The 69,382-nt window shown below is 37.1% G+C and overlaps 9 protein-coding genes and 1 pseudogene across 10 annotated transcripts; 7 read left to right on the top strand and 3 right to left on the bottom strand.

Annotated features, from left to right (window-relative positions):
* The first annotated feature begins 4,845 nt into the window (after positions 1-4,845).
* Positions 4,846-7,965, top strand: LOC114734685 (fatty alcohol:caffeoyl-CoA acyltransferase-like). The gene is made up of 2 exons (XM_028922324.1): positions 4,846-5,470; positions 6,719-7,965. The coding sequence occupies exons 1-2, from the start codon at positions 5,015-5,017 to the stop codon at positions 7,607-7,609; spliced, it is 1,347 nt and encodes a 448-aa protein (XP_028778157.1). The 5' UTR covers positions 4,846-5,014; the 3' UTR covers positions 7,610-7,965.
* A 292-nt stretch (positions 7,966-8,257) lies between these two features.
* LOC114734686 (uncharacterized metal-dependent hydrolase YabD-like) lies at positions 8,258-10,989 on the bottom strand. Its single transcript, XM_028922326.1, has 7 exons — positions 10,702-10,989; positions 10,539-10,620; positions 10,160-10,210; positions 9,785-9,885; positions 9,354-9,507; positions 9,049-9,255; positions 8,258-8,827 (listed from the first exon to the last, which is right to left on the bottom strand). Exons 1-7 carry the CDS (start codon positions 10,899-10,901, stop codon positions 8,699-8,701), a joined length of 924 nt encoding a protein of 307 aa, XP_028778159.1. The 5' UTR covers positions 10,902-10,989; the 3' UTR covers positions 8,258-8,698.
* Positions 10,990-12,162: 1,173 nt separating this feature from the next.
* LOC114734687 (uncharacterized metal-dependent hydrolase YabD-like) lies at positions 12,163-14,634 on the bottom strand. Its single transcript, XM_028922327.1, has 7 exons — positions 14,352-14,634; positions 14,159-14,240; positions 13,792-13,842; positions 13,391-13,491; positions 13,048-13,201; positions 12,755-12,958; positions 12,163-12,404 (listed from the first exon to the last, which is right to left on the bottom strand). The coding sequence occupies exons 1-7, from the start codon at positions 14,549-14,551 to the stop codon at positions 12,288-12,290; spliced, it is 909 nt and encodes a 302-aa protein (XP_028778160.1). The 5' UTR covers positions 14,552-14,634; the 3' UTR covers positions 12,163-12,287.
* A 548-nt stretch (positions 14,635-15,182) lies between these two features.
* On the bottom strand, positions 15,183-16,619 carry LOC114734688 (syntaxin-related protein KNOLLE-like). Its single transcript, XM_028922328.1, has 2 exons — positions 16,559-16,619; positions 15,183-16,407 (listed from the first exon to the last, which is right to left on the bottom strand). The coding sequence occupies exon 2, from the start codon at positions 16,380-16,382 to the stop codon at positions 15,432-15,434; it is 951 nt and encodes a 316-aa protein (XP_028778161.1). The 5' UTR covers positions 16,383-16,407; positions 16,559-16,619; the 3' UTR covers positions 15,183-15,431.
* A 2,607-nt stretch (positions 16,620-19,226) lies between these two features.
* On the top strand, positions 19,227-23,324 carry LOC114734677 (apyrase 2). 2 transcript variants are annotated; one of them, XM_028922318.1, is made up of 10 exons: positions 19,227-19,340; positions 19,458-20,124; positions 20,227-20,349; positions 20,472-20,528; positions 20,609-20,701; positions 21,567-21,772; positions 21,914-22,005; positions 22,194-22,411; positions 22,524-22,713; positions 22,833-23,324. In XM_028922318.1, exons 2-10 carry the CDS (start codon positions 19,813-19,815, stop codon positions 22,943-22,945), a joined length of 1,404 nt encoding a protein of 467 aa, XP_028778151.1. In that variant the 5' UTR covers positions 19,227-19,340; positions 19,458-19,812; the 3' UTR covers positions 22,946-23,324. The 2 variants fall into 2 exon arrangements, with proteins under 2 accessions (XP_028778151.1, XP_028778150.1); XM_028922317.1 differs by having other exon boundaries at positions 19,228-19,340; positions 20,227-20,355.
* Positions 23,325-24,858: 1,534 nt separating this feature from the next.
* LOC114734683 (pentatricopeptide repeat-containing protein At5g15010, mitochondrial-like) lies at positions 24,859-29,090 on the top strand. The gene is made up of 5 exons (XM_028922322.1): positions 24,859-24,973; positions 25,151-25,186; positions 25,729-25,830; positions 26,116-27,842; positions 27,981-29,090. The coding sequence occupies exons 1-4, from the start codon at positions 24,859-24,861 to the stop codon at positions 27,678-27,680; spliced, it is 1,818 nt and encodes a 605-aa protein (XP_028778155.1). The 3' UTR covers positions 27,681-27,842; positions 27,981-29,090.
* A 5,952-nt stretch (positions 29,091-35,042) lies between these two features.
* LOC114734679 (nucleoside-triphosphatase-like) lies at positions 35,043-40,535 on the top strand. The gene is made up of 9 exons (XM_028922320.1): positions 35,043-35,295; positions 35,406-35,534; positions 35,640-35,696; positions 35,788-35,880; positions 39,043-39,248; positions 39,330-39,421; positions 39,533-39,747; positions 39,847-40,036; positions 40,182-40,535. The coding sequence occupies exons 1-9, from the start codon at positions 35,071-35,073 to the stop codon at positions 40,322-40,324; spliced, it is 1,350 nt and encodes a 449-aa protein (XP_028778153.1). The 5' UTR covers positions 35,043-35,070; the 3' UTR covers positions 40,325-40,535.
* A 4,820-nt stretch (positions 40,536-45,355) lies between these two features.
* LOC114734678 (nucleoside-triphosphatase-like) lies at positions 45,356-49,805 on the top strand. The gene is made up of 8 exons (XM_028922319.1): positions 45,356-45,661; positions 45,742-45,870; positions 45,964-46,020; positions 47,676-47,771; positions 48,526-48,823; positions 48,937-49,148; positions 49,249-49,438; positions 49,540-49,805. The coding sequence occupies exons 1-8, from the start codon at positions 45,404-45,406 to the stop codon at positions 49,665-49,667; spliced, it is 1,368 nt and encodes a 455-aa protein (XP_028778152.1). The 5' UTR covers positions 45,356-45,403; the 3' UTR covers positions 49,668-49,805.
* Positions 49,806-55,812: 6,007 nt separating this feature from the next.
* Positions 55,813-57,544, top strand: LOC114734680 (NAC domain-containing protein 1-like). The gene is made up of 3 exons (XM_028922321.1): positions 55,813-56,011; positions 56,117-56,421; positions 56,507-57,544. Exons 1-3 carry the CDS (start codon positions 55,849-55,851, stop codon positions 57,101-57,103), a joined length of 1,065 nt encoding a protein of 354 aa, XP_028778154.1. The 5' UTR covers positions 55,813-55,848; the 3' UTR covers positions 57,104-57,544.
* A 1,110-nt stretch (positions 57,545-58,654) lies between these two features.
* On the top strand, positions 58,655-61,474 carry LOC114734681 (ricin B-like lectin EULS3; annotated as a pseudogene).
* Positions 61,475-69,382: the final 7,908 nt, after the last annotated feature.

The following is a 69,382-nucleotide window of genomic DNA, read 5'->3' as shown; positions in this document are numbered from 1 at the left end:
CGTGCTATGTGATTTCATTCCAAAAAACAGAAACCCCCGTTTTGAACTGTTCTTGCCCTGAAAAGGTTGAAAGCCCACGAAATGGCAACTCCAAAAACCTGTACCTTGCCAAGACCAATCGCCCAATCATTTCGTTGACTTTCTTCTGCCATCATTCGGTTACTTGTTCGCTTGGCTCCGACCCAGAAGCGGGCTTAGCCAAGTCCCAGCTCCTGAATCGCCGAGCCAGACAACTCGCTCGCCGCCTACAAGACCCCCTTCTGGTTCTGGTAGTTCTTATCAGAAACCTTTCTTTCCTACACTTCCTCGATGAAATCAGCTGGTATGTGCTCACCTCGATCGTCACTTCGTGAACCAGAGCAAGACGAAACCAAACAGTGTCGAGACTGATTAATCATAGAGCAACTTTATGTAGGATGCAAGAAAAGGTTATGCCTTTTTGAAATGATACGCACACCAAAAAGCAAAAATATTGAATGTCAACCAGTTGTACCTTACAACTAAAACCTTACCTTTTGACCTAGTGGGGTCTTTCGGCGCTTCCTTCCCATCAGAAATTAGGAGCTAGATGGTTAGTTAAGTTCGGGTCTCAGGCCAGCCAAACATTTTGACTTCGAATTCGGAGTAAGAATCAAGCATTGCACTTTATGAATCTGCTCTGTTTTTGAGCTTTGGTAAATTATTAACATAATTTCCAAAACATCACCCGAAAAAACCCTCCTAACGTAGTACATGTCTATAGACAGCGCTCCTATTCCTGGCATATAGTTGTGAGTCATGTTCGCATACAGTTTAACTGCTTTCACTTGACAAACTATTCTATAAAGCGGATCATAAAATTAAAGATTTTTTCCCCACACATTTGCCTAGTCCGAGACTTCTTATCCAGTAATCAGTAAAAGGGATGTCTTTATCCTCACCCTAGATCTGACAATTATGCTGATAATGAATTTGTATGTATACAGCATCATCCACTGAGCTCAAAACCACAGGGTTAAGCCATCCAATTAGGCTTACTCTATATTGTTATTTCTTAAGAAGGAAAGGAAATGACGGTAGTAACTTGCACATGGTACTCTATTTATTCGGTTAATTAATGATGATGTGTGCTGTGTTCCATGGATTAGAATCGAAACAGCGTAGTCCTTTCGACAGTGTATTTAAGCGGTGACATCTGGTTGTGGGAATGACCTGCGACACTGAGCTTGAGACGTTAGAACCGGAATAAAGCTGTGACATTTAACAAATAAAAAACGCAGCCTAATGCAAAGCAAATATCTTAAATCACAGTATTATTTGCAGGAGAAATCCACCACATTAGCTTCCTGCTGCACAATTTATGCATGATATAGATGTGGGCATAAACTATACAAATTATATGGGTATAAGTACACAGGAAGTGATACCATTCACAAGCGAACTTGAAAGCGACCATTCGTCTATTCATGTAGCTACTAGACAGGTGTATGAGTCTTGTTATATATTGCGGGTTGGATTTGAAGGGGGGGACTATGGAGATATAAAGGCTGGAAAATGTAGTTAGGGGAAGAGATTATATGGGGGTACACCGTCATGTGCGCGTCTTATTCTGGCGTGCTTTTCACGGTCTCTCTTGAGGGGTCATATCATAGTTCAAGTGTCCATCATTTCCATTCCCCTATGAACCAAGCAATAATCTCTATTTTCTGATCATCTCAAACCACATTCTTCATTCGCTCCACAGATGCCTTAACGAGGATCCCCACGCTCTGTCTGACCCAGCATGTACGTCCACGGTTAGGCCTTTATTCAGCAATTTCTTTCTTTTCAGTCTCGCGTTTCTCGTATTGTCCTGAAATGAGCACACACACACATTCTTGGCGGCAGCACCTGCAAAATAAATATTTAATTCGAGTCACGTCCCAAGGACGCTGTCCTTAAGAGCTATTCCGCAACCACCGTAGATAAGGATGCGGCACTCCCCAAGATTAAACGGATCCTTCCTGTATAACAGGGTGAGCAGAACAGCAGAAGATAGTAGTAAATTCAGCTGGTAAGAGAACACACAAGAAGGAGAAGAGAGGAGCTCGAAAACTCTAGAGCTGTGTGTTCTGAACCATTCTTAATAATAATAAGAAAATTTGTTCACAATTAATACTCAATTTGTTTTTATCTTCCCATATTCCCAATTAATGTAGGATCCTTTCTTTGACACACCCAAAAAATATTACAACACACACATATATTGATTCAGTTCAGTTTGATTTCTTATTTGATTATTGAATTAAATGCGCAGTTGCTGAGTTTAATGGTGAGTTCGGCCACAGGCATCATAAATGGGCCAGGGTCTGGTAATGCATGAGGAAGAGATCGATTAAACAGGTGGCTTGACGACGACGGGAGCTCTTCAGAAACGAGTTTTTTAAATGGAGGCCGAGTATTAATTAGTCACTGCATATATATGCCCTGGTGGGTGAGGAACTTGACTGAAGGTAAACTAACTGAAGGTTAGGAAAATTGGTAGAATTTGATGGTGAGTTCGTCGATGCCTACATATGAAAGGTTGCAATTATAAGCCAATAATGCATTTGCATGTGTGTGGGGTGAGCTGGAAAGGTGTTAAGATCATAGTAATTAATGTAACTTTCAGAAGAAAATATTGTAACTGCTGCTTAAATACTTTCCTAAACTTTCCCATTTTGAATTCCTTAATTTTCATTTGTTGCAAATGGCCGCACAAATTTTTTTCCCTCGGTACATTAGTTGTGTGCAGCTGAATCAAACTGCTTTTTAATGAGCAGTGGTTCTTAATTAGTTGTTTGTAAACAGATTATAATCAGTATATTATATACTTTTTCGGTTTAAAAATATGCATGGCTTGGAAATTTCGGGCCTTTGTTTCCAGATATTCATCATTTTAAAATGGTTAAAGTATATTTTTTGCCATTTAATTTTATATAAAGATTCAATTTAGTCCTCTTAATTTCATAAAGTATATTTTTAATCATTTAATCATAAAATTGTTTTAAAAAAAGTGATGCTATTGATATCCTGAGTGGTGATCATGATATAAAGCATTCCTAAATAAATCCTAACATATTAAGTTTGATTTTTAAAACAACTATAATTGTTTTAAAAAATAAATTAAGACTAATAATATTAAAATTAAAGAATTAAAAATAAAATTTCAATATAAAATATTAATTAGTTTTAACTATTTATCCTTCGTTAATAAGACAGATCAAGAACCGTTGACAAGATATACTACTCGCACATAAGGACGGAAGGAATTTGATAAATGACTATTCATTAGGTAGTGGAGTGCAGTACAAACATTAAAAATCCAAAAAGTGAGCTAATTAAACAAGGTCAAAGTGGATAAATTTGAATTTTGAAATATATATATATATATATATATATTAATAGCCGCGCAGTGAGTTCATTATTTAGCCTGGTTTCTTTATCATCACTGGCGGCAAAACGAAACCAACGAGTGTGAAGATGCAGAAACTGGCGGAGACAAGCGCTTAATAAAGAGACAAAACTGAAGGAGATAAGACAGTGGAATTGCAGAGTGAGATAAGAATCAAATCCTGTATTAATGACATTAGGTTTTACCGCGTGAGGGTCTGGACTTTTTAAACCGGGTTTAAGCAGCATAACGTGAGAAAATAAAGGGCCATTAAAGAGCGTAGAAAATGAAAGGAAATACAGGAAATCAGCCAGTTTCAATACTAATCATAATAACAAGTATCATAATGCTAATCAAATTTTAGTCATTCAAATTTAATATGAATAACTAAAATTTAATATTTAATTTTTTGTTATTGCTTTATATAACATGCAAACACTCCATTAAATATAATTTTCAAAATAAAAATAATTATTATAAAAAATTATTTTTTGAAATGAATGGAATTAAAATTAAAAAACTCAAGAGATCATTTTTAAAATTAAATATTAAATAGTCAAATTACAATCTTATCTAAAGCTACTTTTTAAAATTAAATATTAAATAGTCAAATTACAATCTCATCTAAAGCTGAAGGTTAAAAATATATGTTTTTATCAAGAAGAAGGAAATCACAATCAAATCTGTAAAGAATGGGCAAGGGGCATAAAGAAAAAGAAAGAAACCACAATTGAAGAATTAAATTCGTATTTCATCATAGAAATAGAAGAGAAAAGAATCAAAGTCATAAAGAAAGACAAGAAAGAAAAAGAAAAAGCAAGAAACCATCATAAAAACTGTCCCACCAAGGCATCAAGTGGAATAAGTAAGTATCATAATGCTTACCAGATCTCAACCATTCAAATTTAATATAGATGATTAGGATTTAATATTTAATATATTTTTTAAAATTTTTTTTATAGGTACATGATCCAAAATAAATATAATTTCTTAACTATAATTTTTATTTAAAAATTACTAATTAAAAAGTTTTAAATCTAAACATTAAAACTGTATTTGGATATTTGGATAGTTTAGATTTTATCAGCATCATGCTCACACCGAAAGGAAGATGGGGTCGCCACACTCGCCAGAAGGGGAAAAATAAGAGACGAAGAGCTAATTATTAGGAGACAGCAAGTATGGGAAAATGCATGGATCACCACTCCATTGCATCCACCTAACAATTTTAGCCTTCATTGCACACCGTTACACAACAGTATATGCACTCCCCCACGCCCTTGCCTTTTATCCTCTCTGAACCTACCAACCAACCGCCTCCATTATTAACCTGAACTCAACAACAATCTCAAGTTCTCAATCCTGTCATTGTCTGACACTTGTTTCTCTCTCACTCTACACTTACATATGCCTGCAAATTAAGTAGTATGTACCAACCCTATTCCACGATCACCTTCATTTTCCTTTCTCGATGTCATTATTCGTTCTCCGAAATCTTCTCTCTTGACTTCGTGTCACAATCTAAGCCATTCTAATCAGTTTCGCAAGTGTGTATATATATATATAGATCAGCAAAGGTAAACAGCACGCACATATTCATATTTTGAATACACAGACAAGAGGATGGGAACTATTTGCCAAGAAGTTCCTCCTTTGCCTCAGGATCTGAAGGTGAGGATCCAAAACTCGTGCATGGTTTTTCCATCCAAACAAACGGAGAGAAGGTCCATGTTCTTGTCAAACATAGACAAGGTCCTCAATTTCGACGTTGAAACTGTTCACTTCTTCGCATCCCAGGAGGATTTCCCTCCGGACATTGTAGCTGAGAGGCTGAAGAGGGCGTTGGCCGATGCTTTGGTGCCTTATGACTTCTTCGCCGGAAGACTGAAGCTCAACTCTGAAACCGGTCGGTTGGAGATAGACTGCAACGGTGCGGGAGCTGGGTTTGTGGTGGCTTCCAGTGACTTGGAGTTGGATCAGATAGGAGACTTGGTCTACCCTAATCCAGCTTTTGCTCAGTTAGTTCATAAGAATAAGGATTTTCTCAAACCGGGTGATCAGCCACTGTGTGTTTTCCAGGTACGACATGAACATACTCTCCATCCTTATCAATTCAGTTGCTTTTAATTCCTTGGTTTAAAGTCTTCATTATCTTTCGTCTCTGCATGTGAAGAGGTGAGTTGTGTTCATCCGTATGCTCTTTGTATAATTGTGCGTGGCTAGGGCATGGGTAGGGTTTGCTTTCAGGTCAGACATAATTACATGAAAGTAGTTTGAAATTAATGTCTTTCTGATCCTTTCCCAAATGCATGTGGACTTTAATTTCTAGCTAGCCTTTCAACGTTGAACTATAACATCTATCCGTGGCACGCCCGCGGGCGGTTCCGAAATCACGATATGATGATTTCCTTTTTCTGAACAATAAATAATGTATCTGCTTTTTCTGAGCGATTCAGTAATAATGCGCCGAAAAACTTTTTGTTCCGCATCTCTTTTCAACTTATACTTTGATGGCAGACGTGGAACTAAGACTTACTGTACTTTCAGATCTCATCACGATCATGAAGTTGCTGGCTCTAGTTTCCGCTTTTAGATTCACAAAAACGCAGAGACGATCGAATATCTGTCTCTCATATTCTGTAATTCTCTTGCACGTAAACCAACATGTATGTGTCAAAGTTAATCTGTTGCTCATACAAACTAGGGCTTTTCATTTGCTATGAATTTTTGTTGTTATGTGATTGGCATCAAATATGTTAGTACTACTTACTGCTCTTGAGGTTTCTAGTTATATGCTTTTCTAGCTGGCTCGTCCCTTAGTTTTATTTTGGCAAAATTATACATGGTGAGTTAAAAATGAACATCGCCTTATGGTCTTTTTGGCATGAGAGAAATGAAGAGAAGGGGAGAGGAAAGAATTTTAATGGGTTCGTTTGAAAAAATTAAAGAAGTGGGGTTATAAAATTTGTTGTTTAATTTGTTGTTGTTTTGCCCGCAGGATTTGGAAAATTGTTTGCTTTGAATCAACGTGTATCAGATATTATTACTAGCAGCTATTACAAGAATTACGGAATCAATCCATTCATGTAATGAAATATAAGTGCCAATTTAATGCGCTAGTTAGACAGCCGAAAAGTTAGCTTTTTCTCAACAGCATTGTGGGATCACTTATTAATGTGAAAGTGATTCAGAAGGAAATCTGGAATGCGACAAGTATTGTTATGTCAAGGCATGCAGCAGATATAATTATAATTAAACAAACATTGAAAGAATTCATCACCATAGTAATTTAATTAATTATTAATTAATTCTGTTTTTTCATGGCAGCTGACGTCCTTCAACTGTGGCGGCTTTGCGATTGGGATCTCAACCAGCCACACCACTGTCGACGGCATTAGCTTCAAGATCTTCTTGGACAACCTTGCCGCTTTCGCCGCCAACAAGCCCTTGGCCGTGACCCCTTCCCACGACAGGCATCTCCTGGCCGCTCGATCCCCGCCACGTGTTCCCTTCAGCCACCCCGAGCTCCTCAATCTCGGTAACCTCCCCGTCACGGGCCCCGAGTCTGGAGTATTCGAAGCCTCCTCTGAGCACCTCGATTTCAAGATCTTCCGTTTAACCGCCCACAACATCAACCACCTCAAAGCCGAGGCCAAGGCCAATGCCACTGGAGCCGCCCGCATCACCGGCTTCAACGTCGTCACCGCTCTCGTGTGGAGGTGCAAGGCGTTATCCGCGGGAGATGATCCGAATCGGTCGTCGACTATGCTGTATGCTGTGGATATTAGGTCGCGACTGAATCCTCCGCTGCCGAAGGCCTACGCCGGAAACGCGGTATTGACTGCGTATGCGACGGCCAAGTGTGAGGAGTTGAAGCGAGGTCCCTTTGGTCGGTTGGTGGAGACGGTGAGTGAAGGCGCGGTGAGAATGACGGATGAGTACGCGAGATCGGTGATAGACTGGGGGGAGCTGTACCATGGTTTTCCGAACGGTGAGGTGCTGGTGTCGTCGTGGTGGAGGCTAGGGTTTGCAGAGGTGGAGTATCCATGGGGAAAGCCTAGGTATAGTTGTCCAGTGGTGTATCACAGGAAGGATATTATCCTCTTTTTCCCCCCAGATGATGAGGCTGAAGGCGGCGGTGGCGTTAATGTTTTGGTGGCACTTCCTCCCAAGGAAATGCAGAAATTCCTCAAACTCTTCCATGAGTTCTTGAATTGATAGAGATCATTGGATGAACATCTTCTCATAATTTATTCTTTTACATATATTTATATGCATATAAGTATTATAAATACGTGATTACTGGCACAATTGATGATGATAATCCCTGGGTGTAATTGTAGAATAAGCTATAAGGATGCTAAGAAGAAATATATACTAGATAATTATTGCAGATTTTCAGCTGCTTTCTACGAAGGTGGAGCTTCTCATGGCGTCGAGTCAAGGCACTGGGCATGAGTTCCCATGCATTGCCTGTGAGCAAAAGGATTTTCTTCACAACTGTTTGTACAGTTACTTGGATAAGTTCTTGTGAAATACGCTTTCAATATATAAAAATTTCCCAGGTATGCCAATCTCTGTTTTCTGGAAGAGGGGAGAGAGGGATTAATGAGTAAGTCAGCAATTGAATGAGAAACTATTGATCGTGATAAGGCTGGGATTAGATCAACATTAGTACAGTTTTGTGTTTTTTAAAAAAATATTTTCTGTCCTATTTTGCTGCAGTAATGATAAATAGTTGAGCAATAATGGTCCCTTATGGAAAAATGAAAAGGAAAAAGGATAATAGTTGAGTTGATATTTTATAGAAGGCATTTTTGTAAGCGTCACGGTAAATATTTATAAAAGTTGGTAATATTGCATATCTTGATAATAAAAATTTCTCCCATTTTATTAACTTATAAAAAACTATATGAAGGGTGTACATTTCATCAATTTGACGACTCAACTTTAACAATTCGATATATTATGAATACATAAATTTAGAGAGTGTTTAGTTTTCCACAATAATATTTTTTACATAAATTGAAATAAAATTTTCCCATATCCTTATTTTACTTTTAAAATCATTACCCAAACACCCAGACGTAAATTTGTCCGGTGTTTGACATGGACACTTTACTTTCATGCTCCCCGGACCCACAAGTAATTAATTTAATTGACATTAATATTGACTAAGCCCTGCCCGAGACACATCCTTCTTAGGAAAAGACAACCAAATTTGGGGGACATACAAGCGAACCATCGCCGCACATTAACATGTCGGCTCAATATATATACATATATATATATATATTGTATCTTTTGTTATGGTTTTGTTGGCGTTTTGATTAGTTTGGAACCTTCATATGAGAATAGGCGGACAGCATTTTGGTAACTTAATTCAGCAAGTTCTTCTTTAGGAATCTCCAGCATGGACGCAACGTAACCCAGTACCTGCATGTGAAATTGGAAAAAAAAAAAAATGAGAACCTTAAATAAAGCAATTATCCCCTGCTTTGCGTGTTGTACTCTGCACACAACAGCTGTAAAGCATCAAAATTGCGTCTTGAATGTGATTAGCAGAAAGTCATTAGATTGAAGCATGCAAGTCAACCCCTGAAAAATCTCATGGGATTGGGATCATCGCTAAAAATTTGAGGACTTTGGCCACATACGTTGCGAATGTTTGCTGGATGATTGAGTGTTTCCTTTGGCAACGTTGAAGCATCAATGGGGAAGCCAGAATTTGAGGAAAGAGTGGTTTGGCCACGAAGGTCCGGCGGGAGAGAAGGATCCCCTTCAACGAGAAACAGAGAATCTACGTTTGATCTCAGTAGTCCATCTGGCGCATCTGTCTCCAATAAAACCCTATCACATGGTACCTAAATGGGATATAGATTTTAAGAAAAGCCTTGGTTCTGACATATATAACATGACACAGATCAAATTTGATCACATGACCCAGGTTTAGAAAAATTACCATCTTCAGCATTTCCTCCGCCTTGTCTGGTTTTAGAAACAAAAGATGCCCAGAGAAGGAAAAATAAGCCCCAAGCTTGTGAAATTCAGGAACCATCTCCGCAGAACCTATGTAGGAATGAAGGATGACACCAGCGGGAAATGGCCCGATGGACCTGCCAATTTTGAAGTTTTTATGACACTGTACATTAGAAGAGTTTCAAACAACTAGGGAATATGCTTTAGAAGTAAGCAATGAGATCAAGAATCGGATTGATGCTATCGGAAGTGCGTCACAGAATGCATCTTCTATTGGTTAAAATGATAGCAAGAGAACTCTGTTTCGCACACCGAATCAATCTCATCTGGAGAGAGAGTTTTGCATTTGAATAATCATTGAAATGTCATTGTCACTAAACTAAGTTTTGTAATATGAGATATTGATATTCATACTTCATCAGCTGAAGAAGTTCATCAAAAGCATCAACACAGTGGACAGATGCTGGCCTGTTCAATTCTTTTGCTAGCTCAAGCTGCAGCCGCAGTACTTCAACCTACATTGATGTCTTGATGCATAAGGGAAAAAGTGTAGCCGATATCCCAAAAGTAAGGAATAGAACATGAAATTACTTTATATACAACCTCATTGGGCTATTGACAACATCTACTCTCCTATTGAAGTGATTATTTGCAGATATTCATCTTTAAGAAAAGGAAAGCTAAATAGAAGCATTTGCAGATTGGTCCGAGATGATGACGACGAAGCTATGAAGATCATTGACAGAAAAACACCTTTATAAACAGTTGAGGGGAAAGAGAAGGAAAAACCTGTTCTGAGAAATTAGAATGCGTTGCAAGTGGTCCTTTGTCCACACCAATCTGAAATAAATTAGAAGTATTACGTATAACCAAAAGAGGAAAATCTATTGCAACAAGTGTTAAGCACACAATACCAGAGTTACACATTAAGTCCCTGAAAATCGTCATGTGAAAACTTCCATCTAATGAGTCAATACTAAACAAGCTTTTGCAGTCATCACAGATATACATATATGTATATTGCCAATCAGCAATCCCCATTACTAGCTTACAGAACATAATCCATAATCCAAACAAGAGCTTTTTTTTTTTCCTTATGCAAATAAACCCAATTTCTTGTAACAAGTGGATTTTGGCAAACCTCAAGGGGACAGAAAGAAAGAGATACCTCTCCGACTGCAGCAGAGGGTGTAGCATCAAAATATTCTTTGAGGGACTTCAACCAACTGGGGCTTCTCTCCGCAATAAACCTGCAGGTGGAGAACTTTAAGACAGTTAATTGATCCACAGCCGAATAACTTAACCCGAAAACGAAAGGCACTGAATAACACCATGGATGGAGGCCAAAGCAAGGAATGACAGAAGGATAAGTGTCGCTCAAGTCCTTAACAAAGTGCCAGTCTTTCTCGGAAACTCCGTTAACGGCAAAGCAGACAACCCCAGTGTCAAGGGCAGTATTAATGAGTTGGGGTGCCTTGTCTAAGACTCGGGGGTCCTGCAGGTGACAGTGGGCGTCGAACAGTTTCATCATCGCTGCTTCTCAACCCTCTCAAACTATGATCTTCACGAACCAATGGGGTAGCTTCTACACGGTACCATTTCCGCCTTGGATTCAGATAGACCATAGCGAAATGGTTACTTCGTTGACTTTTATTTTTTTAAGAAAGATCTAACGTGGCGTATGGGAAAGCAAGTGTGTGTTCTACGATTATGAACTTACATCGGTTCCTTTTCTTAAACTTCTCTGAGATCTCGTCGAGTTTTATCTTCTTCTTTTTTTTTCAACAAAAAAAAAAACTTAAGTGACTGGGCTCACAAAATCAGGACATGCCAGTAAAATACTCATTTGGTCCTAAATATAAGACTCTTATATTAGTGTGTATAAGAATCTTACATTTAATATTAGAGAAGTACTCTTTTGGTCCTTAATATAGGACCCAATTCTTGAGTTGATTTTGGTCCTAAATATAAGACCTATTTATCATATTTATCAATTTTCTCTAAATTAACCCCATGGATACTCCCTCAACCATAATCAAATAGAAGAGGGAGAGGGGTATTAAGAAAGATGATTATGTATTTTAGGAAAAATGTGTCATATTTCTTATAAATAACTAACTTACCTAACTTTCTTAATGTAATCAAATTAGTTAAATGAGTCTTATATTAAGGACCGGATAAGTATCATTTACGAATACTCACAACCCATCGTGAGAATTTCGTTGAGTTTTTCCTTTTACTCTCTTGTAGGATATTCTCGTACGCCGCCCAACTGATGTGGGCATTTCCCTGGCCTGATTAATTCCTAGCTCACAATGAACCGAGATTGACCATAGATTCGCCCCTCCTTCTTCTTCTCTTTCCCGGCTTTGCTCTGTTCTTAGATAATGTCAACTACTACTAACACTGAATGAGGACGTTGAAGAAAGTAATTACAAAAATTAGAATTATTGCCCTCAGTTAGAATATCTTTTTTGTTTTTTGGTCCACCCCATCAGTTGAAGTAGAGACTCAAAAAAATTGAACGGCACATTGCATTTTTTGTGATTTAATCCAATTGATTTTTTGAAGTGTTAGTAGTTAATACTCTTGTCATTGATCCAATAACAGCTGAAATTATCACGTAATATTTTACATCAAAATATTAAACAAAACATTCATTCCACTTTTAGTCTATTCATTACCGGGGTTGATGTAATTTGTTGAGACTTGAGCAATTCGAATAATTTGTGCATGGTATTTGTCATCTACATATTCCTCTTTAACGGTCCTCTTTATTTTTTGGCTAATAATTTGGTATCGCCAACGTTAATCAATTCATTCACATCTTGCAGTTGACAAAATTTGGCAGGCCATCAGGCAGATTAACATAAGCAAACCAAGACAAGCAACCAACAACCTCTGGTCGTGATTTTGATCACATTTGAAGGACCTTGGAACCTTCGTATGAGAATAGACGGACTGCATTCTGGTAACTTCGTTCAGCAAGTTCTTCTTTAGAAATCTCTAACAGGGATGCAACGTAATCAAGCACCTGCATGTACAATGAAGACCTCAGTGTCTAAACAAAATTATTACTCTCTACACCAAATAATTGTAATTCATAGTTTATCCCTCTTCATTTTCTGATTTTAAATTTCTTCTTCCTAAACACAGCCACGCACATGCAAGCACCATTCATTCATACGTATTAAATATGTCAAAAACGATCGTCTTTAGCAGACATGTTGTTATCTCCAAGAAAGCAAGTTAACATGTTAGAAGATTTCATGCAATCACTGTCAGTAAAACTCAACTTCTAACTGCAAGTGAATAATGGGAAAAAGGGTATGCTTCTCTACAATAAACAAGATAACAATAAAGATGATTATATAAGCCACATACGTTGCGAATGTTTGCTGGATGATTAAGCGTTTCTTTTGGCAAAATTGAGGCATCTGTGGAGGAGCCAGAAGTTGATGGAGTTGAATGGCCACGCATATGTTCAGGGAGAGAAGCATCTCCTTCAATTAAAAAGACAGAATCTATGTTTGAATTTGGTAGAGCATCTGGGGCATCTGTCTCCAATAAAATCCTATCAGATGATACCTAAATGGAATATGAAGTTAAGACCAGTCACAGTCTTGACATACAAGAGATTGTAAGATTGATCACATTTCAGAGCTTATGAACATTACCATCTTCAGCATTTTCTTCGCCTTGTTTGCTTTTAGTGACATAAGGAACCCAGAGAAGGAAAAGTAAGCACCCAGCTTGGAAAATTCGGGAACCATCTCGGCAGAACCTAGGTAGGAATGGAGAATGACACCGGCAGGGAAAGGCCCAATGGACCTGGAAATTTTGAAATTTTAAAGGAATAATGCAAATTAGACGGCTTAAAATGAGAATTCACTTTAGCAGAACTAAGCAATCTGGAAAAAAATTACATTTGAAATTTTTTTTACTTATACTCGTCATTAAACAATTTTTGGAACTGACAATTGAAAGAAACAGGAAAAGATGAGATATCAGTATTCGTACTTCATCAGCTCTAGAAGGTCACCAAAAGCTCGAACACAGTGGACAGATGCTGGCTTGTTCAACTCTTTCGCAAGTTCTAGTTGCTGCCGTAATACGTGAACCTGCAGAGATGTCTCAACACATTAGCAAAAATCTAGCAAATATTTTCAAGCAAAAGAATGAACAGAACATGAAAGCTGAAGCTACTTCCTAATCTTTATTAAACCGTCAAGGAATCCACCCTCCTATTACGGTATTATATATGAAAGAGAAAGCCAAATCAGTGCTTTCATCCAAGAGAACCGATGAAGCTATCAAGAGTTCCAGAACACTGAGATTTTTTTTTTGGGGGGGGGGGGGAGGAAGCACTCCAGAGACAGCTGAAAGAAAAGAGGATAGTGGAACACTTGAGATGATAAAACCTGCTCTGAGAAATCAATCTGCCTTCCACGAGATCCTTTGTCCACACCAATCTGAAATAAAGTAAACAATCTATGACAACAGCGGTTAAGCACGTAATACTGGAGTCACAGTAACACACGCTGCTACAGTCAATTCACATGAACCCATCATAAGAAATCTCAGCTACGCATACACGCAAGCCCCAAAAGCGTCCATAGATTTTAACGCCTGTATGTAAGACTAGAAACCATGCATGCACAAGCACTAGGTACGTCCAAGAAGCTATGGATAGTAAAGCAGTCTCCACAGCTACAAGTGAACTCTACAATTCCCCGGAATCATGGAAATTAATCAATAGACGGAATTTTAAAACGGAGAGAGAGGCACCTCTCCTACTGCAGCAGAGGGTGTAGCATCAAAATATTCTTTCAGGGTCTTGAACCAACTGGGGCTCCTCTGCGCGACAAACCTGCAGAGAAGTCCCAAATCCTTTATGGCCATCCGAATCAACTCAAGTACTCAACCAAAAAAGGAAACGCAATGAACAAGCGAAAACGACGATACTGATATTAGAAATGACCATGGGTGGAGACCGAAGCAGGGAATGACGGAAGGATGGTTTTCGCTCATCTCCTTAACCAGGTGCCAGTCTTTCTCGGAAACTCCATTAACCGCAAAGCACACAACTCCAACATCTTGGGCTGCCTTGACCAATTGAGGGGTCTTACTTAAAATTCTGGAGTCCTGCAGGTGACAGTGTGCATCGAACAGCTTGATCATCACTGCCTCTCAAATTTGTGATGTCTTGATTTGATATGATGATATCGGTGTTTAATACGAGAATCTCCGTAAGAAGGTAACTCGGACGCCAGAGCTCTTCCGGACCATTTAATCTTTTTTGGGGGGCAGAGTTTTAAGCGTGACCAATTCTAGGCAGGTTTGACTTATTGGGTCTAAATTGGGTGAACCCGCAGTCCCCAGCTTACATTGTTGGGCTTGAGTAGGCAGCCCAAATTGAAATAGGGTTGTGCCCCAAAAAACAAAGATGCGGGGTTATCGCCATGGTTTTTTTTTTGACTGAAGGTTTATTGACTTAGAACGCCTTGAAAGGTCAGGATAACTTTTGATTAGTTTTTTGGCCGAAGATAACTCATGATTATCTAGTTTTATAAAATCAGTGCTCTTCTGGGATTTTGCTTAAAATGAAGATATGCATTGTTCTGGGACAAGGCAGAAATGTGCACTTTAATAAATGCAAGAAACATTGAAGTTACTGATAATAATTTCCCTTTCATCCATGTGCCGCTCCTTGAAGAAAGATGTGGGACGATAAAAGAAAAGGAAAGTAATTAATTATTAACTAACTCAACCAATGACCCGACACAAAGGGAACGAGGCAACCAAAGATCTGGGGCCCAATGATTTAAGTAATATCTCGGTAAATTCCATTTCTGTAACATCAAAAGCAGGACTAAGGAACATCACAATGTTTAAATGCAGAAATCCAAATGGCCCCGGGAGCGCCTTGAAGGAAATGAATTGAATTTACACCAGCACAACTAAACGACGATGAGTCGTACTACTCAATACTGAAGAAACAAAGTCAAAGAATGAAACAATACGCCTTTTGAATTACCACTAGAGATCATTAAATTTTAATTCAAGAGCTGCTGAAACTGGTGGCAATAGGGATGACGATTACGAGGATCAGAATCAGGAGAAGTATGATTCCAATGCACATCCACTTTCTGCTGCTCCTCTGGTATTTCTTTGCAGTCTGCAGATTTTTAGTCCCATCCTTGACATAGTGGGAAGCATGAAGCACATGGTGCTCAATGTCGTCCATCTTCTCGCCCTGAGCTTCAACCATCACCGCCATGTCCAGAAACACCTGGTGCAGCTCCAGTAGACTCTTCTCGATCTCTTTAGCAGCATCGTGCCTGTCCTGTATCTCCACCACCGTCTCTAGAACTTTCCCTCTCCCGTGCTCTTGAATAGCTTTGCTTAGGAACTCTTCTTCCCCATTGGATATGATCTTCTCAATCACTTCTTCATCTGGGTGTTCCCCTGTTACAGTAAAATAGCGTCTTCCCACTGTCTCTTTGTATTCAGTCATCATCCTCTGCCTCAGCTCCTGAAACTCCATCATTAGCTCCTTCAGTTTCTTGCGAAGGCCATTGGTGACTGAAATCCTGGTTCTGTAAATGGCAGGCGTGCCGTCTTTGAGGCCAGAGAGCCTCCTATTGGCCGCATTAGCTCGGTCCATTTCTTCCAGTTGAGACCGGATTGTTCTGGCCTTCTTAAGCACAGAGACGATATCGGCGTTGATTCTGATCCTTAAGGATTTTAGAGCCTCAGGATTGTGCAGGGATTTACTTTCTTCGTTTGCTTGCTGAAGTTTGCCCAGAATGTCACGGAGATCCGCCATCTCCGTTTTCACCTTCTCGGCCTCTTCCAGGAAGAGACCCATGTCGGTATCCAATTGATTTGTTGAGGAGCGAAGTTCCACGCCGGATGGAGGAAGACCAGCTTCCAGATCCACTTCGTCTTTCATTGCGGCTTTCTTCAGATCCACGTAGCTCATGAAGGATTTGGTCATGAGGTCGTTCATTTTTGCTATCGGTGTTGTTAAGTTCCTGCAGAGACCGATGAAAAAAGATCAGAACTTTTGCTCTCTGCAATTTGAAATTGATAGAGCAGGCAATAGAGAGCAAAGTCGACAACGCCTCACAAAGCAGAAGAATTCGTATTTCCAGACAAGGGAAAAAGGGGGGCTTAAATCTTTACCTTAAGCGGCGTAATATAATCTCTCTACACAGGGTGAGAGCTGAGAGAGACTTTGAAGTGGAGTTGAGAAAAAGTGAGACGGACCAAACTGTTTTATGAACTGGGAATGCCCAACGGATAGTTTCCAGAAAGCATGAGAGAAAGTAGCCGTTAGGAATTAGGACACCCTCGCAACGGCTACTTTTCTTCAATTCTTCCTGACATTTAAAAAAAAAAAAAAAAAACTCCGTTGGAGGGCATGGAGGATGGGACCTCCATGTGCCAATACGTGGCAGTGACGCACTGGCTGGCATAAATAATGTATTTATTTAAAATTGAATAATGAATATTTTTGCAATTGAGGATGGGACCTCCATGTGCTAATTTTGATGCCATAATCTGAAACCATGGTTTGGGTCAAAACCATGGTTTTGGAACCCAGAATCATAGTTTCAGGAGAAGTGAATACATTCTGCTTCTGGCTCAAATTGGAGAGTATGATTGTATCTGTCAAAGTAGATCTCAACAATAATATGACTTTAACATCCCTCAATTAATTTTTTAAACATATTAATCTTATATCTTATAAATATATACATGCACATATTAATTATTCATTAATTATATTATCTTATATATTATTAATTATGTTAGTAAAAAATATATTATTAACAATTTTATTCCTTCAAATTAAAATATATCATAAAATCTATCTTTTATTCTTTCTAGAATTTATTTTCCAGAAATTATTCTTCAAATCATGGTTTGATTTTATCCAAATATCCCCTTAAATAGACTTATTTGAGATCCTACTATTTAACCAAACAGGTTCTTAATATACAGATAGATATGGCCACTTCGGCGAGTGAATCTTTAACCTCAGTGCACTGATTTGGCGGAAAACATGGATGCATAGGCACAACGCAAGGCATGACGATGATCAATTACCATGTCTAAAGCACAATATACAATTTTGAACAAAAAAAAAAAAGGCGCAATATATAATACCTCCAGCGCAGAGGCGTGGCAGATTTGGTTCCTGCGTCTGTAAATTTAATTTTAAAAGCCCACCGTTCATGTCTTTTAATTTATTATTTTAATTTAATTTTTCATATTTTGAATTTATATATTCTTATTAGATGTCAGAGACTTGGTTCCTGCATGCGTAGATTATGTGAATTTAAACGCCTCTTTGCCAAACTTTCAAAACCATAGTTTTGGAACCCAAACCTGCCAAACAGGAAAAGAAATTGACAAACTATGGTTTTAGATCAAAACCATGGTTTGGAGCTCAAAACCATAGTTTCAGAAGAAGTGAATTCATTCTGTTTCTAGCTCAAATTAGAGAGTATGATTGTATCTGTTAGAGTTAATCTCAATAATAATATAATTTTAACATCCTCAATTATTTTTTATAAACATATTTAATCTTATATCTTATAAATATATATACACATATTAATTATTTATTAATTATATTATCTTATCTATTATTAATTATATTGGTAAAAAATATATTATTAATAATTTTATTCCTTCAAATTAAAATATATCATAAAATCTATCTTTTATGTAATTATCATATTAACTTATACTTTTTTTAGTAATTTGTATATATAAAGCGTGCTTCTAATAACAATTATTCAAACACTCTCACTTCTCAAAATCATTTTTTCACAAAATCTATTCTCCAAAAACTATTCTCCAAACCATAATTTGGTTTTATCCAAATACCTTTTTAATTTAATAGGACCTGCTAACAGCTTTATACTTAGTGGCACGAAAACTTCTAGATAAATCGAGAATTAAGATGTTATGAATTTGATCTCACTCATAAATTTAGGCTGTTAATCTTTTTCTTCTAATAAAAAAAAAATTACAACAGTTTTCAAAAAGTTAGGGTTAGAAAAGTTTATTGATATAAAATATATTTTGACCCACCCAGAAGGGACCTCTAATCTTTGATATAAAATATATTTTATTGTGTAATTTGCAAAATAAATCGTATATTAGTGATTGACTATAACATCTTAGCACCTCCAATCTTTAATATAAAATTTATTTTATAATATAATTTGTTTTATAAAATAAATTTTATATTAATGATGGAAAGTCGCGTCTCGAGAGCCTGCATTCCTACCCTTGTTTTTTTGCTCGCCATCTTCTCCGTTAATTTAGATGTAAATGTCCTAACTACATAGGAAAACGCGACCACCAAGGTTAGATTTCCACGTCACAATCCCATTAAATTAAATTAGAATAATCATGCACGCACATATATTATTTCTTCTATCCTTAATATAAAATCTAATTAACTAACCTAAATAGCTTTAAAATATTATTTAAAATAGTTAATATGATATATTTTTTCTAAAATATTTTAAGCATATTCTTGAATTTCTTCCATACCTCTCTTGCTTAATTAATACTGAAAAAATATTAATAAGATTAATTTTTAAAAATTAATAAATATGTAAATTATCTTTTATATATAAAATTAACATTAACTCGCTTATTCGTACGTTAATCACTGTAGGAGTACTTTACAAGTTTGTTAGAGGTAGAAAAAATGGCCATAAAATTGATTGCACCTTATGGTGTACGCAATCTCATCTTATGCTGTGAGTTTAATGAAGCTGAAACGCATGGTTTGCTGGGCAGCACTTTTCCTTAATTTCCCCACTCCTTAAAACTGTGTCCGATACATTCATTCCGTTTCTTGTATGACGGCGCGGGAGCTGAAAGTTTCAGAACGACTCGCTTTATTTGTCTCCTTCCGAGTCCGACTCGGCGGCCCAATTGGGTATTCTCCCACTTTCACTTCACTGCTCTCCAATTTACAGTTGCGATTTATGAGACCATTTTAGACACACACAAACATACTGACACCCAAATCGCATTTATCTCACTCCATTTGCAGACATTGACAGATTCTTGTCCTCGTCGTTCTTGTTCCTTGGCAAGGGCCGTTTACTCATTGCCTACGCCACCAATAATATCGCATTCACGCGGCTGTCACGAGCTTGCTGCTTCTCGATCTTGAAATTCGCATTTGCGTTTAGTTCTGTCGGAGATAGATTGTTGGTGGAAAGTTACCAGATACAGAGCTGGAGCCTTTACAAGAAACCAAGCAGTTGAAGGGTCCCCCTGCCACTGTCAACGGTCAGATCCGTTATCGATCACCGTCTGCTGCCGAACTTTTTGAAGGCCAGGCCGGGAATTCTCCGCCGTCCAGTTCCTCTGACCAGCACCCTGGTGAAAACGAATCTAGCAAAATGCTCAAGCGTCCCGGCCGTCCAGAGTCCCTCTCCGATAAGATCTACAGGTTTCGCGGGGTTTTGTTCGTGGTCTCAGTCCCGCTTATCCTCATTACTTTTGTGCTCTACTATATGCCCGCCAGTTCTTCCAACGAGTCCATAGAGGACTATGCTCTCACTCATCGTAAAATGTCTCCCAATCACAAATCATCCAACTCTTACGCGGTCATCTTCGATGCTGGCAGTTCTGGCAGCCGTGTCCATGTCTTCCATTTTGACCAGAACTTAGATCTCGTTAAAATTGGCGAAGATCTCGAGCTTTTCGTGCAGGTGACATTTTATTTTGGTATAGCTTTTTTGCTCGTAGATTGTACTCATTCATGTCAGTTCTCAGCCTTTTTACGTCTGACGCTATCAATTTTCCTGCTATAGATTAAACCGGGTCTAAGCGCATACGCCCAAGATCCAAGGCAGGCAGCCGAGTCCCTAATTTCTCTTTTAGATAAGGCGGAAAGTGTTGTTCCCCGTGAATTGCGCCCCAAGACACCTGTGAGAGTTGGGGTGTGCTTCTCTGGTCCCTTTGGGCTTTGGCCTGCATCTGTTATTTACGGCACTAGGATATCTTAATTTTAACTTGCGAGTTTCTGAAGTAAAATTGAATTTCTGTGCTAACGCAGGCAACTGCAGGTTTGAGGGCTTTGGGAGGGGATGCTTCAGATAGGATCTTGCAAGCGGTAACCATCCTACATCGTAACATTTGGAACGCTTCAGTGGTTCTATACATTCTTCTGACTTTTGACTTCCGCATTTTAAGGTCAGGGATTTGCTCAAGGAAAGGAGCCTTCTAAAAGCTGAGGCTGATGCAGTTATTGTGCTGGATGGAACCCAAGAAGGAGCTTTTCAATGGGTATGATTCATGAACTTAGTTTTCCAAAATGTTAAATGAAAATTGTATGATGATTCGGACCTCATATACATGACAGAACGTGTAATATCCCTGAGAGATTGGTTTACTTTCCATGGCATACGCAGTGTTATCGAATTGTGGTTTTCTTGGCTGTCAACTAAGCTTTTTAAAGTCATTACCAAGAAATTTACGTTATCTACTATGAATTCATCTTGCAGAAAATAGAAACTTCAACTAACATAGATCACAGTGTTAATCTCTCGCTTGTTGATTTTCTGGATGGTTTATGACTTAATGGTCATTTCATGGTTTGAGTAGTGCACAGAGGGGTTCAAGAGTGCGTAACAGGAGTAGGGTTAAACTAAGCTTTTGGTCATGAAGAAATGATAAAGGATTTGAGATAAGGTTGATAGAATTCTCTCACCACCCGCTTTATCTTTTTTCTTCTTTTGTAAGTCAATTTGTATACTAGGTTCGTTGAGTAATTTTATGCAAAAAGAATAATTCAAGACCTGCAGATATACATCTTACTCAGTATAGTCATGAATCATGAATGAAGTATTGAGTTGAAAGCATGATGCTTGTTACCCGCTGGCCTCTCTGTTTCGTACTTACTATACAAGAATTTAATCCAACTTCTGCCCGATACTTTTTAGTTATATATACCATAAATGTCATAAATGTTCCTATGGCTTTTCTGAACCCACTAAAGTTTCACTCTGTAACAGAACATTTCCATGGCACAGAGTATGTTAAAAGAATCGATATGAACATTAAGTAGAGTAGAAATTTTAGAATCTGTTGTGTCCTTTGAAGAGCAAATGTGGTATTTTGTTTGTCTTAAGTTACCCTTTTTATCTTTCAGGTTACCATTAACTATCTCTTGGGAAACTTGGGAAAAGATTACTCAGAGACAGTCGGAGTGGTTGATCTTGGAGGTGGATCTGTTCAAATGGCATATGCCATCTCAGAGACAGATGCTGACAAGGCTCCTAAATCACTGGATGGGGAGGATACATATGTCAAGGAGATGTTCCTAAGGGGGAGGAAATATTACCTCTATGTTCACAGGTTTTCTTTCCACTCTAGATTTGCCCGTGAATTATTACTTATTAGGATATTACACTGTACGACTAATGGTACAGTTGGTTAAATACCTATTATGTGATACCATCTTCCATGGCTAATCGTTTTTAACATCTTGCCTTTCAGCTACTTGCGCTATGGTTTACTGGCAGCTCGTGCCGAGATTTTGAAGGCTTCTGGTGATTCTGAGAACCCTTGTATCTTATCTGGCTATGATGGTAAATATAGTTTTTCCTTTCTGCAATCTTGGTGCTTATTTGTTGCCAAGCAATTTGCATTTTCCTCTCTCATATTTAACATTAATTTTATGGGGAAAAGATATCTTACAGTAATGTGCTGTAAGTTTTAAAATACTTCTTCATGTAGCATATAACGCCAACAACGACGGATTTCCTGTTCTTGCCAGGGTCTTACAAATACGGAGGAAAGTCATTTAAGGCCTCAGCCTACCCTTCTGGTGCCAGCTTGAGCGAGTGCAAAAGCATAGCTTTTAAGGCTCTCAAAGTTAATGAGTCGAGTTGTACATACATGAAGTGCACCTTCGGTGGCATATGGAATGGTGGAGGAGGCGATGGACAGAAAAATCTTTTTGTTGCCTCATTCTTCTTTGACCGGGCTGCTGAGGTTTTTTTTTTTTTTTTAAATTTTTATTTTGTTGCAAACTTGGAAATAGTGCTGAAGTTTGTCTTCCTTAGTGTTGCTGTATTGCCGCGCTAATCACATATTTCATTCATAGGCGGGCTTTGTCGATTCAGAATCACCGACTGCCAAAGTTCGTCCAGTGAGTTTCGAGGAAGCCGCCAAGCGAGCTTGTGAAACAAAACTCGAAGATGCCAAATCTACTTATAAACATGTTGAGGACGGGAACCTTCCATTTCTATGCATGGATCTTGTATATCAGTACACATTACTGGTTGATGGGTTTGGTAAGTTCGCAATAAATGTTAAATAAATAGTTATGCACGCAGTTTGGTTGTGATGTTCTCTGCAAAATCTGACCTGCGGTTTTGTCTTGTTGAACTGATTGGTTTCCATTTATTGGCAGGCCTAGATCCGCAGCAGGAGATTACATTGGTGAAGAAAGTTAGATATCATGGTGCTCCTGTTGAAGCAGCATGGCCCCTAGGTAGCGCTATTGAAGCCGTATCATCTGTGTAGTGAAGTCAGTTTCATCCTAAATTTTGGGCCACGCGAGTTTGATCACAAATTTTTGAGGTTAAATGCTGCCATTTCATGATGACCAGAAATGGCATCAGGCTAAATTGAGATCGAATATGAGTTTACATTTCAGGAATAATGGGAGAAGGTAGTTGCTTGATTTTTCATTTGTAATTAATTAGTTTCACAGAATATCCGATTTACAGCTCCAGAAGGCTGATTCATTTCCATAATTCTATTGATTCATTTAGTTGTCATAACCGATGAATGTTGACACCACGACGTCAGTTTTGTTCCTCGAATTAACTGTATCATTCATAATAGAAGTTGATCGTTGGAAGCCCAGCTGAAGGCGAACGCCACGCTTCCTTTTTGCTTATTCTTAAGTGGCGAAGCATTCTTTATGTTTTCTATGTAACTCGTGTACAGGTCTTGTTCGAGAGAGGTCGTTCCTTCACTGTGATTTCAGACCGTCCTTGTTTATGACTTTTAGGGGGTGTATGGATATTTCTTCAAGAGAAAACCAAACACCACATTTTTTTCTCAAAATCAATTTTAAATTTGAAGCCACGGTTTGAATAAGAGTAACCAAACACCTTAATTTTTTCTAAAATTATTTTTGATTTGAAAGCCCTGGTTTTGGGTATAAATAGGAAAAAAAAATTATCCACGCTTCCTTATTCGAATGTGACTGTAGGAGTGTTTAGATAAAATCAAATTATGGTTTGGAGAATAGCTTCTAGGAAGAAAGTGATTTTTGAAATAGATCTTGAAAAAATAGATTTTGTGAAAAAGTGATTTTGATAAAGTGAGAGTATTTAAATAGTTGTTATAAACATTTTTTATGTGCAAGTTACTAAAAAAACATAAGTTAATATGATAATTACATAAAAAATAAATTTTATAATATATTTTAATTTGAAGAAATAAATTTGTTAATAATATATTTTTTACCAACATAATAAATAATATATAAGAAAATATAATTAATAAATAACTAATATGTGTATATATATTTATAAAATATAAGATTAACATGTTTATAGAAAATTGGTCTATCAAGCACCGAAGGTAGAAGAAAGCTTATATTGAATATGGGGGTGTTTTTTTGTCAAATTATTCTCCGACGGTATAATTATCACCCAATAGTCCTCCATTTTTTTGCCCAAAAGCCAATTGGTTTTGCTTTTCTGAAAACTATGATTTTAGGTTTCAAAACCATGACTTCATCAATTTCTTATCTGTTTGGCAAATTTTGGATCCAAACCATGCATTTTTCTGCTGTCTGCCAAACAGGCCCTGTGACTGAACACCGACGATTCCAGCAAAATATCATGCTTCCTCTAACTGTTGGGAGTTGGGACACGGATGGATCTAATAATTATTCATGTGGCTTAAAAATTTTATTGTTTTAGAAAATAAGTGTATAAAAAGGAAAAAAAATCTAATGGTAACCGCCTTGACATTTTATTTTTAGGGTGGCAAGTTATGATAAATCCATTTATATACATTCTAAATTTTAATAAGAGACTTCGTGAATTTAGTTAAGATGTGGGTAACATAGGACAAACTTCGGTAAATTTTACAGATGAAGTTATAAATATACACGTCTTTTAATAATTGATAATAACAAAATAATAATTATCATATTTCGTATCTAAGTTTATAAATGTGTGTACGATCTAATCCCTAAAAATAATAAAATAATAAGTATTTATATGAAATCCTAAAATATATTATGAAACATGAAAGAAATGGGCATTTTTCAAGTCCTAAATCTGAATTTGACCAAAAAAAATAAAGTCCTAAATCCGAATGCTCACTCTGAACGACGCCGTTGCTACGGGAAAACACCGCTAAAGCCAGATTAGGGGAGAACCCCCTGTTCTCGCCGGTCTTGAGCCTCTCCTCGAATGCTCTGGGTTGGGTCTCTCGCCGTCGCCCCACCAGCCCACCGTCATTCGTCAAGTGGCTTCTTGCCTCACAAGTTCGAGGCTTTTCATCTTTCTTGTCTCTCACCCTCCCCAGGTGAGTGAGTGCCGTTCATGTATTTTGGAAATTTTTTGTTGTGGCTTTTTTTTTTGGACATTACTCTTGCTGCTGGAATAAATCAATTCACATGGTCCTTTAATCTAGATCATTGGCATTCGGGCATCTGAAATAGATATAATACTTTTTCAAGCGAATTTTAATCTAAATGTCCAGGTATATTTGATGCTCAACATCTGATTTGGATTGATGGTAAATGCATCTCGACAATATTGATCAGCTTGGACTAAACACAATTTGAGAATCTATTGTTCTTTTCTGCTCCATACCCTTTCTTACTCCACGAGACTAATTGTGACAATAGAGCTCTTGGATTTGTTGGATTAGCTACCGGCTGTATAGTGATTTAGTTTGATATTTGTATGTGTAGTTAACTAGTTATGATCTCTATTTGTCTCAGCCTTATAAGTTATCTGGTAAAAATGGATTTTTGTTTTTAACTTGAATGCAAAATTGTATCCTCTCTCTTCTCTTCACTTGAATTTTTAGAAAGTTGTAATTTTTGTCCTCTCAAATGCAGAGCTTTTTAACTTAAACGGAAAAGTTGTATGCCCAGGAAGGACTATTTTCCTTTATTGATGTTTTCCCCCCTTTTCCAATGCCGGCTCGTTGGCTTGCTCCTTTAACTTGGGCATGCTGCTTTGATGGTGCTAATATTCATTCTTTCACAATATGTTTGCAGACTTTGGCTCTGTACCTACTAGCGAGCTGCTGACTCTGACATTGTGATTGAGTTTCTGCAAAGCATTTAAAAATCTTATTCCAGGGGGCACTAAGATTTGCAATATACAAACATTTTGTGCTCCATGATATCAGTTTGGATTGCATTTCTTTCGGTAATTCTCACATACTTCCACTTCAGTTTTACAAATGAAGTGGTGATCTACCTATGCAGTCCTTTCATTATATGTCAGAGCCTTTTTTATCATCATATTTCTATTTTAACATACAGCAGTGATCTTTGCATTTCTAATTTCTACCACACATGATCACAATTAGATCTAAGCTATCTGTTTTTTCTCTAATGGTACCATGCATTTATCAAAACTTACTTCCAGTTAGTTTCAATCATATAGTTGAGCGGCCCCTGACTTCTGCCTTCAATCCCCCTTACCCTTTAGAGTCTGACTCCTCCACCACTCCAACAAAGTTGGGTTTTTCGCTTCTGTTCTTTTGTTCTTCATCTCCAACCAGAAACTTTGGGTGGTCAACTGATTCCCCTAAACTCAGATTGGATGAGGCCTTAGGTGATGAGGAGGAAGATGAGGATAAAGATAAAGATTATGAAAGGAATGATACCCACGTTGGCCACTGTAGGGACGGTCTTGCTGAAGATGTGAAAACCATTTTGAATATAATACATAACTCAGGGCGCAGAGCGTCTGAAATTGAATACAAGCTTGAGAAGTGCAATATTACAACATCATCTGAGTTGGTTGTGGAGATCCTTTCAATAATTCGCAATGATTGGGAAGTAGCTTTCACTTTTTTCTTGTGGGCCGGCAAGCAACCAGGTTACACTCATTCCATTCAGGAGTACCATTCTATGATATCTATCCTTGGCAAAATGAGAAAGTTTGACATTGCTTGGGCATTAATTGAGGAGATGAGAGGAGGTAAATCTGGTCCATCTCTTGTCACTCCTCGAACTCTCTTGATCATGATTAGACAACATTGTGCTGTACGTGATGTTGGGATGGCTTTAAATACATTCTGTGCTTATAAACAATTTAACTTTCAAGTTGGATTAGAGGAATTTCAAAGCCTTCTTTCTTCGCTTTGTGAATACAAGAATGTACTAGATGCTGAGCACCTATTCTTCCGCCTTAAAAGTGTATTCCCATTTAATACCAAGAGCTTTAACATTATCCTCGATGGATGGTGTAATGTGATTGTTAGCACATTTCATGCGCAGAGAATTTGGCAGGAGATGAGTAGGAGAGGAATCAAATATGATGCCGTCTCATATGCCTGTATTATGTCTTGCTATTCAAAAGCTTTTAAACCTGTTAAGGTGCTGAAACTTTTTGACCAGATGAAGAAAATGAACATTACTCCAAATAGGAAGGTTTATAATGCCGTCATTTTTGCTCTCGCAAAAGGTAGGTGGGTAAAAGAAGCTGTCAACCTTGTGAGAACTATGGAAGATGATGGAATTGTTCCAACTGTTTCTACGTACAGATTGTTGATCAAGGCTCTTTGCAAAGCTCACTTGATTGAAGAAGCTAAAGTAATTTTAGATAAGATGGTGGGGAAGGGCCTATGCCCTACAATTCAGACTTACCATGCTTTGTTCCGTGTTTTAAGGGCTAAAGAGGAGGCATTTGAACTTTGGATCAAGATGAGAGAGGCGGGTTGCGAACCAACTATTGAGACTTACATAATGTTAATAAGGAGGTTTTGCCAATGGCGCCAGCTTAATGTTGCCCTTAAGTTATGGAGTGAGATGAAGGAATACGGGTTCAACCCTGATCGTAGCTCTTACGCTGCACTGATTCATGGCTTGTTTTTGAACGGAAAATGGGAGGATGCTTCCAAATATTATTTAGAGATGCGAGAGAAAGGCTTCCTCCCAGAACCTAAAGTTGAGAAAATGATTCAGGTATGGGTGTCTAGGAGACAGCAATCAGAAGATCCAATGGCAGTCTTGCTGCGTTCTCATCTAGGGCATAATACTGTGAGATAGAAACACAAGGTTACACCATATAAATTTGATCAATAAAAATGTCGTTCACCAACATGAGACCAGAAGAGTACCAGGAGGCCGGTTTCTCTTCTTGGGATCAGTAGATTCATATGGTACAGAAAGTCCCAGAGGTGGCATTCTCTTTGGAGATTACACTCGTCGGTAAGCAACCTTGTTAAGTTGATTTTATGGTTCAGCCCGAAACTGATTCAAAAGCTCTGTTCTCTATTTTGACTTCCACTTTTAACAGACATCTCGAAGTATGGATTTTATTCTAACGGCCTTTTTGGTTGCTTGCAGGGAATTCTTGTATAGAACTTCTGATCAAAATCAGAATGCACACACCAATATTAGACAGGGAATTGCCAGTGAAGACGTTTGAAATTTGTGCATCTTTGGGGGATTTTCCATCAGTTTCTTCCAAGTCCAAGCGTGGTTTTTTGGGCTCCCCAAAAACAATGTGTGATTTCCTCAGCTCCACGTGCAAACAGTGCACGGAGGAAGCAGCCATCCTGGAAAGCCGTACAGGAAGCAGTTCCCAGCCAGCCATCCCCTACCCATCAGACGGTCAATAAATAAGGGAAAGAAGTAGAAGGCCCGCGGGTCGTGAACTTCTTTTCCTGGAGAAGTACTCCGCTCTCTTTCATTCTTACAAACCACAGAACGTCCATGTTTTCTTAATTGTTTAAAAACAGTTTCCCAGCCTTTGTCGTGCTGTGTAATATGCATGCAGGCATGATATGAACATCAAGTTTCGCTAGAACTTGGTAGAGCCGAGAGGACGTTCTGCTTCTACATATCCTCCAAGGCTGCTCAGAGACGAGAAAGCTGTGGAGTTCGAGTATAGGAATCAAGCACACGACCAGGTTCTTTAATGCCGACCTTTAGGATTGGTGCGTGATGAATCTTGCTCAAAATATAGGGAACTGCGAAGGAAGCTGGGCTGACTTCTTCACCGTGACCTGTTGGCTGCTTTGGAGATACCGCAATGAACGCCAGAGCAACGTGGTGGAAGGTCCCAGGCTGAGAATGCTTGAAGGGAACGCCCCTCCTCTTGAGATTTGGGCTTGCATGTTGGGTCGCGATTGGGAGGTGGCACTACATCATCTGGAAAGAGAAATGATCAAGGAAGCGGACTGCCTCGCTAAGCGTGCCCTCGGTCACCCTCCCCGGATGTCTGGGCTTTGTGGCATGATTGGTAGCCGGGAAGGAAAAAGAACTTGATTTCCTCTGCATCTGACATCATTAATTTGGGCCTCTCGAGAAATTGTCGTTACCACTATTTCCTACAGCCCGTGCCTATCGGCTTCCGATTGAATTTTATAACTTTTACAAACTCGCCGGCCTAACTGAACTCGGGAAACTTCTTTGAGGTGGTGTTTAGAATACCCTTAAAATTCTTTTAAAAAATACTTCTTAACAAATCGGTAAATTTTTTCACATTTAATTTGTATACTCTAAACCTACTTTTAAAACTATGGTTAATTTCCATGCAAATATTTCTTAAATCAATTATCACTATCTCCACGTTTGTTCATTATTTGCTTGTTTATTTGTTTTCAGAGTAAAATATAGTGTGTGTTTGGATTATTTTTTGGAGAACAATACTTGAAAAGAATATATTTGGAAACTGTGGCTTGCCTGAAAGTTGTACCGGTGTGCTTCACTGAAATTATGTTTTTGGGCCCTAGAATTGATTTTGGATTTTAATGGGTGTTTGGGTAATCTGTTTTCAAGCCATGGCTTACATTTTTTTTTTTAAAAAAAAAAAAGGTTTTGGCATCCAATCTAAGCATGCTTTTTCAGTGCTTTTTCAGTGAATATTGGTAATGGTAGCGGGACTGTCATTCCTGCGGAAAATATACTCCTAGTTTAACTTTTTATTGCATTTAAATTGTTGGTTTAATCTTTTAATTTTAAAAATATCTTTTTAATTCTCTGATATTATGGTTTTTTCAAACAATCATTGTTATTTTGGAAATTAAATTTAATACGAAAAAGTATTTTATTGACATTTAAAATTTGAACATCAATATATTTGACAGGGTTAGGGTTAAAAAGTTTTTAAAATATTTTATAAAATTAAAGAATCAAAATAAAATCACCAATCATTAGTATAAAGGTACTAATATTTAATTCCCGATAATATTTGGCAAAAAAATATATCTAATTAATAAATCTGATTCTTCCTTGCAGATGTTTTTGTACTTCGGTAATGAATTAGGCGATGATAGGGCATCAATACATTCGTGCGAATTGGTGGGTGAAATCACTCCGACTCTTCAGACTTCGGGGACTGATTTTGTTCAGATTTGTTTGAGCACCAACCCCAACACAAGTCATAATAATTATAAACAGACAAATTTATCACGAGGGAGTAGTCAAAATCAACGAAGAAAGGCATGCCTATAGTTTTTTTTTTTTTACTTGACTTTAGAAAGATAGCCCCTATTATTTTATTTTATCACGGCCAAAAACGTGAATATCGTTTCACATCAGCGGACAATATACGATTGCTTCATTGCCAAAAAAAGTTATTTTATGCTTTATTATTGATTATCGCGATTATTTTATTACCCTCGTGATTGGTTATCTTATTATTCTAATCCCATGTTTGACGGGAAAGTCTTGGAAGATCCCTCCTTCGGGATTAAAAAACTGGAGGTTAAAAATCTTCCATCCTTCTACCTTCAAATTGATTGATTTTGGAGAAAAATGTGTTAAACTTTGGTTATAACCATGAAACAGATTCCAACCCTTCTTTTATCCCCTACGTCAAGTCACAAACTAATGGATTGGGTGAGTCAATGTATTAAAAGCGTTTTTCATAATTGGATGAATTAAGAAAATACTACAAAACATTTACAACTCAGTAAACTATAAAAATGGTAACATATGATTAACGATAATTAACGATTTTTAGCAAGGCATAAATGAAAATAGTAATAAATACGTGGCATATCTATCGCATCGAACAACTCAGGCTCTTCGTGGTGCTGGGTTTTTTCAATCGAAAAATACTTACATGCTCTGAGGGTACCAGATCATCTATACTCTCTCCAATCAAAATATAACAGCTCATATAATTGGTATCAAAGCCGCCAACTTTTATGTTATTTGCTTGTTTTATATTGCTTTACTTTTGAAATAATAATGTATCTAAAGTAAAATCCAATTTGCATAAACTATTTTAATTAGTTTATTCATCAAATCTCTCTCTTATCCTAGAGAATCTTGTCTTTTTTTCGTAAGAAACTGTGTCGCTAACAGGTAACAGGGGGTTTCGTGTGGCTGCTGCACTGGTGAAGTCTTAGCCTCTCCATAACCTCTCTCTCCCTTTCTTGAAACGGGGCGGCAAGAAACACAATAAGAGCAACCATCGCTTTTTTTATCCTATCTCTGGTGATAAAAACAATCTGATTTTCATCTCAGGGAGAAATGTCAGAAGCAAGAGTACCAACCTCAACCTTTGGAGAAAGTTGACTACAATGAAACTAACAATGAGGTTGGAGGTAAAAAGAGGAGGAACGAAGAAGTTAAAGACGTCGGAGTTGACCGAACAGTGTAGAAACCATGGAGTCTGAGACCGAAGAAATTGATTTCCTCGACAGGTACGATTGAGACCGAAGGCAAAGCCATCAGCTAGTTTGCTAACTAATCAAAAGCGACCACATTTAGCAGCGAGGTGCCATCAACAAATAACAAGAGAAGAAAAAGAGTGGTTACCCAACAACCCTTATTAGCAACGGAGCTTCATAATACTCCTCCGGTCCTTATTATAAGACCCCATTTGACTTTTTATTTGGTCCTAATTATAAGACCCCAATCCATTTTGTCTCTATATTTATGCATTTTTTTCCAAGATAATCCTTATAATAATGATAGTTTTAGCCAATATACTTAATTAGTAAGGATATTTTAGGAATGACAATACTTATTTATTATAAATAACCAACTTAACTTACTTCCTTAATCTCTTCAAATAAGTCAATTGGGTCTTATAATTAGGACCGGAGGAGTAGAAAATACTCCTCCGGTCCTTAATATAAGACTCATTTAACTAATTTGATTAGATTAAGGAAATTAGGTAAGTTAGTTAATTATAAGAAAAGTGACACATTTTTCTTAAAACACCATAATCATCTTTCTTAATAATCCCTCTCTCTCTTCTACTTGATTATAGTTGAGGGAATATCTATAGGGGTAATTTAAAAAAATTGATAAATATGAAAAATAGGTCTTATATTTAGGACCAAAACCAACTCACTAATTGATCCTATATTAAGAACCGGAGGAGTATGAGGTTTTCTATTTTGTCGAAGAAGATGAAGATGGAGGAGAGATTTAATTAACGAATTGTGAAGTAAAATAATTTATTCAAATTGGTATTTCACTTTAAAAGCATTATTTTTCAAAAATAAAATAATATAAATTAAGTAAAACACATAAGCTAGTAGTTAGGATAAAAATGAGTGAGCTGTTGCATTTTAGTTAGAGAGAGTATAGATGATGTGATACTCTTAGAGAGGATGTTGTAAGAATTTCTCTTTTTTAATCTTGCCTCAGCACAACTGTGGTGGGGACACCAAAGAAGTCATTATTGTGAACGGACAAAATCACTACGAAGACCGGCGCTTGCCATTATTATTTAATCGTGTACCGCGGCCAAAAGAAAGAAACGTGAATGTCATGGTTGCATCCCACTCATTACCTCATTCCTGATTTTTACTGATCATCGTTATTATTTTATTTTTTATTGATTAGTTTATTACTCTAATCCAATGTTTGGTCAGGAAGTTTTTTTTTTCCTTCGAGTATAAGTATCCTCTTTCTATAAACAATTATGACTGATCGACCCTCCTTTCTGTTTGTATTAAAAAAAATGGTGGTTAATTCACCAAAAACAAAAATGGTGGTTAAAAATCTTAGGAAAAATCATAAAAAAAAGACTGTCAGAAAAAAAAAATTACATATAGCACTTATCTACAAAAATTATTGTTACCATACATACTATTGTTGTCAAAACTTATACTAATATTATTATGAGTTCCTATTTATAATTTTTTTTTATTTTGACAGTTGTTTTTAAATGATTTTTCCAAAATCTTACCTCCTCCTCCCTTCAAATTGAGGAGCTTTGGCCGGAGTGTTGCATTCTAGCTATAATTTATTTATCTCTTGGGCCAGACAGTAAATGATTAAATTTTCTTAACTAAGGGTTCAGTTTCACTTCTAATTTTATTTTGTACACTAGTATCCTGATATTTTTTTTGCTAAGTATAGATAAGTTTCTATTCAAAATACTGTTGAGCACTAAATGCAGCCGCATCTCTCAGTGGGAATTCAAACCTGTGAAGAATCAACCCTTTCTGTTAAAACTAAACTTCGTTGGCAGTTCCTTTTTTTTTTTTATTGGTACAATATTGCAGCAAAATAAAAAATTATAGACAAAATTGTGCTATTAAAAAAAACTAAAATAGAGAAATAAAATTATAAATTTCCTGTTGAACCCGAAAAAAGGGCAACAAGGAACAAATCTGAGCTTCTTTTTTTTTTTTTACGGAAAGGAACAAATCTGAGCTTGCATAAAATGAAACCACATGAAATCATATGTGAATGCAAAATATTAAATATTAAGGTGCGAGTCGATCCGCGACCCGAGAAGGGCAGATCCAGCACTCCCCTTTATTTTTATTGGTAATTGAAAGGGGGCCACAAGGCCTGTCAATCAATCTTGTTCCCTCCAAATTAAGGGTGTGTTTGTAATCACATCTAGACCTTCAAACTGACTTTTTTACCGGCAAAAAGAGCTTTTTTTGATTTGGGATGTGTTTGGAATCACATTTTTGCAATCTGACTTCTGTCACTGAAACGGACTTATACAATAAGTTCAAAAAAGCTGCTTTTATCCAATCTGACTTCTGTAAAAGTCAGACTGAAAAAAAAAAGTTACTTCTCTGCCGCTAATCCAAACACACCTTAAGTCCAGCTCCTGCTTTTCCCACCACCTCCACAAAATTTTCCCCTCCCAATTTTTTTTTTTTTTTTGTTGGCGAACAATTTATCCCACCAAATTAATTAATTACTTAATTCCGATATGGTCAGATTATATTTTCTTTTTGCCCGCATGGTCAGATTATATTTAAGGGAAAGTGACCCCAATAGTGAGTAACCAATACGTGAAATTTAATTATTTAATGAAAAAACGAATAACTCATAAGCAGCCCCGAGAGGCAAATCAAATACCTTGCTTCATTAACGTCTATATCAGAAAGCTTGGATGGCCTGTCAGTGATTATGATCTTAATGAGTACTCTAAACTCATCAAATTTGAATCGTCTATATCTTATTTAAACAGTCCTGATTTAAAAAGAATTATTTTTTAAAAGAATTATAGTTAATAGATTATCTTTATTGTAGATTCTATCTATATTAAAATAATCATTTTAAATAAATAAAAATAAAAATCAAATCAAATCCAAATTATCTAAATAAAAATATAAATAACCTAAATTTGATAAGTTTAAGATGCCTGTGAGCACTGGTTGCGAAATGTTGTTTTGGATGTACTAATAATCAAACTTTTACACTGTCGTGTTGGGGTGAAAAGTAAGACGAAAAGAACACGTGAGCCCGACATGCTCTTTTTTGTTTTTTCAACTTAAAATCGTTTCATTCATTTTTTTCACGTTCTCTCTCTCTTTCTCTCTCTGTAAAATATAGTTTAAATACAAATATTGATATGATATAATTTTAGAAAATTTTAATAGTAAAATGTAAAAATGACATAAAATAATTATAAATTTAAATCAAAATTATATCTCGCTTCATTTAGTGACATATTACTGAAATTATTTATTTATACATACGAAAAATCAATTTTATTATGTGTAAATTAACATTATTCTAGAAATAGCACGGTTACCTTTGTTGAATTTAATAATTTTTCTTCTCCATTTTCTCGTGCTTTTCCAAGTGTAGGAGAGAAAAAATCGATCACCCTCCCAACTTGGCACTTCTCAACATTCCCCCCCCCCCCCCGGGTAGTTATAGAAATTTATAATCTGTGGGCCTTCAGATGTAATTGTTTCTGCCTTCTAGAATTAGTGCGAAAGGATATCTCGTAATCATAATAAAGTTGACTCTGCATATATATCATATATATCACGCCAGATAAGTAAATAAATAAATTCCATATGTATATACGTCCGCACATGACAATTGTTTATTGAATTGGTTTTCGCTAAAAGGATCAATAATTGAATAAAGCATAAGAGGTGATCATAAAAGCTAGAACTATATTTCATCTCTATATAAAGGAGGCCGTGGGGATGGGCTTGAGGCGAAGTTAGAAACAGAGATAGAGAGAGGCGGGTGAGGGATTGGCATAATGGAGTCACAAGTGTTAACTGCGTTAATGCTAATAATATGCTTAGTTCCTTGCTGCTCTTCCCAGATGCAACCGATGCTGCTGCATCGTAAATCTCCGAAACCCACAACCTCCTACGCTGTCATCTTCGACGCCGGTAGTACTGGTAGCCGTGTCCATGTCTTCCACTTCAACCAGATCCTAGACCTCCTTCCCATCGGCCAAGATCTTGAGTTTCTCGACAAGGTCTCCTTTCTTACTCTCACTTTTTCTTTAATACTAATAATTACCTTCGTTTGCTTCTTTGATCGCTTCACTGTAATATGATGCATGCATGGTGTTCTTCTTGGCTGCAGGTTAAACCGGGTTTGAGTGCATATGCTGAGAACCCAGAAAAAGCTGCTGAATCTCTCATTCCACTTTTAGAGGAAGCCGAGAGTGTTGTTCCCAAGAGGGTGCACCACAAGACTCCCCTCAAACTTGGGGTATGCCTCATCAAATCAGAGTCAAAATATATATGTTATGCTTTTCTGATAATATATATGGATCAACGTACGTAACTGTGTATTTATGCATGTGTACAAGTGCAGGCAACCGCAGGTTTGAGACTTCTGAAAGGAAATGCTTCTGAATTGATCTTGCAGGCGGTAACGAATTGATTTTGTTGCTCCATCACCATCAGTCTCTCTTCTTATAATATTCGCAGTTTTCATTAATTCTCATACCTCTGTTTATTAGGTCAGGGATATGTTCAAGGAAAGAGGCACTTTAAAACTCGAGCCTGATGCTGTTGCTGTTATTGGTGGAACCCAGGAAGGCTCTTATCTATGGGTATGATTCGTGAAACCTCTATCCATAGAGTTGTTTCTAGTTTAAGTTCAAAACGACGATCCGTTCATGGAAACACACACATTTTTTTTTGGTTCTATTTATAAGATATAGAATAAAAAGAAAAAAAATTTCAGTTCTATTTGTAGGAAGAAAGAAAAACTTTTCATATAAATAATACGTTTTTTTATCTATCATTTATTATTATGTTCATTTTGTTCTAAAAAAGCATGATAGGTAAAATTAAAAAGTTGTTAAATTTCAAATAAAATTTAATAAAATTTAAAATTTTATTTTGTATATGTGAAACAGGTTGAAACTGAGTCCCGTGACTGAGTGGAATTTAAATTAGTCATTACATTATACGCTTCAAAATTTGGTCACTGCTTACTAGGATGCAAGTGTCGGGTTCTTAATTATGGCCTATGGTATTAGATAAGATAGTACGAATTTGGCAAGGGGGGGGGGGAAAAAGATAAGATAGTCCGAATTCAGAAAAGCATCCCAGTGGACGTGTGATCCAGAGTCCAGCCTAGAGCCAGGAAAACGGGCCGAGCCCGTCGGGCTGGCTTTTTTAGGCCCTGAAATTATGAGGGCCGGACTTGATATTTTTCTCTTAAAATGATAAATAAGCCCTGGAGGGCTGGCCTTAGAGGGTCGAGGGCTTAAAAAGGCCGGCCCTGGAGGGCGGCGGGCGGCCCTTTTAAGCCCTTTTATAATTTTTTTATTTTTTTATTTTTTTTTAATAATATTAATGTTATTAATTTTTTACATTGTTAATAATATTTCAAATATTTAGTTATTATTATCATTTTAAAATTAAATTTAGTTTTAGACAATAATTTATCCAATTAAATTTTTAAAAAATGGGTTAATTTGGACTTTAATAATGATTTGATTTATATTATATGCGTTGATATTTTTAAACTATATATATATTTGATAATAGAATATTTTTATACTTATATAACTTGTGACTCTATAATTTGAATTAAAATTCATGAGTTTCAACAACAATGTTTCTCACATTAAAGTAAAATAATAGTTAGATTGTAAAATTTAAAAATAAAATTCTTATAAAGAAGAAAAACTTGATATTTTTGTTACGAAAGAAAAGCATACTTATGAAGAAAAATAATTAATTATAGTGATGATGAAGTTTTAAAAGATTAATGATAGTGTTTATTTATTGTACAATTGCATTATAGATAAAACTTTTAGATGTTGTTATCTTGTTAATGAATGTTTTAGATGTTCTTAGATGTTGATGAATATTTATATATGATAATATTTTATATTTGTGACTTAATTTTATTCATATTTATGTCTTTTATTAATAATTTTATTGGTTTATTTTTATATTTTTATAAAAAAATATGATAAATATAAAAAATAGTATTTTTTCTTAAACGGGCCAAAAGCCCGCGGGCCGGCCCTGGCCCTGTAGTTTAAGGGCCGGGCCTAACAAATTGGAGTATTTTTAAAATTTCAGTCCTGGAGGGCCGGCCCTTTTAAGCCCGCTAGCCCTGAAGGGCCGGCCCTAATTTCCGGCTCTAGTCCAGCCAGCTAGAGCCAGGAAAACGGGTCGAGCCCGTCGGGCCAATCCGTTTAGGCCCTGAAATTATGAAGGCCGGGCTTAATATTTTTCTCTTAAAATAAGAAATAAGCCCTGGAGGGTTGGTCCTGAAGGGCCGAGGGCTTAAAAGGGCCAGCCCTAGAGGGTCGCGGGCCGGCCCTTTTAAGCCCTTTTATAATTTTTTAATTTTTAAATTTTTTTTAATAATATTAATGTTATTAATTTTTTACATTGTTAATAATATTTCAAATATTTAGCTATTATTATCATTTTAAAATTAAATTTAGTTTTAGACAATAATTTATCCAATTAAATTTTTAAAAAATGGGTTAATTTGGACTTTAATAATGATTTGATTTATATTATATGCGTTGATATTTTTAAACTATATATATATTTGATAATAGAATATTTTTATACTTATATAACTTGTGACTCTATAATTTGAATTAAAAATTCATGAGTTTCAACAACAATGTTTCTCACATTAAAGTAAAATAATAGTTAGATTGTAAAATTTAAAAATAAAATTCTTATAAAGAAGAAAAACTTGATATTTTTGTTACGACAAAAAAGCATACTTACGAAGAAAAGTAATTAATTATAGTGATGATGAAGTTTCAAAAGATTAATGATAGTGTTTATTTATTGCACAATTGCATTATAGATAAAACTTTTAGATGTTGTTATCTTGTTAATGAATGTTTTAGATGTTCTTAGATGTTGATGAATATTTATATATGATGATATTTTATATTTGTGACTTAATTTTATTCATATTTATGTCTTTTATTAATAATTTTATTGGTTTATTTTTATATTTTTATTAAAAAAATAATAAATATAAAAAATAGTATTTTTTCTTAAACGGGCCAAAAGCCCGTGGGCTGGCCCTGGCCCTGTAGCTTAAGGGCCGGGCCTAATAAATTAGGACATTTTTAGAATTTCAGTCCTTGAGGGTCGATCCTTTTAAGCCTGTCAATCCTGAAGAGCCAGCTCAGTAAATTAAAGAGCCCTGCCTCTGGTATTCTATTTACGTACTGCAGGCTACAGTCAACCGAATAATATTACCCCTTTGGAGAAGAATATTGTACAGCTGTACACAACGACGTCCTTATCTCCAGATCGATCCATGCTCAGATTACATTATGGGATTTATTAATCAGAACCCTCGGCTCTAACAAAGATGGCCAAAGAACGAAAAATTTATTCGTTATATCACTCGTATTCTTATTATTTATGACTTGGAAAACAGATTTTAGTCTTTTTTTTATTTGTTATTTATATTTTTTTAATGTTTTATTTTTAAGTATGTTCTTATGAAGTATAATAAAGATGAAGAAAGAGAGAATATAATAGGTAGGAGAAAGTATATTAGCATTTATCATATTTTTTCTCAATATACAAATCTTTTTAATAAAAATAAAAGGAAAATATTTTATCTATGTAATAGAGAGGACCAAAGTGGTGTAGAGTGAGTCCTAAGAAGTGGCGCCTCAGCGTCACAGTCAACGGTATTATTAATTACATGTTTAAGCTCAAACAATAGTGAGAAGAAGGCATATCTGAGATGGAAGTGAACAATACAGGTGGCAATAAACTATCTACTGGGAAACTTAGCAAAAGAATATGGGGAGACAGTGGGAGTGGTTGATCTGGGAGGAGGGTCAGTTCAAATGGCATATGCCATCTCAGAGGAAAATGCTGCCAAGGCTCCCAACGCTCAACAAGGAGACGACCCTTACGTAACCCGGATGTACCTTAAGGGAACCAAGTATTCCGTCTATGTTCACAGGTATAATATATCATCAACACCCACTTCGATTTTCATTATTTCGATCGATATATTTATGTTGATGTATATTGCTTTCATCAGTTACTTGCACTACGGGAAAGAAGCATCTCGTGCAGAGATCTTGAAGGTGACCCGTGGTTCTAACAACCCTTGTATTTTAGCTGGTTTTAATGGTAATTACGACCAAGCTTTCCTTTATAATTAATATATACTCTACAGATGTGTGCCTTGGGGAATAAAGAAATCTCTAAATTTGGTTGCTTTTCATATTTGAAATTGGAAAGGGTCTTATGTATACGGAGGAGTGGAATACCAGGCGTCAGCCATGCCTGGCGGGTCGAGCTTCAGTGAATGCAGAAACACAGTTCTGAAGGCTCTCAATGTGAACGCCACATGCCCAAACGAGAACTGCACATTTGGTGGCATCTGGAACGGTGGAGGAGGACCTGGCCAGAAAAACCTCTACCTCGCCACTTCTTTCTATTACTTGGCTACTGAGGTATATACTTTAATAACATTATGTTATATATATTCAACCTGTGAATGGTAATTATAACAATCACTCATGGATTTGCAATGCAATTCATTCATTATATAGTCTGGCATTGCCGATATAAAGAAGCCCAGCGACAAAGTTCGAATCGTGGATTATAAGATTGCGGCCGAGCTTGCTTGCAAGACAGCATTAGAGGAAGCCAAATCCACCTTCCCACTGATGAAGGACAATGGGCTTCAATATGCGTGCCTGGATCTTGTATACCAGTACACCTTGCTGGTTGATGGGTTTGGTAGGTTTTCATATATAACGAAATATCTGGTTGGTGGAAGATCTTGAATTATTAATAAATCAAATCAACAATATATAATAATGTAGATGAGTGAGCACTGATAATTGCATAAATTAGTATATAAAATGATTGTGTGGTGTGGCAGGGCTGGATCCATGGCAAGAAGTGACGGTGGTGAAGCAAGTGAAGTATAAAGATCATCTGGTAGAAGCAACCTGGCCACTGGGCACCGCCATTGAAGCCGTATCATCTTTACCCAAATTTGATCGGCTCTTGTACTTTGTTTGATTTCCCGTTTCTTAGCCTTCAGCAGCTGATGATGAGATGTTTGCATATTAGCCATGTGAGGTAGAAGTAATAAGAGCAATCTTTTTATATCTCGAAGAAATGTATGCATGGAAACATTTCTTATCAGTTTAACGTCATGCTGCTTTGCAAAAACTGAGTGCTCTTTTCTGTTTAAGAAAGAAAAAAGAAATTTGGATGGTTTTGTTCAGCTTCACACACTACAAAGCAACCTAGATGCGATTAGGACGGAATTTCAAATAACTATACAACTTAGCGACGAAATTTTTTTACTTGGTTTTTGACTCTCTACGTTTTGCAACAGAGAAGGGTTTTTTTTTTTTGGCCAACAGAGAAGGGATTTTTTTTTTGCCAAAAAACAGAAAAGGGATTCAAACTCGATGTTTTTGGTGTGAAAATAACTTGATGGGAAAGTTGTATATTTAAATTTATTAGTATATAAATAGAAAAGAATATTTTGATGCGAGACATTAATTGAAACCGTATCTTCATCGGGTCAACCACGCGTCTTCGATCTCACACCCAAAATCTAGGTAACGTACATTTCCCAAACTATGAACCTCGAATCTTTCTTTTTTTTTTTTTTAACGCTTAATTAACAAAACGACCCACGTGACCGGTACCATTTATTTATATCTATAACTTGACACTTAATTGAGTTATATATTTTTAATTTTTATCAGAATAATTAAATAAAAAATGTATTTATTTTTTATGTGTTTTATTTTAGGGAAAAATAACAAAAAAAGAAGCTAAAATTACTGCATACCAGATAAAAATATCAACAAAAATTTGTTATCATTTACAAATTCTATATTATCAACATCAAATAAAATATCATTATCAAACTTGATTTAGGATTTTGTAATTTTTATTTTTTTTGTCATTTCCCCTTATTTTCATTGAATTCTCTTGGCTACATTAATTGAGTTAGATCTGTGTGGGGGGGGGTGAATATTTTTTTCCCAATATGGGATAAGAACTTACAATCTTCTTTTCTTTTCTTTTTTAACCAAATTCCTTAAAATTAATCACATATAAAAATAATGGTATGAAAATGTAAATGTAGATACTCCCTCCATTCTTTATTATAAGAGACAAATAACCAAATTACACTGATCAAAAAAATAGTTAAAATTAATTGAGGATAATTAATGTGTAAAAAGTATAATATTTTTTCCAACAATGCCCTCATTAATAAGGAGAGAAAGTATGAGAAAGAATAATTAAATTATTAAAAAAAAGAGAAGTGGGAGGGAGAGAGAGTATGAGTTGGAGACAAAATAAATAGGGGTAAAATAAAAAATCAATATAAAAAAATAGAGACAACTTTTAAGTGTCTCTTATATATGAGAACATGCTATAAACATCAAATATCTCTTATAATAAGAAACGGAGGGAGTATAATTTTAACGTTAAGTTTAATGAAACTCTATTCCTCACTCATCATTTGTCAGCCAAAATTCCGTGCCGTAGCGAGGGGGGGTTTTTTCCCCCTTAAGTAAATGAATGGCATTTTGGTAGTTGACTAGGAAGATTGAATTTAGGATCCGTTTAAAATATCTTATAAATAATTTTTTAATTATAATTTATGAAATACGAGATAAGTATGTAAGAGAAATTTTATCGATTTACACAAAAAGTGTTTATAGGTGTTTTTAAATCCTATCCTAAACAGACTTTTAGTCGTTTGGTCCTACGGTGAAATTTAAAAACTGTGATTATAGTTCACTAATTTGTCACATTGTAGATCCTCAAAGAAATTCTCCGTAAAATATAAAATTCACACTTAGCATATAGTAATTTTTTTTATTCAAAAGGTTAGGTGGGGTTCCAAAAAACTAATCAAACATCACAAAAAATCTCTAGACTGAAAAAAAAAACATAAATATGTTTATAAATTATAAATTGTTTGTTAATAAGTCAATCAATAGCAAAATTTCAATTTACAGGTAAAATACTTACCATTTTTTTGGCCGACAACAATAAAGTTCTTATCAAAAGTATATCATTAACAAAGCATCCTCCAACCACCATATGGCTTTATGTAACTTTTATATGCTATTACTACTTTTTACGCGTCTCATTTGGCCGCACACAAATTTATTTTGATTCCTGTGGATATTTTATATTTATGTATACAATTTAATGGGATCAACTTATATGTTAGAAAAATATTCCCGCGACCTTTAAGAGCTTTTTAAAAGGCTATCTCTTTCTTTCAGCTATATATGTATGGCGCAAAGTTATTCGTTGTAATAAATAAGCACAGTTTTTAGAAAATAAATTAATAACAATAAGGCAATGTTTTGCACATGTTTGGCACATAGGTAGGAGACAAATAGGCGGGGCGTAAAAAAAGGCTAGTGCGGTTCAAGAATTGGCCCCGCACGGCCATTGTTGGCCTCAGCTGAAAAATAACAACCAAGTGTTCCTTATTTTAATTTTATGGTCGCAATCTCTGAACAAGCGATAAGATCTCTCATGGCGCCATACGCATCGCAAGTTTATTAAAAAAAAAAAAAAAAAGAGGAAAAAAGCTGAGAAGTAATTGACCATATGTATGAGCGGGGACATATTATTAATTATTGTAGGTGCCAAATCATGGCTCCATCGTCTCAATCAAATAATTACTCCATAAAACTAATTTTGTACTATAAGTTATATTATAAAATAGTTCTCATATTTAGAATAAGAGGAATAATTCTTAGTCATCAAGTTTGGTTTGGAGAAGTAATAATAACAAGTGACCTGATCTTGGTACGACGTGATGATATATGTTGTGTGAGTAGGGAGGAGTTCTTGGCTTAGAGTTGAGCATCACGTCAAAGTGACAATATATATACTACCTCCGTTTCTTATTATAAGAGTTTGTTTGACTTTTAATTTAATCTTAAATATGAGATACTCCTCCAATCCTAATATAAGACCCATTTAACTAATTGATTAGATTAGGTAAGTTAGTTAATTATAAGAAAAGTGACATATTTTTCCTAAAATACATAATCATCTTTCTTAATACCCCTCTTCCTCTTCTATTTGATTATGGTTGAAGGAGTATCTACATGGGTAATTTAGAGAAAATTGATAAATATGAGAAATGGGTTTTATATTTAGGACCAAAACCAACTCAAGAATTGGGTTCTATATTAAGGACCGGAGGAGTATTATATATACATACACACACGCCCACGGAGTATCTCTTGTGTTTATTATAAAACCTAGTTAACTAATTTATATAGATTAAAAAAATTAGTTAAGTTAGTTATTTATTATAAATAGGTATTATCTTTTCTAAAACACCCTTGTTAATCATGTATATTACCTAGAGTTACGATTTCATGAAACATTTCATATGTGCAACAACTTTAAGGACTACTTTCAAAAAAATGAATAAATATAAAAGATAAAGTAAATTGGTATTCCTCCGGTCCTTAATATATGACCCAATTCTTGAGTTGGTTTTGGTCCTAAATATAAGACCCATTTCTCATATTTATCAATTTTCTCTAAATTACCCCTATAGATACTCCTTCAACCATAATCAAATAGAAGAAGAAGAGGGGTATTAAGAAAGATGATTATGGTGTTTTAGGAAAAATATGTCACTTTTCTTATAATTAACTAGTTTACTTAATTTTTTTATCTAATCAAATTAGTTAAATGAGTCTTATATTAAAGACCGGAGGAGTATCAAAGCTGTTAGATTTGATGAGATGCGAGGCTTGGGCCCGAACTGCTGCTATATCAATTGCAAAGACAAGCCACTTCTTCATCACAGCAGGCTGTATGTCCATCAATGAATATGCTCACTTTTGTCCGCCTATTCTTGAAAGGGGACCGTCGGTTGAAGAGCAACACAGCTTTATTGGAAGCCTTTGAGAGCATCGCGTGACGCGTCATCAATTATAGTCAGGTACAATATGTTAAAAAGTACAAAGAGAAAATTAGTTTTTTGTCCGCTTAATTTTTGACTTTACTGCAACTCCATCTTTCGATTTCAATTTGGTATGACTTAGGGTGAGTTTGGAATGACGAATTTGGAGGGAAGGAGAGAGAAGAAAGGATTTTAATTATTTTTTCTTATTTGACAATACACAAATTTTTAGGAGGAGAAGAAAATTTTTTATAAAATTTTTCCTCCCCCTCCTCAACCTCCCTTTAAAAATTGAAAGGATTTAAAAAGAAAATGTAATATTTTACCATGTTATGATTATTATGTCCAAATTTATTTTTAATGTTCCTATACTAATCCTTTTCTTTTTGTTTCCAAACGCTGCTCTCTTCTTTGTATAACCAACTATTTTATTAAAAAATGGGATGTAGGACGAGTTGTGACCGAACATTACTTCAACCTTCTTTTCAATAACACTTTACGCTCTGGAGTATATTAGAATTTTGGTATAAGTATTGCTCAATATATTAAATGTTATTTACAATTCTATTTTATTAAACATTCTATAAAATTTGAAAAAATAATCTTAAATAACATAAGGACAAAATTATCCATGTTAAAATATTTTTTCCTTTTCTCTCCTCACGAATCAAACAAGATAATATTAAAATTCCTTCCCTCTCTTCTTTTTTTATAAATCTAAACAAGGTAATATTAAATTCCTTCCACTCTCTTCCCCTCCCCTTCCTTTGTTAAAATCCCTTCCCTTCCTTTTCTCTCATCGAGCCAAACAGACCCTTAGTATCTATAACTTTAATTCACGGTTATAACTCAACTCTTAAATCTTTTTTTAAGCACATATATATTTTTAGTGGAGTATATTTTACTCGAAACACTGTTAGACACTCAATATAAACACCTCTTTCATTAGAATTTAAATTTTAGTTTGTCATGTTATAAGAGACTAATCTCTTTCTGCAAAATCCAATCTCTAAATTTTAATTCAACGTAATTCGGTCTATATAATTTAATAATTTAAAATATTAGCCTCCTGTATTTAAAAAAAATAGAATTATATATTTGCCCAATATATAAATTAGCTAGCGTGGCAATATGTCAGAGGCTATTAGAGCAGGAGTGTGGAAAGGAAAGGAAGTGGTGGAAGCATGGAATGGCGAGTAGGAGCAGCGTGGATATGGTGCCTGTTGGTGGTGTGGACAGCGCCGTCGTGCCACTGCCATGTGCATCGGAAATTGGGGGCTCTCCGTCAGGGATCCAGCGGCGTGAGTAGCAGCTCCTCCAGCAACTCGTCATACGCCGTCATACTGGACGGTGGCAGCACGGGGACTCGCATTCATGTGTTCCACTTCGACCAGAGCTTGCAGCTGCTTTACATCGGCGACGGTTTAGAGTACTACTACAAGGTTAATTGCTTATTAGTTTGATGTATGTTGATGATGAGTTTGAACGGTAAGAGTAAAGAATGAACAAATGGATGCATCAGGTGACGCCGGGGTTGAGTTCGTACGCAGATAATCCGGAGGAGGCGGGGGAGTCGTTGCTGCCGTTGCTGAGGAAAGCGGAGAATGTTATTCCGGAGGAGTCTCGCTCCGCCACGCCGCTCAGGCTTGGGGTCACCAGCTTTTCCCTCCTCTTTGTCTCTCTATATGTATATATAGCTTCATTCATTTGTTGACCCAGCCGCTGCTTCCTTCTCATGATGCAGGCTACTGCGGGTTTGAGATCTCTGGGCTCCCATACTGCCGAGCTCATCTTGCAGGCCGTAAGTAACTCTCCCCCAAATCCCCATGCATTTACACACCTACCATGTCTTTATTGTTTTAGCTTATTGAAACAAGGGATTTTTAAGGTTAAAAAAAAAAAGAGAAAGAAACAAGGGATTTTTAAGTCGTTTTAAAGCAGTATGAGTTCTTCACAGGCCGTTCATATAAATTTTAGTTCAGGTTTGAATTAATAGCGTCGTGACCGTTTCTCCCCCTCCCCCCCCCAAAGTTATTTAAGTAGATACTCTCTCGATCCTTAATATATGACTCAGTTTCTGAGTTGGTTTTAGTCCTAAATATCATATCCATTTATCATATTTATCAGTTTTTTCTAAATTATTTCTATGGATACTTCCTCAACCATAATCAAGTAAAAAAAAGAGAGGGGTATTAAAAAAGATGATTATGGTGTTTTAAGAAAGATGTGTCACTTTTCTTATAATTAACTAACTTACTTAATTTCCTTAATCTGATCAAATTAGTTAAATGAGTTTTATATTAGGGATCGAAGGAGTATTATATATTTCTGACCCCTCCAAATTTATACAAACTTAAAATTATGTACGTTTTTCAATTTCGACCTACCCATCACTAAATCACAGCCACACGCATGTATCTTATGATGCGCTGCTATACATGTCTGGGGTCATATTTTTCACATTTTTAAGCTACCATATTTTAGCAAGCACGCACAGCTTTTTAAAGTCGTAGAAAGAAAGTAATTTCTTGAATTTAATGGGAAGTGGTTTTCTTTAAATTACTTTTTGAATCAAGTAAAAGTATGAACTAGTTTTGGTACTCGATATATATAGTTTTCATTATGATTTTTTTTACCTTCGTCTTTTTCAATCATCAAGTCACCCCCTAATTTCCCGAATACCTGGAGAGTTGTATCTCTGGATTGTATCTTGACAGTAAAAATATTGATATCAATATAAATGTTGATTTTTGTATATGTTATTTATTGAAATCAGTGTTTGCTCACAAATTCAATTAAAAAAAAGTACAATGTCGGAGGCAAATCAAACATGATCTAAAATTAATTTGTTTGAACAAAAAAATTTGATAGTAAAATTTAAAAAAAAAACATTTTAAAATTAATCGCCGAGCTTCGATTCTTCTCCCAAAAGACATCATTAGATTAATGATGCTGATATGCTTTAAAAAATTTTCTCGCACGTTGGGCCAACGAACGAACCGTTTTAAATTGTCGTTTCTGGACAGCGATCAGTTTTCTGTGTCATGGACGCGCGGTAAAATAACTAGGGGGGCCACCGTTTGTCATTCACGTTATTAGCAGGGAGAATTACATGGAGGTCCAAGTAAAGAAAAAAATTATATTGAAAAACAAATATCAGAGGTTGTTATTCTCATTATAAAACTTGTCATTATAAGCCGTTAGGATTATTATTGAGACTTTTTAGTAATTATTTCTCTTCTGTGAGACTTAATTGTAATTCTTCTTATTAGTATGAATGCATGATCGTGACAGGGAAGCATGAGGACCACGTTTTGTCTCCTACGCTACGATATATTCTGCTGTTCTCAGTGGCATAAATAATAACATGAATCAATAATTATCCTTTATTCTTGTAAATTTTAATTATTAATAACAATACTAATAATAAATTGCCTTCAATTTAATTTCCCAAAGGTTAGGGATGTCGTGAGGAGCAATAGCTCGTTTGCGGTGGAGTCTGATGATGCGATTGCCGTTCTTAGTGGAAACCAAGAGGGATATTATCTATGGGTAAGCTCATCATGGCCTTCATTAATTATATTTACATCCCCCACAATGCATTCATTCGTTTGTCTCCTTGGACCTCATTATTTGGCTTGTGTAAGGAATCGTCCATACATAATAAATTAATGATATAGCTACGTACCATCAATTATACTCATGCCGACTCTCTTCTTATTCATAAATTGCTTGTATTTCAAATGTAGTAAATTTATATTTTTTTTTTCACATTTGCCTTTATTAAAGAAAGGGTATTAAAAGTACTCCCATAGTCTTATTTATAGGATATAAAAAGAAGAAATTTTATTGGTCCTCTTCATAGGATAGGGAGAAAAATTCTCATATAATTAACATATAATTTTATTCTTCATTTAATATTGTTTTGACTTTGTTCTTATAAGGTATATTAAATAGGAATAAAATTAAAAATTTATTAAATTTTAAATGAGAATTAATAAAGTTAAGGTTTTTTTTCTTAGTTTACGTGAAACATGTTGGAAATGATTATAAATAAACCAAAAGAGTCTGTTTTATATCTTCTCTCGTATATTTATCTTATCTTTCTCTATATTTATTAAGTCCAGAAGGGAAAAATTGGAAAAAGCTCATTACTAATTACTTATGAATTTTTTTTAAACTACAAGTCACTTATAAGTAGATTAGTAAGGAATTGACATGCTTAGAGCTGAGTTAGACATAATACAGCAGTGGAACTTGATAAAAAAGATGAATTGGGAATATGATGGGCATGAAATTGGAACAGGTGACGGTGAACTATCTACTGAATAAGCTGGGAGAAGGGTATGCAGAGACAATAGGAGTGGCAGATCTGGGAGGCGGATCTGTTCAAATGGCTTATGCCATCTCAGAGGATGTTGCTGCTAATGCTCCTCAGAATGCACCTAACGGTGACGCTTACGTTACTAAGATTTCCCTCGCTGGTTCCACCTACCACATTTACGTTCACAGTTACTTGAACTTTGGCAAAGAAGCATCCCGTGCGCAGATCTTAAAGCTCACCGGTGATTCTGACAACCCTTGCATTTTAACTGGCTTCAGTGGTAATGATTTAACTGATACATCCATCCTAAGTTATAACTTTAATTTCCCTTCTAAACTAAAGAAACCTTGCAACTGAACTCTGATCTGTTGATTACTGGAAATGGGAATCAAGGGACCTACGAGTACGAAAACGTGAAGTACAAAGCGTCGGCGCCGGCGAACGGGTCAAGCTACAGTGAATGCAGGAACACAGTGCTGAAGCTTTTTGATTTCACCACATGTGCGCATAAGAACTGCACATTTGGGGGGGTTTGGAACGGTGGAGGAGGACCGGGCCAGAAAAATCTCTACCTTGCCACTTCTTTCTATTACCTAGCCATCGACGTACACATATATGCCTATCCCTCGTATTAATTGATATTGCTTTCATTGCTTTATAATTTACAGTTGTTCAACCCCTGCTAATTCATATATATATATATAGGCGGGTTTTGCTGACCCAAACAAAACGAGCGGCCAGGTTCGTCTGATAGATTATAAGATAACGGCGGAGCTTGCCTGTAAGACAACATACGAGGAGGCCAAAACCACCTTCCCGCATAATGCCGAAGACGTGCTTGCATATACCTGCATGGATCTCGTATACCAGTACACCCTGCTGGTCGATGGATTTGGTACGCCTTGGGGATTCAATATTCAATATGATAATAATAATATAATTATCACTGTATCAATAATAATGATGGGAGGTTCTAATTAATGGCTTGGTTGGCAGGGTTGGATCCATGGGAGGTGGTGACGGTTGCGAAGGAGATAGAGTACAAGGGCTCCTCCTTGGATGCATCGTGGGCCCTAGGCAGCGCCATCGAGTCTATTTCTTCTGTATCTGAATTCCAACACTAATGTACGTCCTGTAATGTAATATGCGTGCTAGCTGTGTTGGTAAACCATCTGTACTGGAGTGAAGAGCTACCTGCATGAGTCGTGTCAGACATGCATGATGTGTTCAATAAAGCTCCCCCTTTTCTATTATCTCTCTCAGAGGTCCCTGTCTGTGATTGAACAAGATAGTCGTGCCGTGATGTTGGGCATCATTCTGATTCACCTGTCTCGTCCTCGCCTACTCCATGCGTCTCTTTTTAATTTATCAGCAATCTTGAATTGCATAACATAAACATAAAAATGAGTTAAAGATAATAAATAGATAGAAGTTGAAATTTTTTTCCTCAAAATATCATTATTTTTGGGCAGGGGGAGTATAAGAGAGAAAATTAAAAAATTGTTATAATAGAGAATTGTATTAAAAAAAAAGAGAACTTGAATGGAGAGATTATGGTCCGAAAAACAAGATAATAAATATATTAGATATTAGAATGTGTAATTAATAAGGGTAAAATAAAAATTTGTTATAAAAATCTAAAACAACTTGTAGATGTTGCTTATATTTAGAGATAAAAAGAGAATGATAGCTGTTGCTTATAATAAAAGACGAAGGGAGTGCTATTAATTTATTATTGTTTTATACTAAGCACTATTATTTTTTATTGGAGACAATTTTTTTGAAATATTATTAGATATTTAATGTGGGTACAAATCTCAGTAAAATTTAAACACTGATCCGTTAGATTCAGCCCCGTTCGGTGCCTGCTATTTAAAACACATGAGAAATGAAATCTTTTGTAAATTAGTCATGGATAGGAAAAATGAGCTGTATGACCCAACTGCTTGTCAAGAAACAGCCTATACTGGAACTTGCATGTTGGCCCAGAGCAACTAGAAGCAGTTTGGGCAAGAAATGAGCGAGAAGTGAGCCGCGTGGGACGACGGACACTGTGGGTGCATGATTGTTTTTGGGTCAAGTTTATTCACATGTGGACGTGCTTCCTTGACTTGACATTGAACTGGGCTTCAGACAAGCTTCCCTTGGGCCCAAATTGGGAGTGAATGGGCTGATTGTGAGGGCCCAAGCCAGTTGCATGATGTCAAGTTTAAACCCATCGTACAGAACAGGATGCTGGTTGGATAAGCAGAGACCAAGTCAAAGAGTTGGTGGATTGTTCCTTCATGGCATAACTGAGTTGGCTAGCAATTAGGAAATGATGTGGAAAATCACAGGGATCGGGTTCTGATTCATATCCTACCATTACATTATTATTCCATTCGAATTTGTAGACCTGTTCGATTCTCAACAAGTCCATCCCTCTAGAAACATGGGACGACTCTTCACTGCTTGGCAGAACATCAACAGAATGTTTTTCATATCTATTTATTTAGATTTTGTAGCTAGTAGAACAATTGAGAGTCCTCAGTGACTGATTTAATTTCTCCCTGGTTAAAAATTTGTTGAAAATACATAATTTAATTTATGAGAACATAAAAATTTGTTGAAAATACATAATTTAATTTATGAGAACAATTCTAGAAAAAATTGAATTATTATCATTTGATTAATAACTTTTTTGATGTCACTGATAAACTCAAATTGACAGTTTTGAAAAAACATAATCAAAGGGTTAATTAAAATGAAAATTTTCATGATGAGAAGGAGCCATAATCAATCAAACGTATACACTATAAACTGGATTTGGATATCCTCTCCATCAGACTTTTCTCTTCTTACTAATTAATTTAAGAGTAAAATACTCTGACCTCCCTTCTCTTTTGTCTTAATTACATAGACCTCCTCTCTATTTTGATAACATATATTTTAGTCCAAGCCATTAACATGATTAAGGAATATTCTGAAAAGATTCTTTATATATATGTTTTTTAATTTAAAAAATATTAGAATAAACCTTGTTTTCTACTTTACCTCTTATTATTCTAAACTATTCGCTCAGTTATCTTTTTTATTTAACCATGCGATTAAATCACTGATTATGACCTTAAACTAAATATACTATTCATTTAATTATTACCTTAAAAACATTTAATTATTAAAAAGTGTATACTGAAGTGCCGGTAATAGTAGTAAATATAGAGCCATTAAATAATTGAATGAATGGATAAGACTGGATATGAAGAGAAGTATAGAGGGGAATTATGAAGAGGGTCAAGATCGAAAATTTGACTTTGAAGATATTAAAAGGAGACAAAGTTCTAACAGGATTAGAGGCCCTTCCCACTTTGTTCTTATTCTATTTTTTATTGAATCGTCGAACGATAAAATTATATATGATTTGCTCTACATTTTACGTGGTTTCACTTAGTTACTATAGACAGAGAACACAAATAATTTCTCACTGTCAGAAAGTGCTTTGCAAGCAAAGCATCTAGTAGCTAGGAGGGGTCAAAAGAAAAAGCAGAATAAAGTTAATTGGATAGTTTTGACGAGGTTAGGCACATTGACATAAGACATGAATTAATGCATATCCTTGTAGATTAGGTAATTACACGTGGAAAACTACATGGAGAGGTCTTCGTCATGACTTTATAGTAGTTGGGAATTAACTAACTGAGTATTTAATACATATCCCACTTGTTATATATATTTGACTATTTTTCACTCATTTATGCCAATGAACTCTCCATAATTAACCCCCCCTCAAAGGAAAAAAAAAAAAAAAAGACTTTAATCAACGTCAAGCAGCCTCAGTGTCCTCTTAGAATTCAAACGATATAATCGGACGTCCCATAAAGTCTGATTCTCTTCTTCAGTCTCCGACGACCACAAAAATCAAACGGGTCAATATCACACTGGAAATTAAAAATCTGCTAACACAGATTGAGTTATAGTTAGTGGATTGATCAGTAATGATTTAGAGGTATAACAGGACAGGCTGAGGAATCTACTCCCTCCTGTTCCAACACTTGAACGACACATTAATTATTCATCTTTGTTCAATCTTCTAGTTAATTAGGATTGATTTTTGTTTGCGCACACAATTTAATTTCTGGTCGGTCTAATTCAAATATACTCGCTTCAACTTTTTTTTAAAAAAATCACAACTACTTCACTCGCAGCCTAATTGAAAAAAGCCTGACCAAACCATATGTAGTTGTCTCGAACAGGTTCAGTGAAGCCTAAAAAATAAAGCACGAAAAAGGATGGCACGAACGAAGTGATCGACCTTCCTGATATAGTAAAAGAAACGGACTCATTATGCACATATATACATGATTCAATGAATATTCTGAATTCAATCCTCCTGCTGAACTAAGTCTATTCCTTTACCTGAAAAACTTAAGAGCATATATTCATCAAGTTTATGTGCTTGGCATTTTTTATGTAACCTGGTCAAGATATTTTGTAATATACTATGGGCTATGCCAGAGAGGAGCATGTAAAGTGAAAGAATTCTCGGTCAACAAGTTACCTAGCCTAGCCAGGACCGAGCACATATCCGGTGGAACAAGGCATTGCCATTTGCCAATGGCTACATCTTTTTCTTACTTAGGCTGACACAATACCCCAATACTTAAGCAAACGTGTGTAGAGAAGCGTTCGGCATGGGTGTCCTCATCAACCAAATTAAAAGCATCTTTGAACAATATTAATAGGTCTAGCACAAAATCGTATTCCCCCGAGTTCAATACTTGGTGATAACATCGCCTTTTTCCTGGTATCATATTTTTATATCCAAGTTCAAAGGCCCCGCATTAATTATCTCCACCGAGTTTGGCTCTTTCTCTCAACCCCCCCCCCCTTTTTAAGTTCAATGCATAGAACCAAGACTCTCCGTACACATTTTATCCACTTTTGGGTGAGCTTTTAATTTGACCTTTTTCTTTTCGCTTTGCTGCTCTCAACTTTTCTCTCTATTTCGAGACCATGCTGTATATCTACAAGACTCAATCATGCACGTCGCAGCTTTTGTACCAGAGATAGATTATATATGAGATGTGGCTATGTATATATCGCAAGAGAGTTATCCGATCGGTACATTAGGTATACAATAATTTCAGAAAAGTTGGATGAATGAGAGTTTTAATTGTGCGAGAGGATCAATATTACCAGCCAGGACCACCAAAACAGATGAGGATAACTGAGAGTACAACAAGATATTGCCATCTGGGTCGTTATGGGAATGACGCGTTGGCTGAAGCATGGCCTTGGCTCATTGCTTTTCTCTTATCTGTGGTTAAGAATGGAGCATCACTTCTTAACGTCGTTGATTTTACCTAATGATATAGAGAAGACCACGTCACGTGGCTTCCTTTCATTCAAAGTTTGACTCTCTCTGATACTTACGTGTCTAGCTGGCTCCTAGTTAGCCTTTGCAGAAATCATTGTTCTCAGGAACACAATACCAGTGATATTGATTTTTTCTTTTTTCGTTCAAAGGTATTTTTCTTTTGATATAACAATTGGTGGCAAAATGATCGTTATATGCTCCAAGTAACATATATAGTCTTCGGAGACAAAAACATAGAAAATGTCATGGTCTTTAACAATAATGGGTGTGCCGTACGTAAGTTACTGATCCACGAGAACTAATATGAATGCTACCTACCTCGCATAGGACCGTGATTGAGCAACTTCTACTTGAATTCATACGCAAGTATTTCGTCATTCTTTGATCATAATAATAGATTGAGAGAATATGAATCTTGCTGGTTTAGATTAGAATAATGTCTCTCATTTGTGGTGAGCAAAACCAACTTATCTGCAGAAATGCATATATCAGTATTTGACAGGGCCAGGTTTTCTCAGAATTAATGGCGATGGAACAAAAGCCCTGATGGATGTACAGATGTGTGTAGGATATTTAATATTGAGCTCCGAGATTTACTTGTTATAATTGTTTTTGTTAACTAGGTTTTGGTGAATAGAATAATTACATGTGTATATCAGAAATATCTCATATGATGAGAAAGTTTCCTTTTGAATTAAGAAACACCAGAGTGGCGAGAATGGAAAGGACTGGTGTATGGACCACAGAGAGGGCACTAACGATATTTTGAGGCTATGGTATTTTCCAAATCCCAATCAAGGAAGTAATAAGTGGCAGTGCACAGAAAATTGAGAGAGATAGATAATTCCACTTGTTTCTTTACTTTCATGATTGCCAAGTGGACCAATCGGCGAAACCCACTTGTGGGGTCCTTGTAATTTCTGGCTGGAAATTCTGTGTTAGAGACGAATATGCTTTTTCAAATTTTATTTTTCTTGCTGGTTTGGTAAGGACTAATAAGCGAGGGGAGATCACTGAGGAGTGATTTTGATTGGGAATAAGAAGAGGGAGCATCTTCTTTTACACGAACATCCACGGGAACTCGTTAGTGGTGCGATTGATGATATGGAGAAAAGCAGGCCCCCCAGCAAAGTGCCATGGACACTGATTATTGGGTATTTGACTTTTCAATCCAATGCTCCATTTTCACATACTAGTCCCCTTGCCTTTTGTCTTTGTCTTTGTCCCTTTCTAAATGCTCTATGTCCCTTTTATCCTGTCTACATACATAATTAAACCATCCTTTCCTCCATCTCTCCTATAATTGCTGCTTTCTTTCCATTTTTATTGATAAAAATCTATCTCAGATATTTAACATCAATCTGTATGTATTTGGTCAGTTGTTCATTTATTATCGGTAACACAAGTTGCTGACCCACCTGTCCCTCCTCGTGCCATGGTATTTTTTTTTGGGACAGAACAGCTGTGGCTTTTATAATCTTATTCATGTACGTGGAAGTGGTGCAGTCAAAAGGGCATTTGGTAGAAGCTGAGCATGCAAAATTTGTGGCGTAGTAATGCTGATACAGAGGGCATTAGGACAAAGCTCATGCTGCCACTAATAATTGTGGGATTTGGGGGGGGGGGGCTGTGGGGGTCAGGTAGACACGTGTCGACAGGTCATCTGAAGGAGTGTGATCTCAGAGCACCGCCGCCATCAATGGGGGAAACGGACAAAATGGAAGTGTGGGCGTGTGAACATAGGGGCTGCTTTTGCTATGAAGCTGTGAGAGATGGACCCCGCTTTTGGAAATTTTAGAAACTGATCCCCCCCCCCCTTGCTCGTCCTGTGGTAATCTCCAATTGGCCCCACCACACGACAAATTTCCCACCTCCTTATAACCCCCTTCCCTTCTTCCCATCCCAAAACTTTCAACTCTCTCCTCTTCCTCTGTTGTGATCATAACATTATGGCCAGCCCACAGTCTAATTTACCTCCTGGTTTTAGGTTTCACCCTACTGATGAGGAGCTCATTCTCCACTATCTCAGGAAGAAGGTCGCCTCCATGCCCTTACCCGTCTCCATCATTGCCGAGGTTGATATCTACAAGTCTGATCCCTGGAACTTACCTGGTACTCTTTCTTCTTCTTCTACTCAATTGTCTCTCACACAGACATACATACATATATGGAGTTTTATGATGACCTGTTGATGAGTATTGCTTGTGTGTATAACAGAGAAGGCAGCGTTTGGGGATAAAGAATGGTACTTTTTCAGTCCCCGTGACCGCAAGTACCCAAACGGGGCGAGGCCAAACAGGGCAGCTGGTTCAGGGTACTGGAAGGCGACGGGCACTGACAAGACGATAGTGGCATCGTTGCCTGGAGGAGGAGCGACGGAGATCGTGGGGGTGAAGAAGGCCCTAGTGTTCTACACTGGAAAACCCCCCAAGGGCGTCAAGACCAACTGGATCATGCATGAATATCGCCTCCTCGACAACACCAGAAACAGACCTGTCAAGTTCCATGACTGCTCCATGAGAGTAAGTGATTCCCATCACGAAACCATTATCTGTTTGATTTTATTCATCGTCCCCTCATTTCTTCTTCCTTTCTGGCTCATGGCAGTTGGATGACTGGGTTCTTTGCCGAATTTACAAGAAGTCCAAATATGCAGAATCTCCCACTGCAGAAGCAGAAACGACCTTGGTGGCTGACCAAGATACCGCAGAAGAGCAGATATTGCCGAGCTCTCAATCTCCCTCTCCTCATCAAAACATTCTGATTCCTCAAAAATCAATGTCTTTCTCGAACTTGTTAGATGCCGCAGACTTCTCCATGTTGAGCAGCTTATTGTCTGACAACTATTCCACCCCACCTGGATTTGAATCAGGCGCAGCTGCTGCTAGTTCTAACTCTGAAACTATCAATCTGGATCAACAATCATCCCAAAACACTCACGCCAACAGCAGTTTCTTGCTTCAGAGGACCCCCCAATTAAATCCCTCCATCCAAAGCATGGAAAACAATATGCACAAGCGTCACATTTCAGGCCTGGATGAGGATATCTCATACCCATCAAAAAGGTATCTCAGCTCTGCTTCCTGCAGCTTCCCTACCAACAATACCAACCAATTCGAGAATCCACAGTGGAACTTCCTCCTCAAGCAGTCGTTGTTGAACCAGCAGTTACTTCCGGGGCCTCATCTTCGCTTTCAGGGATAAATCCAAACACTTCTAAAACAATTTTTTCAAGAACACTATCTTAGGTGAGATAAGTAAAATATCTAGAAGCTGAGCCCGCAGGGCAGCGCATCGTCTGATCCATCCGCTCCTTACGTATGGATTAGCACGAAAAGATATTAGGGGTCTCTTTTTTTTTTTTTTTGAAGGAGGTAGCTAGGGAATGAAATGGACAAGAGAACTGTTTAATTGATAAGGAACTGAAAGGGGAGATTCTGGCGTCATGAGTGAGGAGACTGTTTGGGGGGGGGTGGCGGATCAAAAATGATTCGTGCACAAAATTAATTAATGATCTTAATTTGTACGCGTTGGGCTGGCGGGTAAGCTTCAAAAGATACCTGTAGATAAGGGATTGCTGATTGTGAAATGTGATGATATGTGATTCTTTTCCAAGGAAAAGTCCTCAGTTTCTCTGTTTTAGAACTTGATTCTCAACATTATCTCACTATTTCCGTGCTTTGCTTTTGTCATGCAACCATGCGGATGCAAATCCGAATCAGAACCAAACAAATTAAAGAACATGCACGTTCTGCGAGCTAAGAGCACCGAAATATGACTGTGACTAACTAATAAATATAACCGAAGTACCCATGAAAGGGGAGGAGGCTGTGAATAAAAGAAGAGAAGAAGAGGAACGTGGAAAATGGGGAAATTATATTATGTATTGAGTATATTGGGCATGCATTAAGGAAAGCAGTTTCGGAGTTGCTAAGGTTGCATGAATGAGGGGCAAGTAATCCCGAGGGAGCGTGGTGGTGTGGTTGTTGAATAGTTTAAGTGAGCAGTAAACACATGGCATGGGTTCTTCGTGCCTCGGTTCCCATGCGTATTTCTATCTCTCCATTAATTAATTGCCTCCCCTACCCCACCCCTGAGCTCGCACTTGTCTCTTCGCCAAACCCTCTCTCGCACACGCTCTGTCCTATTCGTCATTCAATTTCAACTTATCATTCAATCTATCCTCACTTTGTCACTTTTGTTTTGTTCCATTATTCGACTCACACCCCTTCTTTTTTCCACCCACCAGATTCTTTAAACCAAACAATACAAATTAAGAAAATTAACATTAAAATTATTTTATAAGAAAAGAATCGTGTAAGAATATAATTACCATTCATTGAATTTTTGAATTCCATCATAAAATAAAATATGCCTCGACTAGGTAAGAGAGAGGGTTATAAATTTAACTATGAAATATATAAATAAACAAAACTTAAAACCTTCCTTGGCGGCCGCGACCCTTCATTGGTGGATTACTTGCAACAAAATTTCTATTTTTTTTTGGATTAAATAAATCCGCATCATCACAAACACGATCATCAACAGTTTATAATAAGACTCGACAGGATGGGGTTACTTAGAAATAAAAAAGCATTGGGCCTGGGGTGAAGCCCAACAAGACTGTTCCCAAAGCCCAAGAGGAGGGGGGAGGATCCAAGACGCGTGTCGTTCCTCGTGACATTGTCTAATTGGTTCTTGTTTAGGGATAATTACACAAGCTGATGATTGGGCGAGAATCATGAATGCCCACCGCTTACTCTCTCTTTAGAATAAGAACAACACACAGATTATGAAAAGCTTGTTGCGCAAATTGAACAACACAAGCGCTGTTGTGGTTCCATCAGATCTCTACCCATTTCAACGACCCCCTTCACAATTATGTCACTTAATTAACATGTTCAACGTCTCACCTTACCCAGTCCTCAACCACCAAGGCCCCCATTGAGAACACATTCAAACAAACCTCTTTTCATTTTACGAAATAAAACCTTTTCTTTAATGTAACGTAAAGTTATATTAAAAATACACAAACACCTGGCAAATGGCAAATGGAATAATAAGTTGCCCGCTCCTCTTGACGTTCGTGCGAGGCACGCCGATATCAGTTCAGACCCGCCCCTCACAATGCATACGCTGGCCACGTGTCCACTGATTTCGCACCAGAGGGGCCCACCGTGCTGATCACCATCACGCGGTCTGGTTTCATTTTCACATCGCCGTTCTGCTGTTCCTTTTCTTTCCTCTATCCCTCGCTCATTCGTGTCATCACAAGAAACTGAAAGAAATCCACTATGGAGTTCCCCTTTGGCCATCCCTCGCACCATCACTCCCACCATCACAAGAGGGACGATCAACCTGAAGATTACCCGCCACCGCCATCCAATTTCTCTGACCTCCATAATCCTCCTCCTCCTCCGCCCCCTTCGTTCTACGGCGGTGATCAGCCGCCTCCTCCACCCATACCTCACCCAGCTCAAGTCTACCACACTTCTCATGTTCCATCTCAACCACCTCCCTACAACTTTAACTACTCTGATCTCCCTCCTCCTCAATCGGGTCCCCTCCCCTTCAATTACTCATCCGAGGCACCGCCTCCGCCGCCCCGCGTTCCTGCTTACGCCCCCCGCCCGGCACCGCAGTATCTGTGCACCATGTTTCTCATGAAGTGGAGACGTATGAGACCCACCACACCAATCGCCCCCATTTGCCTTCCTTCGTTCATCATCATACTCATCACGAAACCTCTGCCACTGTCTCTTCCAACAGGCGCACTGTTAGGGTCTTCTCCAGGGCTGCCCCCAATTTCTCCCTTACCATTCGGGATGGCAATGTCGTCCTTGCTCCATCCGATCCCACCGATGACTACCAGGTAGCACTTACCCGCAACTTCGATTCTTACTGATACCTTGGATTTAGCTGCCGGCGTTTGAATTTGGGTATTCCTTTAGCTAGTGTTGTCAGCGTATATTGGGTCCGGCTCTTTGGAGTTTCTGCGTATCTAGGACATTCTTATTTTTCAATTCGGTACAAATTATGAAGATAGGATCATCCCTGAATTTGTTGACTGTCTGACTGACTGATTTGACTGTTCATGCTGTTCATTATTATTGTTGCAGCATTGGTACAAGGATGAGAAGTACAGCACAAGGGTGAAGGATCAAGAGGGGTGCCCCGCTTTTTCTCTGGTCAACAAAGCTACTGGTGAGGCCGTTAAGCATTCCATCGGCGCCACTCATCCGGTAACTTCTCTTTCTCATCAAAGTTCGATTCTTTTGCTGCGCCAGTCAAAGTTATTAGGGAAACCAATCAAGCCATCACATGAGCTAAAATGAATAATATCGCTGGACTGTTCAAAACCGTACCATTTCCTGATGTTATTCCAAGTACCTTTCTAGAATTTACAGTATTGTGTTGGCTTTTCCATTTCCAGCATAATTCGCTTGTGAACTCTGCCTTGACGACTTTTTCTTGATTAGTTGATGATGAGCTCCGTGCAGTTCTATTCATGTTCATTCGACCGAATAGCATGAGCAGTGGACTGTGCTGGTCCAATACTCAAATGTTGAATTCAAAATTTGATGAAATAAAAGTGTCGTATCATTTTCTTCCCTCTTAAAAAAAGAAAATTTATCCGCATCAATGTGCTTTCCGTACTGATTTAGGTCTTGGAATGTGATCAGTGATTTCTCTTGTGCATGCTCCTTCCTGTTGCGTCGTGAGAATAAGCAGAGGCCCTTTTTTTGCTTAAAAAAAGAGTCTTTCGTAAATGTCTTGCAGGTTCGACTGATACCTTACAAGTCTGATTATCTTGATGAGTCAGTTCTGTGGACTGAGAGCAAGGAGATTGCTGATGGTTATAGAGCTATAAGGATGGTTAACAATGTTCATCTTAATGTGGATGCTTTCCATGGTGATAAGAGGTCTGGGGGTGTTCATGATGGCACAACTATAGTCCTCTGGGAGTGGAACAAAGGTGATAATCAGCTCTGGAGGATCGCATCCTACTGTAAGTCTTTCCGAGACCTAAAAAGAAATTAAAAAAAAAAAAAAATCTTTCTACGTCTTCTACTTGCTTAATAACTAACTATAATATATTCCAAATTCCTTTACCACCATCCCTTCATTGGTAGCTTATAACCCTGATCGGAAATAGCTTCAGTTTTTATCAATGCTTGATAGAACTAGGATTTATCAACAATTGACTAAATCACTGGTGAGCAGTATTATGGGTTAAAGAAATAGCATTTATATTTATGGTGGTGATTAAATGCAGGAGAACGAACTAAATTTATTGGAGAGAATGCCGTGCCCCTCTGAAGGTGCAGTATCTTTATGAACTCAAGATGCGACGACTGCTAGCTCTGCTGTTTGAGTGACATTTATGTCTGGTATCTTATGCATTTACAAATGGTTTTTGCTGCATTTACATTTATCAATTACCTGTCTGTGTGTGACTGGTGGGAGAGCTGTAGCTGTGTGTACACATGATGCGTTGAGCTGTTACTGTTGCTACTGGGATGGAACTGGTGTTCACTAATTATTATTTCCGTTACCATCTTACTATTAAGCTGATACGTGCGGGTTAGGGTAAACCACTAATTTATCTTTATTTGTCAGAAACAGTTTTCGTAATTTTCTTTTTGAAAATTGATCATTAAGATATGAAATAACCAAATGAGGTTGGGATGGGAAGAGTTCATTCAGAGGATAGAAGAACTCCGATTTGATACAAAATACAAAGCAAATGTGTCATATACATGATAAGTCAAAATCCACGTGCATGTGTAGAACAAAGGAAAACATCAGCAAAACATAGAAAAATGAGCAGAGAGCTTTTGGAGATCATAGAAGATTGAATTAAGGCTACGTTTAGTAGAAAGTATTGAAAATGAAGAATTGAAATTGGAATTGCAACTGAGAAAATCTATCAAAAAAGTACTTAGTATAAGAAATTAATTGTTATATGGGATTAATCAAATCTATGTATGTGAGGTTGGAGAATACTATAAAGAGAAGTGGTATCTCTCAATCCCATCTCTATGGGTTTGTCTAATCGCATATATTAAGTAATTACTCATGCTAAATATTATTTTAATAATTTTTTTTAATTGTAATTCTAATCTCAATCTTTCATTTTTAATATTTTGTACCAAACGGGATCTAAGATCATTAGGAAAATAAAGTTTGTAAAATTTTCCTGTACCGCTCTGATACAATTCGTGTTTGAAATTTTAGACGCGCAAAAGCTGGTAATATGGTGCTTCAATTCACGTGACACGATGGGGAGATACAGAGAGACAGAGAGAGCTTGACTTTGTCAACCTTGAACTTCTTGCTTTTGAAACCGAGACAATCTGGTTGCTTCTACGCTAGCGTTCATGGCTTGGGAATGTTGTCTTCTTTCCCATTACAAGCGGCGATGGAGTCGGTCCTTTCCTTTGGATTAAATTCATTGAATTTTCAATTACTTATAATCTTCTGGTCCTTTGACTGTACTGCCGTAAATTCTGGACCTCTTTTCCCCCCGATATTACATCAGTTGTTATCATTTACTCTTCCGATAACTAATCAAGCAAGGTTCTCACGTGTCTCTTGTATCTGCAAGATGATCAAAACGAAAATTTTTCAGCATAACTTATAAAAAAAGAAAAAATACGGGATTATTTACTGGAATGTACGGTGTTGAGGGAGTCGTCGTCGTTTCTCAGTTTCAAAGAGGAGAACATATCCCATTCGAAAATTATATAGTAATTATTATTTGGTTCTTATCCAAAGGCATAAAAAGAACTTTTGATTCACACAACTTTCATAATTCAGGACCGCATAATCTGCAGGAGCCTTTTACCCGAGTTTAAACGAGTAATGGTCTCGCACACGCCTTCCGAAGTTTCGTATGACTCTTCTTTTTAGTTTTTGAAAAAGTGTAAAGTGTTCTTCGAGTAAAAAAAGAGCGTTTGAGTGAAAATAAATAAATAAAAACAACCTGAGATATAATCCTTACGGAATGATCGGCCTTCCATTTTTGTTAAAAAAAAATATATTAGAAATGAAGATGGGTAGACGTACATCCACGTCCGGGGAAACAAGATTCGTGTCCAGGACGGGAATATTCTTGTAGTAAACTTGTTTGACTGGGTGCCGCGAGTTCGATACTGATTTGGAAATCCCTTGAAAGAAGCATCTGCTTTGGCAAAAATGAAACCAGTGGGCCGTACTTCAAATGAGGCTGTCCTGATGGGCTTCCACATCTGTCCAAAGCTTACCAAATCTTGGCGGATGGTATCTGACTAATCCGTGCCACTCTACATTTTGTTTCCATTCTAATTCCACCGTTTCCCATTTTTCAATCTTACCATTGCAATGAGTTTAATTATCAATGAATCAGGTTTGATGGAAAGGACTAATTTCTCACAAACGAATCAATGTTTGCATTTTTACTGAAAGATATGTCCATATTTAGCGCGTGAAATAAGATTGCCTCCAGAAACAAAAAACTCTAAGGTGAACTCGCTCAAGTCTGAACCCTTCATCGTGACGAATAAGAGCTAGCTCAGAAAAACGTCCCGTGCTGAATATTAGTTTGTCATCACTCGTCTCCGGTCAATGCCTGCAATATGCATGCCTGCCTCTCCAAATTGATAGGAGCCTATCAGTGTGTGATCTCCTGAAATGCCTTCGGCTGGCTGCCTTCTTCTTGTTTTTTTCCTTTTAATTATTTAGGTGGCCTGCGAGGGCCCCGACCACGCCCTGGCCTTCCCTCATCCTGATATGGACACTCTCGTGCCACCTAATTAATCTCCCTTTGTTATTATTATATCTCATTCGTCTCCCGCATGCCTGCCTTGGTTATTTCAAACTGTGAAAACAGAGTTTATCATTTTTAAAATACCATCTTAATTGTTTAAATTATCCCCCAACCAAAAGCAATCCAAAAGCTACAAAGTAAGTAACGTACGTGCCCTGCTGATTCATGGTTTCAGTAAATTCCGCACCCCTTTCGCGTCTCTCCCCGGTCAAATACGCCTGTTTTACCAGTGCCCCACCCACCTCCACACACCCCCGCCATCTTTATCTCTCTCTGCTAAAAACTAAACTGTGATATATGGACAGAGCACTTGCGTACGCACCTACTGATTTGATCTGCCTAATTAAAGACGATGACCTTTATGGGGTGCTTTTTAATATTAATTAACTCATGAGCGTTACAATAGAGGCTTGCCTAATGAAGTTAGGATGCAAAACTACCCACATCTCAGTTTCTGTTCTTTATTCTAGGGTGGCATGATTTAGTCATCTGTGTGAATGAGACTCTTTCTTCTTGACCTAAACTCACACACACAATTAATATAATAAAGTTAAAGGAAGGAGGGCAGGAAAAAAAAAACAGATTTTTTTTTAATCCCACTCGTCCGCGAATGGATATGAATGACACTCTCTCTGTGCGTGGCATGCCCACTTCTAGATGCTTCGTTCCAATTAAATACGATTAGCCAGCAGTCATCTCGATCAGCATTAATAAATCAACCAGTTCCCATTAAATCCAATGATTTAAAGTGAAAACGATGTTCTCTCGGCTACGTATTGCGAATACTAACCTCCACTGCTAATTGTGCAGCCTAACTTTTGTTGATTTTTCTGTGCTAATTAATCTCAGTCCCTTTTGTTTCACAGTTAATTATTCAGGAGAAAACGAAACAGATAACAGTACCATCAAATATTTGACTTTTAGAAACGGGGAAGAAAGGCTATATTTATTTTGTATACACACATGACGGATAGATCAGTATTTATATTATTGGCAATGAGTTGAGCAATGAATATTGAGCAGGAAGGGAGGAAGATGATGAGGGAAATGAATTAACTAATCAATTAAAGATGAAGCTGATATGGAGGACCATTGGGAAATGAAGGAAGAGGCAATAAAATAATGGGCAAGTGTCTGAAAGAGGGCCAACTGTCTCAACCTATGAAACAGTGTTAGGTTTACGAGGATATATGAAGAGGGCCCTACACACTTATCTCAGATTGCTGCGCTTTACGTTAGTAAATCACCAATAATTGCCACCCTCCCCCCAACCCCACAACCTCACTCGCAAATCTCAATGGCCCACCATTTTCCTTTTTTTTTAAAAAAAAAATTCCCCTCCGAATCTTCATGTTTTTTGGTTCCTGATTTTTTTTTGCATATTAGGGAAGGAGATTAAGGATTAAGAGGGAGGAGGCACATGGGCCGGGTCGTTTCCGGGTTAAAATCTGGAGTGGAGTGACGTCAGGGTATGGCAATCCAAGGGTGGAGATTGATGGCGGAGAAGCAATGATTCAGAATAAAGGCGAGGATGTTTTATATGTGGACTTAGGGAGGAAGGAAGCACACGACGGCCAATATTTATGTTTTATATGCGCCGTTTCCATGCGTGGCGTCACAAAACGTCAGACCGTTTTGCTTTGCGATTGCGGTTCAGTTTGGTTTGGCTGTGCATAAAGTCAGGGCCGGTTTAGATGCCCAAGCTAACACTTTCTCCATCCTTCCATTCCAATCCAATCCATCTCCGCTCCTTCTTTTAACAGCGTATTATGACACAATCAATGACTGGGGGAAAAAACTCTTACAGGCAATAAATATTCATAATTATTCAAGAATCAAAATTTGAACTGTATACAAAGTACGCGTACACTTCGCGGTCAAATTTAATATACATATAAACAACCCCTCCACGTGGGCTGTGTGCACATCAAACTGAAATATATATATATATATATATATTGTCTATTTCTTATTTTTTTGACCGGTAACAATATTTTTCGCGTCTGGGTGTGAGGGCAGTGAAGGAGATGGAAATAAGAGATAGATAGGGTACACAGGGGCAGCTTTTTTGAGGATTAAAAAAAGGGAAAAGATAAAAAGGAGCATTAGGATAGATGATGGTTGTTTATGTTGTCTGAGGCAAATAATTAAAAGGGTGGAATCGCTAATAATGATATTTTGTTTTTCAGAGGGATGATGCCTCCGGGGGGGATGGGGTCCACACGCTTTGGTTCACTATATATATTTTAATGAAATTTTTAATTAAAAAGGGAATATATTCCCATTCCGAAAGCGGTGGGGATGGTGGCGGCAGAGTGCCTCCTCTTCTCTTCCCCTATTTAACCTTAATCACATCCTTAATTAATTCCAATCAGACCTGAGAGCAGCCCCAAAAAATACTATATGCTCAATTGATTTCTCAACATTCATAAATGAGCCATCCCATCTCTCACCATTATCGATTTATTCATAAAAAAAAAATAGGCGTTGATTTTTAAGGGAACAGTGATTAAAGAAGCATGCATGAAGGTAGTACAGAGATAATAAACAAAGGCGGGGGATGAGGAAGTCAGTTAATGCGGTTGATAGGGGCATTAAACAAATGGGGAGGAATTTCAATTCAAACCCCCCCCCCCCAAAAAAAAAACGCCTTCGGCAACAACACAAAAAATCCTAATTCCTAATCCCAACTTGGCGTCTCGTCGTTTCATCCCTTCGCCCCTAATCCTCCTTCTTCTTCATCTTCTCTTTTATTTTAAGGCTCTGCTCTATTTATTATTATTATTTTCTTAAATAAACAAAAGTCGCTGATTGTAAGTTGAAACCAAGGAAGCTTCTTCGTGGGATTAAAATAATAAGCAGCAACAGGTGGCTGATCGAAGGCCAATTGTACTGTGGCCCCGAGATTCTCCAACGCGCTTTCACTTTGAACGCAGTATCACCTCACTTGTCTTGGAGTAGTCCTGGTGTGAACGTATCATCCCAGCTCCCTACTAAAAGATAAATTTGTGCATTCCTGTAAACTATTTAATGACATAACGTATCGATAAGGTTAAAAAAAAAAATACTTTCTTCACTTTATAAATAGGATTTGATTAGTATTCCTAACCATCCATACTAATTAATCCTCCTTTTTAACTCTGAACATGCCTTCCCATAAAGTATTAATTTTCCATTTCATCTCGAAGTATTCCAATAATTCATGTGTGTAACTTTAATCTTCATTCATTCTGCTCCACATGAGGATCAGCCGAGCGGAAATTAAACTCCACTCATTGTGATGATCAGACATGTATAGAGCGTGCTGACTCAGCTCGGATCATTTCTTTGGGGTTCAAATAAAGATTAAAGTCGGTCCCTTAATTTGAGGCTGGTACCTGTCACTTCAATCCCCCTTTAACGTTATTAATTAGTTATTTCTTCGCAGTATTCATTTAACTGAATGTGGATGCATATTTTTATCCATTTTCCACGCCCAGCTAAAAATAAAGCTCAGTCTCGTGAGGTCACTTTATATAAAGGATACGATTTCATGTCAAAGATACGAACGTGACTTTAAAGTTCTTGGGAAAAAATTAAAAACGATAGATTCTCGTTTGTTACATAAAAAAGAACAGTTATTCTTTAATCGCATTTCTGCATATGTATATGCAAACTTTACATGTGAATCTCAATATACGTCTGATTACCCCCCCCCCTCGGAAAAAAAAAAAAATCAACGATCGCTCATTTAATTCATACTTGATCGAATTGATTTATGATATATTAGTTATTTGATCCATAAATCCTGTGGACGTAGCTGTATTTTGCTTAGTTTGCTTGGCCCGTGAAACGTCAGAAAGGGACTAAATGGAATTAATTGACCGTTTTGCATTTTGGAAATACTGGGGAATGAAATTTCAAGGAAGTTGCGGAGATAGTGTCAATCCTCAGCTTTCTCCATCTGGATAGTTGCTACTCCGTCCTGTTCATTCATAAGAGACATATTCCAAAACTGTACTAATAATATCAATTCAAACGAGATAATGACAAAGATATAAATATATATATATATATTTGTTTCTCACGGCCCTACCAAAATTCAGCTCTCCCCCCGCCACAGCCTCTCCCAAATTAATTACCACCATTACTTTTAATTCCAGCTGCACATATGACCGATTCATTCCCTCGATTTAATTTTGACCTTATCTTTCATCAGTTGATTAATCAATTCGGAGGGGTATTAATTTTAATCCTAAAATGAAACCAGTAAAAATTAAAAAAAAAAAGAAGAAGAAAAAGAAGATGGAATTACCGTGTGTCGACACATGTAGGCACCACCTTGCCTGAGATGTTGCCATCGTGGAAAAGGACGTCGTTGTTAATATTAGTGAGAAATGAAGAAGAAATTATTGGTCTTCACAGGGCATCTGAAATCAAACATTGAGAAAGTTCGCATATCGTTTTTAACTGCCCCCTACTTCTCTATTATTGACTCGCAGGTGTGAAAGGCCTTTAAACAACAGGAATTGTATTGAACCCACTACCTTTTAGTCATGTGCCATCTTGTACGCACGGAAATATAATTAATCTTCTTTTGCAGAGCCCGTGGAAATCAGTAAGATTCGCCCCCTTACTTTTTTTTTTTCAACGAGGTGCGGAGACAAGTATAATGTAACATGTGCACTGATGTGAAGCAGCCGATCTAGGAGCCAACAACAAAAGAAGAACAAACTAATTAAACTGCCACACACACCTAAAGCTGCTGAATATAGGGAAACTATATACCAGTAAGCAAATACAAAATCAAATTAAACTTGTGCTGGCTAGGTGTTTCTGCAATATTCACACGCACTCTGATACTGAAGCTTTGAATTGGTGAAGATGATGGGAAGGGGGCAGTGAAAATGTGCCCATGTTAGGTTGAAGGTAGCGGATAAAGTTGTTATTGTTCATTTGAAAACAAGCGGGTGGGACCCACCTCCGTAGAAAGGCTGCCCCTTTTTTGCCATTTCTTTCTGGGCATCCGTTTTCAAAGAGGGTAGCTACAGAGCGAAGCTGCCAACTAGATGGGACATACGTCACTCCATTTAAAATTAGACGTATATATCCTTCAAATTATACAAATTTCCACACAGAAAAAAAAAAAAAAACAAGTGGAGGCTTCCCCAGGAAGTGCCTTGCATGCCACGCATCTTACACACCAGCTGAGCTGTTTCTACGCGCTCCTCTCTATTTAAGCCCACCCTCCTCTCTTGATTCTACTTTCTTAAAAGCCCTCTTCTTTTATTATCCTGCCTTTCTCTTCTTATTTCTTCTTTCTTTGTTTCGTTTTTGTGTGTGTATATAATCTGGGTTTTGGTATATACTGTGGGTTTGTGTGATATCTATTTGAATCTTTCATCAAACCCGTCTGTTTGTTTCGTTCTTTTGGAGGACTCGGTCATGGAAGAGCCGGTCGTGGTGAACAAAGGGGAAGATCAGCCTCTGGATTTGCCGCCGGGGTTCAGATTCCACCCCACCGATGAGGAGATCATTACTTGTTATCTCACCGAGAAGGTTCTCAATAGCAGTTTCAGTGCAACTGCCGTCGGAGAGGCTGATTTGAACAAGTGCGAGCCTTGGGACTTGCCCAGTAAGTTAATTTGTCCCTGGCCTTTTCTTTTCGGCACTTGCCGATATATATTATTCATGAA

This window comes from Neltuma alba, unplaced genomic scaffold (genome assembly GCF_004799145.2).
Source record: "Neltuma alba isolate B1F8T4 unplaced genomic scaffold, ASM479914v2 tig00013127_pilon, whole genome shotgun sequence".
Lineage (NCBI taxonomy): Eukaryota > Viridiplantae > Streptophyta > Magnoliopsida > Fabales > Fabaceae > Neltuma > Neltuma alba.
Note: the sequence above shows the minus strand (reverse complement) of the source record. Positions and strands in the feature narration are given on the sequence as shown.

Coding starts and splice junctions, on each gene's coding strand:
- LOC114734685 (XM_028922324.1), top strand. CDS start 5,015: ATGGGAACTATTTGCCAAGAAGTTCCTCCTTTGCCTCAGGATCTGAAG. Junction 5,471..6,718: donor AGCCACTGTGTGTTTTCCAG/GTACGACATGAA, acceptor TTTTCATGGCAG/CTGACGTCCTTCAACTGTGG.
- LOC114734686 (XM_028922326.1), bottom strand. CDS start 10,901: ATGATGAAACTGTTCGACGCCCACTGTCACCTGCAGGACCCCCGAGTC. Junction 10,621..10,701: donor TGCTTTGGCCTCCATCCATG/GTGTTATTCAGT, acceptor CTCCACCTGCAG/GTTTATTGCGGAGAGAAGCC. Junction 8,828..9,048: donor ATCCAGCAAACATTCGCAAC/GTATGTGGCCAA, acceptor TTTCACATGCAG/GTACTGGGTTACGTTGCGTC.
- LOC114734687 (XM_028922327.1), bottom strand. CDS start 14,551: ATGATCAAGCTGTTCGATGCACACTGTCACCTGCAGGACTCCAGAATT. Junction 14,241..14,351: donor TGCTTCGGTCTCCACCCATG/GTCATTTCTAAT, acceptor ACTTCTCTGCAG/GTTTGTCGCGCAGAGGAGCC. Junction 13,843..14,158: donor CCTCTGCTGCAGTAGGAGAG/GTGCCTCTCTCT, acceptor ACTTTATTTCAG/ATTGGTGTGGACAAAGGATC.
- LOC114734688 (XM_028922328.1), bottom strand. CDS start 16,382: ATGAACGACCTCATGACCAAATCCTTCATGAGCTACGTGGATCTGAAG.
- LOC114734677 (XM_028922317.1), top strand. CDS start 19,813: ATGCTCAAGCGTCCCGGCCGTCCAGAGTCCCTCTCCGATAAGATCTAC. Junction 20,356..20,471: donor AGACACCTGTGAGAGTTGGG/GTGTGCTTCTCT, acceptor GTGCTAACGCAG/GCAACTGCAGGTTTGAGGGC. Junction 21,773..21,913: donor TATTACCTCTATGTTCACAG/GTTTTCTTTCCA, acceptor CTTGCCTTTCAG/CTACTTGCGCTATGGTTTAC.
- LOC114734683 (XM_028922322.1), top strand. CDS start 24,859: ATGCTCTGGGTTGGGTCTCTCGCCGTCGCCCCACCAGCCCACCGTCAT. Junction 24,974..25,150: donor TTGTCTCTCACCCTCCCCAG/GTGAGTGAGTGC, acceptor CTAAATGTCCAG/GTATATTTGATGCTCAACAT. Junction 25,831..26,115: donor TTTGGATTGCATTTCTTTCG/GTAATTCTCACA, acceptor CTTACCCTTTAG/AGTCTGACTCCTCCACCACT.
- LOC114734679 (XM_028922320.1), top strand. CDS start 35,071: ATGGAGTCACAAGTGTTAACTGCGTTAATGCTAATAATATGCTTAGTT. Junction 35,296..35,405: donor ATCTTGAGTTTCTCGACAAG/GTCTCCTTTCTT, acceptor TCTTGGCTGCAG/GTTAAACCGGGTTTGAGTGC. Junction 39,249..39,329: donor TATTCCGTCTATGTTCACAG/GTATAATATATC, acceptor TGCTTTCATCAG/TTACTTGCACTACGGGAAAG.
- LOC114734678 (XM_028922319.1), top strand. CDS start 45,404: ATGGAATGGCGAGTAGGAGCAGCGTGGATATGGTGCCTGTTGGTGGTG. Junction 46,021..47,675: donor CCGAGCTCATCTTGCAGGCC/GTAAGTAACTCT, acceptor AATTTCCCAAAG/GTTAGGGATGTCGTGAGGAG. Junction 49,149..49,248: donor TCTATTACCTAGCCATCGAC/GTACACATATAT, acceptor ATATATATATAG/GCGGGTTTTGCTGACCCAAA.
- LOC114734680 (XM_028922321.1), top strand. CDS start 55,849: ATGGCCAGCCCACAGTCTAATTTACCTCCTGGTTTTAGGTTTCACCCT. Junction 56,012..56,116: donor TGATCCCTGGAACTTACCTG/GTACTCTTTCTT, acceptor TGTGTATAACAG/AGAAGGCAGCGTTTGGGGAT. Junction 56,422..56,506: donor TCCATGACTGCTCCATGAGA/GTAAGTGATTCC, acceptor GGCTCATGGCAG/TTGGATGACTGGGTTCTTTG.